Source organism: Scyliorhinus torazame, chromosome 5, assembly GCF_047496885.1.
Source record: "Scyliorhinus torazame isolate Kashiwa2021f chromosome 5, sScyTor2.1, whole genome shotgun sequence".
Taxonomy (NCBI): Eukaryota; Metazoa; Chordata; class Chondrichthyes; order Carcharhiniformes; family Scyliorhinidae; genus Scyliorhinus; species Scyliorhinus torazame.
Genome location: NC_092711.1, coordinates 285,717,602 through 285,789,690, shown reverse-complemented (window position 1 = coordinate 285,789,690; position 72,089 = coordinate 285,717,602).

The window sequence follows — 72,089 nt, the reverse complement described above, 5'->3', positions numbered from 1 at the left end:
AAATGATGTTGGTGAAAGGGATATCCATGCAATCAAGATGGTTTGACCTTTGTGGGCAACTTTATTTGAATCAGCAGTGAGTGCCGTCCCCTCACTGCCGACCGCAAATCTGGAGCTTTTAGAAAACCTAAACCTAAACACCTGATTTTATTCCATTTCCTCTATTTTGAGACTCTTGGTTCATCTCAATTTTTTTCCCACATTGCCATCATCGGTGACAGACCTGTAACAACTTGGGTATGATTGCTTATTGTATAGAACTGGCATCCCAGAGCACAAGGGCCAATAGAATAAGTTGTAAGCTTCATTCGAGAGGTTTCAGATCCTTCTCAGGGATGCCTTGCTTTTCTGCCTAGCAGGCAGAGGTGGCATTTGGGCAATGTGATTTCACAATTATGATCTTACTGTAACTCTGAACAACCTGTCAATCATGCCACTGCTGCAATGAAATGAAGCAAGTGTGTGCTCAAGTCCTGCCCATGATTTCCCCAGTTTTTCTGCCACTTATCTCTTTTCCTTCACCCCCAAAACTCTCAGCCAGTGTAAAGATGGTAATACTGAAATCGTATGTTGACCCACAGTTGGGTAGCGATTGAGAAGGTGAAAGATTACATAGTATGACTCTGCGATGCTGTTTTGGCTGGGAGTCACACCGAATGATAGAATGATTACAACAATTGAGATGAAAGATTGTTGCCCCGAGACATTTAACTCTATTTCTCTCTCTCCACCGACTGCCTAACCTACTGAATATTGGCAGGCTACTATTCAGTTGTGACATATGTAGCTGTTTATCACATTTGGTGCTTAAGAGCGCTTCATCCTTATTAACAACAGATGACATCGATATATTGCATTATCCTGGGTTATTGCTGAAAAAAAAAAGAGACATTTTCAGCAATGCTCGAATACTGTTTTGCCAAACAACTATTCTTGGTTACCTATGTACAGATAATCGAACAGATTTCTGCAGGAGAGAAGATGCTAAAAATGCAGTTAAAGATGCTCATTAATGGGCAGCACAGTGGCGCAGTGGTTAGCACTGCTGCCTCACGGTGCCAAGGTCCCAGGCTCAATCCCAGCTCTGGGTCACTGCGTGTGGAGTTTCCCCATGTTTGCGTGGGTTTCACCCCAACAACCCAAAAGATGTGCAGGGTAGGTGGATTGGTCACTCTAAATTGCCCCTTAATTGGAAAAAATTAATTGGGTACTCTAAATTTATTTTTAAAAAGGATGCACATTCATAATGAACACTTACAACCTTTTTCTCAAGTAAAGTGTTTTAATCCTTCCAAAATTATCCTGTTGATGCAAACCTAAAGCTTTGTGATCGCAAACATTTAATTTTATTTCTGCATTAAAAATATCACCGCCAATCACAGCAACACTTCACTTGATTTCCAGAGAGAAAGTTAAGTTTGATTATTGCAAGTCAACAAAAGAACTTGAATAGATTTTGGACCAGTTCCATAATTTACTGTTGTGCTGGGGCTATTTTGCATAATGCAACCACAGTGCCAAGTTTAATTCCTTCAGATCGTGATGGCTTTGACGTTTCTCATTGTGGTTCTCTTGAGAAGACAGAAGTAAAACTTTCTTACACTACTCTGCCATCCAATAGACAAAAAAATTAAGTCAAACTCTTACTCAAGTACTTGTAAATGAATGTGTAATGTTTAAGTTTCATCTCCACCTTTTCTCTGGAATGCTCAGTACAGAACTACATGCACAGCTGTATTCTTCTACTTTGGGTCAGTAGCCATCATTAATGTGTAAATTCGGAAGGTATTTGTCGAGAATTGATGCTGTGACATGACATCCTGACATTACATCCTCGCGCATGCATTTTCCGCTAGGATTCACTCTTTAACGGTTAAAAGTGAAGACCTTGGGGCAGCATGGTGGCACCGTGATTAGCATTGCTGCCTCACGACGCCGAGGTCCCAGGTTCGATCCTGGCTCTGGGTCACTGTCCGTGTGGAGTTTGCACATTCTCCCCGTGTTTGCATGGGTTTCGCCCCCACAACCTGAAAGATGTGCAGGGTAGGTGAATTAGCCACGCTAAATTGCCCTTGAATTGGAAAAAATGAATTGGATACTCTAAATTTATTTATTTTTAAAGTGGAGATCTTGGCTAACTTTCCTCTCATTTGAGGAAGAGGAATTGAAGGGCTGCAGTACTGTCATGGCTGATGTTTGCAACTTAGCAGATGCCAGAGATCCTAGTCTATACACTCAATATTCTACGTTGTTATGTATTTCCACAAGATCTAATCCGTAATCAAATTAAATCAGGGACAAGAAAGTTCTGAAATGGGAAATGAATTCCAATCTGTACAGATCTTAAAAATGAATGTTAATGAGTAAACATCTCAGTAACATTTTTTACATTGGTCACAATGTCATCAGAGCCTCTTAACACCATCCCATTCCTCCCCCATCCCAGGCCACAGACATTCCTCCTTTTCTGTTTCACAAGGTCATAAGATAGATATGGATTTGGGTAATTCCTTTGTTTGGTTGGTTGTTAGTTTCTGTTGATCAAGAGCACTCAGCCGAGCACAAGGTATAAGCTTGTCCCAGAGTGAAAGAAAAGCATTGATTAGTTGCTAGTGTTATGGGCGAGGCGTTTTCAGAACCCCAAAATGTATCATGGAGTTCAACTAACCCCCCCCCCTTTAATGTATTTGTTGCTTTTCCTAGCACACGGCTTGTTCCCTAGGTGTGGGATTACAATTATGGACACGTGGGTTTTTAAACACAAAACAATGTTTATTCCATGAACTCAACTTAACATCTTAAATAAACATTGGATCTCTTAACACCCCTTACTTCAAAGATAACTCCAAAATATTACAACAGTAAATAATTCCTCAAAATGTTCCTTCAAACTTCCAAGAGACTTAATACCTTTAAACAGAATCATATCAGGTTAAAGGCTTTACTATTATGAGTTTAAATCACCCAAATGATCCAGAGATAGTCTTTCATGGCAGAGATCACAGCAAATTCAGCTCACTGCAAAACACAGACACTCCCCAAGCTCTTTTCCTCCAAACTGAAACTTCAAAATGGCTGAACTGCTCAGCTCCACCCACTCTCTGACATCACTGTTTTCTTAAAGGTACATTGCTTAAACATCCATGTCTTAAAGGTACTCTCACATGACACTAGAACAGACCCTAGTGTAAAGTGCATCTATGAGGTCAGGAAAGTGAGGATCAGTGTGCTCCAGCGGCACAATCGGTTAGCGTGTGGTATTTATACAGGAAAGTGAGGAATGTCTCTTGTAACGGGTGTAAAGAATTTATTACTGATGGGGGAAAGATGACTAATGAGGTAGCTTTTGAGCGAATTGATGTGTAAGTTAGTGCCTCTAAGAACAATACAAAAGCAAAATATGCAGATGCCGAAAATCTGAAATAAAAGCATAAAATGCTCGGAAAATCCCTGTAGGTCACGCAGCATGTGTGGGGAGCAACAGTTAACATTTTACGTCAAGTGACCTTTTATTTCCATTTCCCATTTTATCAAAAAGAAACACTCCAGTTTCAATTTATTCCTTGTGGATTCCAACTTCAATTCAACCTTTGTGCTATGATTGCAGATATTGCCAAGACATCCCAAACTCCCTGAACTGCAGTTCTTGCTGCATCCTAATATGTACTCTCAATGCCACGCGCTGCCACATGCACATCCTCCCTTAAGCACTAGTGACTCACCCTCTCAAATGTATCCAGGTTCACAGTTTCAAAAAAAGTTCTGATGAAAGGTCACTTGACCCAAAATATTAACTCTCCTGACCTCCTGCACTTTTCCCAGCATTTTTTATTTTTAGTGCCTCTATAATGACATCTGTTCCCACTGTGGGTTAGTGATTAGATCAGTTCAGTTTCTGGCCCACGGCGCCTCAAGTGATGTGTCTGCCCCTAGCCAGGTTATACTTATTAAGAGGAAGAATAGGGAAGTGCCCCTGGTGAAATAGAATTGTGTGAAGATCCTAAAACTAATTGCCTTCAGACATTAACAATACTCTGGATGGTAAAGCTGGAAAAAATGAACTGTTAGAAATGAGAGAATTAAAAGAAAAAATGCAGAACAATTTCTAGGCTGTTAGGTTGAAGCTCCAGAGCTTTAATGGTCCCTGTGTTGGCCTCGAAGGCTGACTATTATTGCCCATAAAGCATGCCATTACTAAGCCATCCGCACCATTATTTTTCAGTCTTAGTGGTTATGACATGTAAAATTGCATAAATCCAGTAAATTGGTAAACATTATTGAATAGAATGAGGGCTGAGTGGCAAGAAGAGACTTTTAAATGGCTTTGAGGCTAATGGCGGAGGATCACAATTGTGGCAGCAAAATATGGCGCACGGCAACTTATGTAACTCACTGCATGATATCCTGGAACGTTTTGGCATTAGCATTGCTCCAAATGGTTAATACCTCATCACATGTTGCAACAAGTTCAGGCTGAATAAACTATCTGACCAAAGAAAATGTGCTATCCAAGAAAAACGTAATAGTAATTTAATCTGTCGTTTAGTTTGACAGTTCCAACCTCCTCTCAGTTCTCTCTTGCCATGTATGAACCTTTGGGAATTCTCTCAGGGATTCATCGGCAATGTCCCATTGAACTGTTTGGCAGCTTTCCCAGTTTCCACACAGGATGGATTCTCACATGATTGAAGCTCCCACTTATTGTGACTGTTTGCATCTGGGAAAAGTTCAATGAGGATTTTCAATTCTCCCTTGTAAATCATCATCATATATCTTGCCAAAGACAAAATATTCTGTTGAAAATCCTATACAGAAACTGAGTTTAATACTGGGTTTCATAGGTATGTAGAGCCAGCCTAAACACACTTCAATTGCAGGACTAAAATAGCTGTTAGTGCTCGTTAACATGTAAATACAAAATGCAAAGGCTGGGTGTCTGAAACAATTAGAAAAAAGGTTGAAATTCACAGGAAGTTGGTCGGTAACTGTAAAGAACTAGGTGAGTTAATTTGACATGAGAACTTACTATTCAACCCAAATTTATTCACAAGCACAATAAAACAGTTGCTAAGCCAAATTATTCACAATATTATCTGCCCAAAATTCTAATACTACCCATGCCGATGAACTTGACCGAGCTGTGAGTCCAATCCTCTGAGTCACCGTCATCTCAGGGCCTCATCTGCAAAGGTGGTTCTCGCATGCCTCTTCCGGCCGTCTCTGATTCACTGGAAAGTCTGGTCCATAGTTGCCATGTCAAGTCTCCACAGCGGAGGGTCACTGAGTGAATCTTCTTATCCTCCTCTTCTCACCTTTCCAGAAGTTTCTCTGGCCCTCAGCCAACGAGATCGCTGGCTGGGGGGTTGCAACATCCAATGGAGCTGCCGATTCCAACTCTGCCGGACAACAAGAACTCCCCCCAGGGGTCCATCTTCAGGTGCATTGTCTACACATAACCTTATCCCATATAAAGGTAATGATGGGAAAGGTGCCAGAAGGTCTGGCTGTATCTGGGCAATCCACAACAGTTTATCTATCTGAATAGGGCCAATTATCTATGATCTCCTGTTTACAGGACAAGTACAAGTTTTAAAAAAAACACTTGTTGACAAAAGCCCATATGATATGTTTAAATCCCTTCAAGTACTTAACCCTTTCTTTATAAAAGCAGACATTTTCTTCAAGTGCTTAATCCCCTATTGGCAGCAATTATTTCTTTCAAGGCCTTAATCACTATAAAACAAACATATCTAGGCATAGACCCACATTAAAGACAGCCAATTCCTTTTTTTAACCACTTGGAGTTCATTATCAAACTGTGAATTTAAGCACCCCCCCCCCCTTCCCCCATTGAACAATGATAGATTGTGGAAGCAATTTAGAATAGTGACAACCCTCAAGCTTGTACCAACAAACAGCTATTGAAATTGCAAGCACCAATTTCTTTCAACTGTGAGTCACGTTAGGCTATTTTTGCTTCAAGATTTAAAAGACAAGTGATTTAAATAATTTGAGGGCTTGCCAGTTCCAACTTTACTGACCTTTTACACACATTCATGTCTACTGTCAACACTCCCAAAAGGGGGGTAGCACGGTGGCACAGTGATTAGCACGGCTGCCTCACAGTACTGAGGACCGTGGTTCGAATCCTGGCCCTGGGTCACTCCGTGTGGAGTTTGCACATTCTCCTCGTGTTTGCGTGGGTTTCACCCCCACAACCCAAAGATGTGCCACGCTAAATTGCCCCTTAATTGGAAAAAATGAATTGGGTACTCTATCTTTTATTTTTAACAATCCAAAAGGGTGCCTGACCCTCTCCAAAAGGGTATCATACCTTTCCAAAGTACTTTGGAAAGAGTCATGTTTCAGAAACCGAAATGCTGAAAATGGCTTCCGTGTCAAGGCAGCAGAACTTTTAAATGTTCCACTGTCTCTCTGAACCACTGTTGTGTGAAATATGACCTACATCCGTTCCACCCCAACCCCCCATCCGCCCCCACCTTCAGCCCACCTCCTCCATTGAGGCTGGGTGGAAAGCAGTAAGTGCATGGCCACATAATTCAAAGCTGGTGCTTCACACCAGATTGCCAGAGGAGGGTGAAGTGAGATTTCAGAAGGTGCATAAGACTGGAACACATCACGTCCTGGATGGGTTCAGCGACAGCACTGCAACAACCACAGTGACTGCTGTGCCAATTATTCACAGCACTGTCTCCCCCAAGGGGCTGAGTAGTCCAGCTATGCCTGTCCTCAGCTATTCTTTTATGCTCCCTCCTGTTATTTCCACTTTGTGTGCAGAAGAAAGGGAAAGTGAGCAAGTCAGTGAATATTTTGTAATGTGTCTGGAGGGTGTCCCATTCATAGCTGGATGTATGTGGAAGTTGTAGGATTTGGATAGGAGGCTTGCAGTAGTGGTGAGTGTGGGAGGAGGAGGTGGAATATATGAAGACTAGGTATGAATCCTGATTGCTCGAGATTGCTAACGACTGAATGATGGGGGTGTGGTGAATTGAATGACGTGCATGATTGGTGGCGTGGTTAATTAGGACATGATGATGATGTGTAACATTTTGGTCTGGCAGTTACAGATCACACAGAAAAAGGGGTTGAACTCTATTAAGCAGCTTATTAAGAAACAACAGTTTGGATATGATACATTACCTGCATTACCTAAATAGGCAGAAAAGGCATAGCACCCATAGCAGATGAGAAAGGTTTACTGATTCCCAGATCAGGCAGAGATGTTGATCTCCATGGCTGGTGACAGCTGTCTCCTGTGAATAGTTTACAGGTCCCAGATTGGACAGATGGATGAACAAAGCTGATCTCTGTGGCTGAGGTGGCAGTCCCCTCTGGAATAGTTTACTGGGTGTAAGCCAAAGTGTTAGTGCTGGGTTGTCGCCAGCATGGATTACTTGGAAATACTCTTCCCTGTCTGAAGTGATTTTTCCCCTCTCATAAAGCGGTTTCAATCTTTTCAGACAGTTGGGTTATGTATGGGCTTTGAGACCCAATTTAATCAGGGTTAGAAGTGTTTTGTTTTTGTGCTGGAGACATGTCCTTGTCTGAGATCCTAGGCCTCTCCTATGTTTATAAGCCAGCAAGCCGCTGTGGAAGCTCTCTCCATAATTTCTTAAGATTCTACAAGGTTATTAGACAGCATTTTCTTACAGATGCATTCACTAACCTTAACTACTTGTCTGAGGTCATTCCACTTTTAAACCAAGTCTTCAGAGTCCAACTCCTTGAATTGACCACTGTGACACCTACTCTCATTCCTTTGCAATGTGTGGCATGGAAGTCTTCTGGTCACCTGAGGAAACATGACATCTCTCCCCCTATCCGCCTCCAGGGCTGAGACTTTTGGCCCTCGATCAGAGAAACTGGGAACCTTCTTTCTGAAATGCTGTCCCAATGGTAACCTTGACTCTTCGTGAGAATGTCTTTTGAGAAAGCAACACCACCTGCTGCAAATTGTTGGAAATTCTGTGAGGATGTATTAACTGTCAAGGGCTAAATGCCCAATACATCACACCCCATAACATTGGCAACACAAAATACAGGTGTGAAGACTTACCAAGCCATATCATGGCATTTTCTCCAAAGTTTCAAGAAGTGTTTTCTTCTATTCTTCGTTCTTTAAGAGCATAATATGTCCTGAGGTGCTCTGCCAACAATAAATTATTTAGGATGCAAGATTAGATATGGGCAGTTTTGTTCTATTTGTCTTAATTGGGGCGAGGAAATACTTGCAAAATATTTTCTAGAGAATTGGCTGATTGAGGAGAATCTTTGGTAGTGTCAGTTATATATCATTTGTGACAATTCAGGTTTGATGATTGAATTATGTTTGCTCTCTTCCCAATTTTAATACTCTTAGGAATGTTTTTAGGTCAGAGGGCCTAGTGGTTTTAACAGCTGCCTCACAGCGCCGAGGACCCAGATTCAATCCCATTCCAGGGTCACTATCCGTGTGGAGTTTGCACATTCCCCGTTTCTGCATGGGTCACATCCCTGCAACACAAAAATGGGCAGGGTAGGTGGATTGGCCAATCTAAAATGCCCCTTAATTGAAAAAAAAAGAATTGAGTACATTAAATTTATATTAAAAAAGAATTTTTAGGTCAGGGTATTGGCTGATTTTTGCAAATACATGGTTGTCACATAACCAAATTAGTGAGAAATCCATTAAAGTGGAATGTTAATTTGCCTCACGTGGGCTTTATATATCCCAAGTGTCTAACAGATTACTGCCAGTTTAACTGGTTAAAACTGTCTATTAGAGCGCAGCATGGTAGCGCAGTGGTTAGCACTGCTGTCTCACAGCGCCAAGGTCCCAGGTTCGGTCCCAGCTGTGGGTCACTGTCTGTGTGGAGTTTGCTCATTCTACCTGTCTTTGCGTGGTTTAGCCCCCACAACCCAAAAGTATCGAGGCTAGGTGGATTGGTCATGCTAAATTGCCCCTTAATTGGAAAAAAAGAATTGGGTACTCTAAATTTATTTTTAAAAACTGTCCAATAGCACAGAAAGCTGGTAAGCATCCTGCCACTTGCCCATCTGGAGTAGTGTACCAGTGTACTGATTTGCAAGGCTACCGGGAACCGAGTGGGAAGAATCAGCTTAGCAAATCTGATCTTCTGGGTTCCATCAATAATTTAGACTGCTTGAATGATCAACTATGTACTGGGCGTTCTACAGGAGTCCTTATGTCATCAATGATGATTTTGTTTGAATTTTATCTTGGCTATTTGTGTATGAATTTAAATGATTCAGGGTCTGTTTCAAAGATTGTTCATTAGACCTATCCTTTACTATCCTTTATCGTCTCCTCTAGATCATATTTTGTCTATTTACTTGTTCAATTACCATCTCCTTTTGCCTTGCAGCATTATCCTTTCAGTTATTAATACGCTCTTAACCTTATCACATATCTTCTTTTTCATTCTGCATCCAATTTGCCTCTTTCTGTGACTCTGTACTTGCTTGAAGCCTGTTAAATTTAATTTCTTTCAGTTCTGGTGAAACTGACCAATTTCTTTCCCTACAGGTGCTGTCTAGCTGCTAAGTACTTTTAGCATTCACTGTCTTTATTACAATCCCTTGTACTCATACTTACAAACTGATGTGGCAATTATTTTTTAAGGAATAGAGAATATAAAAATTAGGGCAGCACGGTGGCGGATGGGTTAGTCCAGCTGCCTCACAGCGCTGAGGTCCCAGGGTCGATCCCAGCTCTGAGTCACTGTCCGTGTGGAGTTTGCACGGGCGGGATTCTCCCCGACCCGGCGAGGCGGGGGGTCCCGGCGGGACGGAGTGGCGCGAACCACTCCGACGTCGGGCCGGAATCCTCCGCACCTTTAGGGGCTAGACCCGCCCCGGAGTGGTTTGCGCCCCGCCGGCTGGCAGGAAAGGCCTTTGGCGCCACGCAGCCGGGGCCGAAGGGACTCTGCCGGCCGGCGGAAGTCCGCGCATGTGCGGGAGCGTCAGCGGTTGCTGAAGTCATCCCCGCGCATGCGCGGGGGGTGGTCTCCTACTCGTCGGCCATCACGGAGTCCTACATGGCCGACGCGTAGTAAAAGAGTGTCACCACGGCACAGGCCCGCCCGTGGATTGGTGGGCCCTGATCACGGGTTAGGCCACCGTGGGGTCACTCCCCGGGGCCAGTCCCCCCCAGGACCCCGGAGCCCGCCCGCGCCGCCTGGTCCCACCGGTAAATACCTGGTTTAATTCACGCCGGCAGGACCGGCATAATAGCAGCGGGACCTCGGCCCATCGTGGGCCGGAGAATCGCCAGAGGCGGTCCGCCGACTGATGCGGTGCGATTCCCGCCCCCGCCGAATATCCGGTGCCGGAGAATTCGGCGGCCGGCGGGGGCGGGAATCACGCTGGCCCCTGCCGATTCTCCCGCCTCTCATTCTCTCCGTGTTTGCATGGGTTTCACCCACACAACCCAAAGATGTGCAGGCTAGGTGGATTGGTCACGCTAAATTGTCCCTTAATTAGAAAAAATGAATTGGGTACTCTAAATTTATATTAAAATTAAAATTAAAATAGAATTAATGCAGTGGCTAGTAATGCCTCCTGTGAATTGAATTCATTGATCACTAATAGAACTTCTTTGTTCCTGAACCTAACTGTATCCAAGGGACAGGAAGGAACAAATTACCTCAGTATGCTAACCTGTATTGTTCCAAATTCAAGGACAATTGTGCCACGGGAAACATAACATTTCAATGTCATCCCCCTGCAAGTATTAAGCAGACATGTACAATGGTTTTGCAGAATAAATTTGGAGAATTACAAGTTGAAAATACCTTATATAAAATCAAGAACTGAGAAAAGATATTCCAATATGCACACAGCAGGCACGAATTAACTTAGAAGCAGTCAACAGACAAGCAGGACATAAAATGTGGCAAATTTTGTGTGGCTGGGGAGATGTCCGATGTAAGTTATTGGATGTTGAGTCTGTAAAGCCAGACATAGGAAGAGCATTCCTAGACAATGGAATTCCGAAACGATTGCATTGCTCAAAATATTTTAATGTTTCTGGCAATAGGCACTGAGGAAGTAATATTGAGGTTGATTTTTAACAATGGTGAAAATTGAGTAGCCAGTGGGCTATGCCAACTTAATCGCATGAGTAGGAAGCCAAAAGCATTTTGTTAGTTGGACCTCATTTTAATTTGATAGGCAGGGCGCTAGCTCTCAATGAGAACCAATGGGCAGCTCACATACCAGGGAAGCAGGAAATACGATGGCTCCCCCAGAGAGCTTTTGAATAGGGGGAGGGGGTGGAGGCTGTTAATCCCAGGGTAGCACTGAGCAACCGACAGATTTATTTGTGGCTAAGAGGAGCACTTAAATTCTTCTTGTCCCCTGAAGAATCAGTGATGCAACATATATGAAAGGACATTTTGGAGCACACCTCTGTGATCCCTTTAGGAACAATTAGTCCAGCAAATTGGGAAAAATACTTCTACGTTCATTGAAACAATTAATTTGTACTGGGTACCTACAAAGGACAATAATGTGGTTGTCAATTGGTTGTCAATTTCAAGGCTTTCTGGACCATTGATTTAGGTAAGACTCAGGCAGATAGTGGGCAATAAATTGTTTTTAAAAATTGTCTATCAACTGGTTCATTTCTCAGCATGAAGTAAGCAATAAGTGGCCAAAATTATGATGTGCTTTGCTTCGTGACTTACAAAACAGAGCATTTATTTTTTGTAATGATGGAGAGATTGAACGCGGTTTCAGAGGAGTGATGTGAGTTCAGCAGTTTTGAAAGGGTAGGCGGACAGATCCAAAAAAGCATTTGTCCCTCCACCATATCTATTTCAGACTCTAACCACTTCTTACCATTGAACTTTACTTTGCATTTTACTTCTTATTTCTCCCATAGGTTGCAGTGATAATGGTAGCTATCTCAGGATTTTGTTTCAGAGCCATAGCTGACTACCCCATCCTGTGAGATAGTCAAAATGAAATGAGTATCCGAGGTTGCTTTTAGCATGAACAGTTTAATGTTCTTGCATCTGCTTTGCTGCAGATCAAAGTGGGACTACATTCTCTAGAGTTTAGAAGAATGAGAGGAAAACTCATTCAAATATATTACATTCTCCAAGGGTGTAACAAGGTTAGACACCAGCAAGCTGTTTTCCCTGCCTGGTGAGTCCAGATTTGGGTTTAAAGTCCCAGAAAAGGAGTCAGTCATTTAGGATTGAGATAAAGAGCAATTTCTTCACTTCTCTGTATATCTTTGGAATTCTCTAACCCAAAGGGCTGTGGATCCTCAATCACTAAGTATAATCAAGGCAGATCAATACATTTTTTCACACCAAGTGAATCAAGGGATATGGTGACAGGGCAGGAAAATATAGTTGAGGCTGAGGATGAATCATCAGCTTATTGGATGGAAGTCCACATGCAGCAAGACCTGGACAAGTCCAGGCTTGGGCTAACAAGTGGCAAGTAACATTCGCGCCAACCAAGTGCCAGGCAATGAACATCTCCAATAAGAGAGAATAAAACAATCGACCCTTGACATTCAATGGCATTACCATCACTGAATCCCCCACTATCAACAGCTTGGGGGTTACTATTGACCAGAAACTGAATTGGACTAGCTATATAAATAGTATGGCTACAATAATAATAATCTTCATTGTCACAAGTAGGCTTACATTAACACTGCAATGAAGTTACTGTGAAAAATCCCTAGTCGCCACATTCCTGTGCCCTTTCGGGTACACAGCGGGAGAATTCAGAATGTCCAAATTACCTAACGTCTTTCGGAACTAGTGGGAGGAAACTGGAGCACCCGGAGGAAACCCACGCAGACACGGGGAGAATGTGCAGACTCCGCACAGACAGTGATCCAGCCGGGAACCGAACCTGGGACCCTAGCGCTGCGAAGCTAACTACTGTGCTACAAGAACAGGCTAGGAATCCTGCAGCAAGTAACTCACGTCTTGACGCCTCAAAGCCTGTCTATCACCTACAGGCACAAGTCAGGCGTGTAATGGAATATTCCCCTCTTGCCTGGATGAGTGCAGCTCCAACAACACTCAATATGCTCAACACCATCCTGGACAAAGCAGCCCGCTTGATTGGTGCCCCTTCCACAAACATTCACTTCCTCCATTACCGACGCACAGTAGCAGCAGTGTGCACCATCTACAAGATGCACTGCAGGAACTCACCAAGGCTCCTTAGGCAGCACCTTTCCAAACCCACGACTACTACCACCTAGAAGGACAGTGGCAGCAGATACCTGGGAACACCACCACCTGGAAGTTCCCCTCCAAGTACTCATCATCTTGACTAGGAAATATATCACTTCCCTCACTGTCAGTGGGTCAAAATCCTGGAACTCCCTCTGTAATAGCACAGTGGGTGTACCGACACCACATGGACTGCAGCGGTTCAAGAAGAAATCTCACCACCACCACCAATGGGCAGCAAATGCTGGCCTCGCCAGCAAAGCCCATGTCCCGTAAAAATGAATAAAAAATAAACAAACTTGAGGGGTCATATCATGTCCTTATTTCTTATGTTGAGGACTATTGTATCCAAACAAGTTTAGTTACAAGGTCCAAGATTGTATTGGGTTTTTCCTCTGTTGCAAGTGGAATGAAGCAGACCTTCCATTCCTTGGGTGATTCAGAGGTTCTTCCCAGGTCAAAGCTTTAAACAATTAAAAATGATGATATTTTAAGAATGTGAAACTACCAATATGAATTGATGTAATTCCTTTGTTCTCAGTGCTTCACAGCCAATGAAGTACTTTTGAAATGAAGTCACTGTTGGAATGTAGGTAAACAAGGCAGCTGCACTGAGCAGAGCAAAGCCCCATAAAACAGGAATGAAACAAATGACCAATAATCTCATAAGATAAAGTCAAAATATTGCTGATGCTGGAATTCTGGAATAAAAACAGAAAATGTTGGAAAGGCACAGCAAGTCTGGCAGCAGCTGTGGAGACAGGAGCAGAGTTTATGGGCGCGATTTAACTAAATGGGAAGAAAGTCCCATAGCGAATGTGTTTAGCTGCATGTTTCCCGGCGCTCGTAGTGAACGTCACTTGGGTTAGATAACGGGCCTCAGCGGACAATGCTTGGCCGAGGCCGCACATAGTCCCGTTTTCTGCACTGAGGAGCTCCACTCAATGGAGCTCCTCAGTGTAGCAAGAGATTGGGACTCCATTTGTAAATGCTGTCCTGATCTCTTGAGCTCCCGACGGGACCCTCAAGCCCCCCAAGCTCCAACTCACTTTGAGGGGGCCCTGGTACCCCACCCCTGCAACCCCCACAACACCTGCGCAGGGAACCACTGGCCTGATCGCCGCCGCATGAAAAATGCCAGCTTGGCATCTTGACAGTGCTAACCTGGCAGTGTCCCTGCCAGCTGGCAGTATCACCTTAACAGTGCGAGGTTGCCATCTAGGTGGCACTGTCAGGGTGCCCAGGTGGCATCAGTAATGCCAGGATACCACCCTGCCCAAAGGGCATGCACCTGGGGGCCGCCAATCCCATGGGAGACCCCCAAGAGTGCTTTTCCATCTGGTCCCCTTTGTGAAGACAAGTACTGAACAGCGCTCGCTCGAGGTCTCCAAGGCAAAGGGGATAGATCCCAATGCCTCGGAAAACTGCATATTAAAGTGAGACTAGCTGGGCGAAATTCTCCTACCCGCCCCGCCACATTTCTGCGCTGACCGGCTGGCGGGAGTCTCCGTAACGCCGGCCGGTCAATGGGGTTTCCCATTGTGGGGCAGCCCCACGCCATCGGGAAACCCCCGGGCGCCGGCAGAACGGAGACTCCCGCCGGCGGAGAATGACGCCCGCTGTCTCGCTCTAATGCCAAAAGGTGATCTCGCCCACAATGCATGGGCTTCACATCGCAATGTCTCTTGAGATCACGTTAGATCTCAAGAGACATTGCGAGCTGGGTAGATCCAGGGAGTGGCGTTTCCTGGCTTCTATTGGCCACGTGCCACAGCATGCTGCTTTTTGGGTGCAGCGTGGTCATTCAATCATGTGCAATGTTTTGAGTTCATTTGGCTCATGTAATTTTGCAATTCAGACAAGGATGAAACTCCTACACCTGACCAGAAATGACATTCTTCATTTGTGAAGAGTGAGTGTTAGGAAAGCATTGGAGCCAAGCTCTACCCTACTCTCACCAAACATTCAGTAAATAGCACACAGCACACATATAATCAGAAACCCCAATTACTTCCCCCACCATAGCCCAATCGTAGTTCCACAAACACTGAACTAGCCTGAATTAGCTAAATCAGCACCGACTAGGAATTAAACCTGGAAGCCCAGCCAATTCATTCCAGTTGGCTATCCCATATTGTTCTCATGGTGACTTTTGCTGACAGGAGGAATTTCTACATCCTGACACTGGCTGCTATCTCCCTTCACTAACCAGAGATGCTGAGGACTAATTTCTTCCCTGATGAAAACAACCCCATTGCTAAAGAGGGGTTTTCAGCGAGTGAAGGGGAGGATTGAAACATAATTTGATCATTGCCAAATTTTCCATTGGCGGCGCTGCATAGAAATGTGCATTCCAGATGGAAATCAACAAGTTACTAAACTTTTATGGTATAAATGTTAACATCTTAGCCAAGCACCACTCAGTGCTCCAGCATTTAAGTAATTCAAACCATGCAATAATTAAACCACTTTGTGTGTGTAATTCCAGAGGAAAATGCTTTTTTCCCCTGACACAGGGTTTACTGATTTGTCTGTGACTTGAAGTATCATGACTCAATGTGGAAATCCACACTAGTGATGAACAGGTATTCAAGTCCTGTCTGTCTCAAACACTGCTGGCCAGAGTAACTTACTTTACTTTCACAGAATCACACAATTGTTACGGCGCAGAAGGAAGCTATTCAGTTTATTGTGTGCATCTGCTCTCCAAATGAACATTATGACTGAGTGCCATTCTCCCGCCTTTTCCCTGTACCTTTTCCACATTGTTTTTATTCAAATAATTATCAAATACCCTCTTGAATAGCTCAACTGAACCTGCCTCACTTCCAGGCAGTGCATTCCAGACCCGAACCATTTGCTGTGCAAAAAGGTTTTCCTCATCACATCACATTTGCCTCTTTTGCAAATCAACCTTAAATCTGTGCCCTCTCATTCTCAATCGTTTTACATGCGGTTGTTCTACTCCAGCTCCCTCATGATTTTGAACATCTCTATCAAATCTCCTCTTAGCCTTCTTCCCTCCAAGGAGAATGTTCCCACCCTCTCCAATTAAACTCATATCTCAAGTTTCTCAATCCTGGAACCATTCTTGTACACTTCTTCTGCACTCTCTCCAATTCGTTCACATCCTCCCTATTGAACTCTATTCTTTCTTAGCTGTGGGTGTCACAGGCACCCAGGATCCCTAATTGTCCTTGAACTGAGTGGCTTGCTAGGCCATTTCGGAGGGCAGAATTGCTAAATGTCTGGGGTCAATGTAGGCCAGACAAGGTAATGACAGCAAATTTCCTTCCCTAAAGGATATGGTTTCTTGGTCATCATTAAGACTTGTAATTCCAGATTTTTATTGAATTAAAATTCCACAATCTGCCATGGTGGGATTCGAAATTCGAACCCGGGCCTCAGGAGCATTACCCTGGATCTCTGGAGCCACCTCCTCTAATGTACACAATGCTCCAGTTGAGGTAAGCTCAGCATAACCTCCTTGCTCTTGTACTCCGTGCCCTTTATTAATAAAGTCCAGGATATTGTTTGCTTTATTAAATGTTCTGTTCACCTGTCCTGCTCCCTTCAATGGTCTGTGCACATATACACCCAGGACACGCTGCCCCTGGACCTCCTTAAGAGTTGTACCCCTTATTTTAATTCTGCCTGTCCTCTGCATGAAGGACTGGAAGGGAATGTAATGAAGGATAGCATTTTTTTTGCAGTGTGCCTCAAAAAAGGCTTAACTCTGGAATTTATTTGGACAGTGTCATGATGAATTGGGTCAACTGTTTTGAATTTCTGTGGCTTTAATGCATTGACTGATTGCTATTTACTTGCATCCATCTGTTAATGTTTTTATTTCTCAATTGACAAATATGTTTATCTGGAGCAGTAGAATGCCAAGTTCCGGCATGGAGCGATGAGGTTATATTACTCTTGGCCGGACGTGTTTTGTGGCCCAGTGTCTTTTCAGCTGATGGTAATGGTCATGGAGCTGAGAACTAAAAACATTCGCTAAAAATACAATGTTCACACTGTCCTTTATTTAAAGGGGATTTTTTTTGTGTGAATCAAGGCAAAAGATGTCTGTTCTAGCGAAAGAACATTTTCCATTTCAGCTACTGTGAGTTCCAGCATTAACCTTCTAGGTCAAGTACAGCAGAGTTAGTAGCACAATCTTGCTTCTTGCTCTTGCAACATCATGTGTCTGTTCAAATCAGCTGAGGAACACGCCCAACCAATATAATGTTGCCACTTAATCCACCAGACATCAGTTTCATTGGCAGCCATTTAACTAACTATTATGGGGTGTTTTTATGCTGAGTCTATGCCCAATGAAATCTGGCTTGAGACTTGTTAAAAGCATTTTATGTAAGAACCCTATGTTCAAAAGACGAGCCCCCTCTCTCCCACCCCATCAGCTCTGGTGAATTTGAACAAAAATGTCAGAGTTAAAAAGTTAGTGTTTAGCAGCGACTGTATCTCAAAGATATAACATTACAGCAATACAACAACAAATGGTCATGATTTTGAAAACAACCAATTAAAGAAACTTTGGAGAAATGATTTTGTGATAGTAATAACAGTGAAACTGTCAGCATTCGCCATTGTTATTTCTCTAAAACTGGCAGCAACTCTGGAATCGAGATATGAGCCGTTAGACAAAAAGGGGTGGATTTTCATCCTCGATGAAAAGTTGGGAAAACCCCTGTTTGGCCCACCACCTGGGGAGAATGTGCAGCTAGGATGATGGGTGATACCGGCTGTAGTCAGACCAGCCGACCCAGAAAAAGTTCAGAGGCAGATATGGCAGCTTCTGGGCGCCAAGCTGGACTGTTTAAAAAGTCTGCCTTGGTCCTATGGAACTCCATCACAGCTGAAATAGAAACAGAAAAGTTCTGCAGCCCTCACTCCTCATCAACCTTACACACTCTCCGTGCGTTATCCATGTCATCTCATGCCCTCCCTGATGCACTATCAATTACGACGAGACGAGAGTAGAGTGTAATCGAGGCTATATTACACAGAGATGTGGAGCCTCCCGCAGCTGCTGCCGAAATGGCTGCAGCTCGGAGAGCCCACACATGGGCGGAGCCAATAGGCAGGGATCTACCCCCATACCTGTAGTACAGGGGTCTTACCGTAATACCCCTCGTATGCGATAAATACAATACAACAGTGGTGCCGACCACATTCACCCCCTGTTAAAAAGGAGTCCAGCGGGGGGGGTGGAAAATTTACATTCAGGTGTTTAACATTTTAAGGAAAAGTTTACAAATTCAGACGATCGGGCGCCTTGATCCGTCATTGCGAGCGCCACAGTTCTTTTTTTTTGTTTGTTTTTTATAAATTTAGTGTCGCCAATTCATTTTTTCCAATTAAGGGGCAATTTAGCGTGGCCAATCCACCTACCCTGCACATCTTTGGGCTGTGGAGGCGAAACCCACGCAAGCACGGGGAGAATGTGCAAACTCCACACAGACAATGACCCAGAGCTGGGATCGAACCTGGGACCTCGGCGCCGTGAGGCAGCAAGGCGAACCCACTGTGCCACCGTGCTGCCCTAGCGCCGCAGTTCTGGTGCCGATTTTGGCGTTGGTTCAGTCGTCGGTGACTCCGGGAGTGTGTCGATCTCATCTTCATCCCCGGGTGGGACCAAGGGGAGGACGGATCGTCCTGGAGCGGGGGCTATGGTGGGGTGCGCTGGGGGAAGGGAGGGTGGCACCGGGGCAGAGGGGGGTGGGGGTGGGGACCCAGCTGGTGCCAGGTCCCTGAGGGAGACTGTGTCTTGGCAGCCGTCGGGTTACGCTACGTAGGTGTACTGTAGGTTCGCGTGAAGTAGCAGTACCCTCTCAACCAAAGGGTCCGCCTTGTGGAACCTCACGTGCTTGCAGAGGAGGATGGGCCCTGGAGCTGCCAGCCACGTTAGGAGCAAAACCCCGGAGGTGGACTTCCCGGGGAAGGCAAAGAGACGTTCATGAGGAGTTTCGTTAGTCGCAGTGCAAAGGAGCGACTGAATGGAGTGAAGGGCGTCAGGGAGAACTTCCTGCCAGCGGGAGGCCGGGAGATTTCTGGACCGGAGGGCCAGCTGAACGGCCTTCCAGACCGTCCAATTCTCCCGCTCCACCTGCCCCTGTTGAGCAGGTACTGGCACAGCTCATCGCTCATAAATGAGGATCCCCGGTCGCTGTGGACGTAGGCGGGGAAACCGAACAGAGCGAAGATGGTGTTGAGAGCTTTGATGGATGTGGCAGGCGTCATATCGGGGCATGGGATGGCAAAGGGGAAACTGGAATATTCGTCGACCACATTAAGAAAGTATGTGTTTCGGTCGGTGGAGGGGAGGGGCCCTTTGAAGTCCACGCTGAGGCGTTCAAAGGGACGGGAGGCCTTCACCAGGTGCGCTCAGTCTGGCCGGTAGATGTGTGGTTTACACTCCGCGCAGACCTGGCGGTCTCTGTTGATAGCCCTGACTTCCTCGATGGAGTAGGGCAGGTTGCGGGCCTTCATGGAGTGCTAAAAGCGGGTGACCCCTAGGTGACAGAGATCGTCGTGCAGGCTCCGGAGTCGGTCCACTTGTGCGCTGGCACAAGTACCTCGGGATAGGGCATCGGGGGGCTCGTTGAGCTTACCGGGGCGATACAAAATCTCATAATTGTAGGTGGAGAGCTCGAACCTCCACATCAATATCTTATCATTTTTGATCTTACCCCGCTGTGTGTTGTTGAACATGAAGGCAACCGATCGTTGGTCAGTGAGGAGAGTGAATCTCCTGCCGGCCAGGTAATGCCTCCAATGCCGCACAGCTTCAACGATAGCTTGGGCCTCCTTTTTGACGGAGGAGTGCTGAATTTCGGAGGTTTGGAGGGGCGGGAAAAGAATGCCACGGGCCTGCCTGCCTGGTTGAGGGTGGTGGCTAGAGCGACGTCTGATGCATCGCTCTCGACCTGGAAGGGGAGCGATTCGTCGACCGCGTGCATCGCGGCCTTGGCGATGTCGGCCTTGATATGGTTGAAGGCCTGGTGAGTCTCAGCCATCAGAGGGAAAACGGTCGAGTGAATGAGTGGGTGGGCCTTGTCCGCATAGTTAGGGACCCACTGGGCGTAGTACGAGGAGAAGCCCAGGCATCGTTTGAGGACCTTGGGACAGTGGGGCAGGGGGAGTTCCATGAGGGGGCACATGCGATCGGGGTCAGGCCCTAGCACTCCGTTCTGGACCACATAGTTGAGGATGGCTAATCAGTTCGTGCTGAACACGCACTTCTCCTTGTTGTAGGTTAGGTTGAGGAGTTTAGAGGTGTGGAGGAATTTGGAAATGTTAGCGTCGTGGTCCTGCTGGTTGTGGCTGCAGATGGTGACGTTATCCAGGTACGGGAAGGTGGCCCGCAGTCTGTACCGGTCAACCATTTGGTCCATCTCCCTTTGGAAGACCGAGACCCCGTTTGTGACGCAAAGGGAACCCTAAGGAAGTGGTAAACGCGGCCGTCTGCTTCAAACGCGGTGTACGGGCGGTCCGCCTTGCGAATGGGGAGCTGGTGGTAGGCAGATTTTAGGTCCACTGTCGAGAAGACCTGGTACTGCGCAATCTGATTGACCATATCAGATATGTGCGGGAGGGGGTACGCATCGAGCTGCGTGTACCGATTGATGGTCTGACTGTAGTCAACGACCATCCTGTTTTTCTCCCCAGTTTTCACAACTATCACTTGGGCTCTCCAGGGGCTGTTGCTGGCCTCAATAATACCTTCCCGTAGCAGCCGCTGGACCTCAGACTTGATGACGGTCTTGTCCTGGGCGCTGTACCGTCTGCTCCTGGTGGTGGTGACGGGTTTGCAATCCGGGGTGAGGTTTGCAAACAGAGAAGGCGGGTCGACCTTAAGGGTCGTGAGACCACAGACAGTAAGGGGTGGTAGTGGCCCGCCACATTTCAGGGTTAGGCTCTGGAGGTTGCACTGGAAGTCCAGGCAGAGTAGCAAGGCAGAGGTCGGGGAGGACGTAGAGCCGGAAGCCACTGAACTCTACGCCCTGGATGGTGAGGGTGGCGGTGCAGTACCCCCGGATCGCCACGGAGTGGGATCCGAAGGCCAGGGAGATTTTCTGGTTAATGGGGTGTACCGTGAGGGAGCAGTGCCTTACCGTATCGGGGTGGATGAAGCTCTCAGTGCTCCCCGAGGCCAGAAGGCAGGATATCCTGTGCCCGTCGACCTTCACCTTTGTCGACACGGTCGGGAGGTTGTGCGGTCGGGACGTGTCGATCGTGGTGGAGGCGAGATGTGGCTGGTCGGCGGCGGTTGCAGGCAATGAGCGGCCCGATGAGGTGGCCGACGAGCAGGGGTCCTGAGGCAGGCAAAATGGCAGCGCCCACGGGCCGCACGTGTTGTGAGGCGAGCACGATGGCGAGCAAGATGGCAGCGCCCACTTGGTCTGAGTCGAAGAAGATGGCGGCGCCCACGGGTCACACGTGGGGTGTGCAGGGACAATAGCGGCGATTGAGCAGGCCTGGCACACTGCAGTGAAATGTCCTTTCTTGCCGCAGGTCTTGCAGAGCGTGCTCCGCGCCGGGCAGCGCTGCCGGGGTGTTTTGTCTGTCCGCAGAAGTGGCACTTGGGTCCCCCGGGGTTGGTTGGCTGCCGCGCGGCGCAGGCGTGGAGTTGGCTGGGGGCAGTCACTGATGGGGTCCACGATGGGGTGGCCGCTGGTGGGGTCCACGATGCCCAGGAGGGGTGGGCCATGCTGTCGGGGGCATACACCTGTACATTGCGTGAGGCGACTGTGAGTGAGAGCGCTCGTTTCTTGGTTGCCGCGAGGTCAAGGGCAGCCCCTTCGAAGAGTCGCTGGTGGATGTAGGCCGACCTATGCCCGTAATGAACACGTCTCTCATTAGCAGGTTAGAATGTTCAGTGGCCGAAATGGCCTGGCAGTCACAGACTCTCACCAGGGTGAGCAGGGCACACCAGAAATCTTCCACAGACTCACCAGGAAGTTGGTGCTGCGTGGACAGGTGGTGCCTGGCGTAGATCTTGTTGGTCTGCTGAGCGTAGTTCTCCTTCAGTAGCGCCATGGCCTCTGCGTAGGTAGGCGCGTCCTGGACGAGGGGAAAGACATCGGAGCTCAGCCACGTGTACAAGTCAAGGACTGTTTTGTTTATTTTCTTTGGACTCAATTCTCATTTCTAATGTGTATGAATGAATTTGGTCGTTAGTAAAAGAACTCTTTCTTTAACTCAAGAAAACCTGGTCAACTTTGCGTGTTCTTAGACATAACTATTGGGACTAGGTCAAGGTATCCATGAAGGAAGGTATCCTTTTTAGATTAATCTTGTTGCAATCAACAGAGAGGATTGAATAAAGGGAGCCAGTTCAGTGCTACTCACCTGGGACATAACAATTTGGGGATCTTGTCCGGGATAACAAATTTGGGGACTGATCGTAACACTACATATCTACTACTCTGTGGGGGAAAAGTTTCTTCTAATTATTAGTCTTGATTGAGGCTTGTTACTTTACCATCTCTGCTCTCTTGTTCTGTGCTTACATCAAATAACCTGCATATATTTATGTAAAATGTATGTTGTGGGTATAATGTGAAATTAATGTTACATATGGCATTGATTATACAGTGCAAAAAAGCATAAACTGCAATGTTTATCATGATTTTTCAACAGATTATTAAATAGTGATTGAAATATTTAACAGTGTTTTTTAGATCTCATTAAAAAAAAATAGTTTCTTACAGGGTGATGTACAACTCACTGATGGTGTTGAACAGGAAGCCATTCAAAACAAATTCCAGCCCAAATCAATCCAAATATGCGTTGTTTCGGGAGATTTCATTTGATCTAATTCAAAAAATCTCATTTCAATTCATTCCACATGGGTGCCTTCATTTTCAATGTCTCACCATTGTATAGATGGAGGAACAATATAAATGCCTTGTAATGGTTCCCGTAATATGAGATCAGCTGCATCAATAGCTGAACATTACAAGCCCCTGAACAATAGATTTTTAAAAATGTTAGTACCCAATTCTTTTTTTTCCAATTAAGGGGCAATTTAGCATGGTCAATTCACCCACCCTGCACATCTTTGAGTTGTGGGGGTGAGATCCAAGCAGACACGGTGAAAATGTGCAAACTACACACAGTCAGTGACACAGGGCCAGGATCGAACCCGGGTCCTCGGCGCCGTGAGGCAGCAGTGCTAACCGCTGCACCACAGTGCCGCCTAAACAAATCCTGAACAGTAGCTATAGCTAAAAATGGGGCTGAATTCTCTGTTTTGGAGACTAAGTCCCCCACGCTGGCGTGAAAACGGTAATGTTTTACGCCAGGAAAACTGGCGTAAAACGGCCACTGATTCCCGGTTTTGCTGGGGGCTAGCAGGGAGGCAGTGTACAGCTCGTAGCTCTAGCTGCCGATATGACCGTCAGCACTTCCGGCTCAGAGGTCACACATGCACACGGCGGCGGCCTGCAGCAGCCGCGCTGTTCTCCAAGGTGGACTCAGCCCATGCCCCCCATCAACCGTTCGCGCGCCCCGGACCGCCCGCCCGCCCACAGTGCAGCCAGCCCCAAACGAAGTCCCTCCCCGCCAGTCGATCAGCCCTTCCCCGACTGTGGCGGCCCCGGACTAAGTCCGCAGCCGCCACGCCGAGTTCATGAACGGTGTGAGCACACGTAACCTTCGCCGTCGGGAACTCGGCCGGTCGGGGACGGAGCATCGCGGGGCGGGCCAGAAGAAATGGCTTGAGGTGGTGCATAATCTTTTCAGGGAGCGGAGAATTCAAAAACCGGCGCCGCTCCCGATTTTGGCGCCAAAACGGATTCTCCGTCCCATCGCTGAACGCGATTTCGGCGTCAGGGAGCAGAGAATCCAGCCCATGACTTCTCATCCCCTGCATTGATACATATATTTGTATTTGCAAAGCAAGTGAACCTGGATGCTTCTTTCTAAGTGAGTAAGATACATTGTCAAAGTGAAAGAGAATTGAATTTACTGAACAGGAGCATTTTATTGTCAAGAATTCACGGACATGCGTTAGCCAGAAATTTCTATTGCACATTTAGGTCTATTAATTCTCAGGGGAGAAAAAAAATCTAAAAATGTAAACCTAATAATGATGCTAGCATACTGATGCTTAACAAATTAATTCAAAGTTCCTCTGCCTGCTGTTTTATTTAAGGCATTGGCCTATTTATTTTAAGTGCCTCAATGCCTCTATTAATAGTAAGAAGTCTTACAACACCAGGTTAAAGTCCTCCTGAGGAAGGAGCAGTGCTCCGAAAGCTAGTGATTCGAAACAAACCTGTTGGACTTTAACCTGGTGTTGTAAGACTTCTTACTGTGCTCACCCCAGTCTAACGCCGGCATCTCCACATCATGGCTTCCATTAAAATAGCTGGCATATTTTAATTGCCACAGCTTGGTGAACTGATAAAGAAAATCATAGTGTTTGCTGTTTTCTGCATTTTATCTCCTCTGACCGGCAGCAGCCCCAGAAATTCTGCACCCCCTGTGTCAGCTAGATTTAGAGTATCCATTCCAATGCTGAAAAATTCCCTACTATCACACAAATAAAACAATAGAGGAATTAGTCATTTTAAATTTCAAAGGCCTACTCCTCTCTCCCTTTCCCCAATTTTGCTATTTAACATTTATTTCATGTTCGTTTTTGGCCATTATTTACATTTATGTCTTGTTCAGCATATTTTAAATCTTAACTAAAAAAAAATTATATATATTTCCTTTCTTCTTTACAGCACCGTGGACTCAATTTCCATTTCTAACGGGGTATGCAGATTAACTCCCTGACAGCCAATCAAATCTCAGGATATTACAGGTTGCCATTGGTCACTCACTTAATCGATTATGGCAACTTTCCTTGCAGCATCAAGCTCTTGGGTCACTGAGTGAATATTGAAGTGAATCGTCCTGGGACTAGGAAGCATTTAAAAATTTAAATCACTGCATAAATTTTTACTTTCCTTCAACTTTTCAGTTTGAAACTTTTTTTCACTTTGTGGGAGCTCACAATTGAAGGTGTTCATTTTTGGGGCACGACAGATGAACAGCAAAACCTCTTCCATCCTATTACTCGCCTACAGTTCTAAGCAGTGGGAGCTGGCTTCATCATGGAATAGAAACTGTATGGGTGATGAACCGGCATCAGGAAAATAAGGGGCACGATTTAACGGCTAAAAAACAGAGTCCTGTTTTGGGTGCGTATAGCGGGTGTTTCTCAAGTGTTTCTCACTCATTCGAGAGTGCAGCACCGAACAGGCCTGAGGAGTCTCATTTCTTTACAATGACATTTGGTCATTTAACCTTAACCTATTTTGATGTCTCACACTCAATCTAAATTGTTCAAATGAGCTTGCAAACCAGGACACATTTTTAAAAACATAATTAAATTGAACTCCAAACGGCTCTGCAAAAAGGATTGGGACGTCGAGACTGGAAAGATTTCAGATTCAGTTCCCAGTCTGATCCCGGCTGAACAGGAGTACGAAAGCGATAGTTGATCCCAGATTAGGGAAGGGAACAAAAAAAATCAACTCGTGTTTCCACTTCTGATCGAGCCATGCTGGAAGTATACATGTATGGATATTAGAAAATGATGCAGGAAAGCCATGAGTACTAGAAACGTGTTTTCGAGATCCTTAAGGGGGAGGGGGAGCAGCCCCCAGTCGTGGTCCACATAGGTACCAACGACATAGGTAGGAAAAGGGATAGGGATGTAAGGCAGGAATTCAGGGAGCTAGGGTGGAAACTTAGATCTAGGACAAACAGAGTTATTATCTCTGGGTTGTTACCCGTGCCATGCGATAGCGAGACGAGGAATAGGGAGAGAGAGGAGTTGAACACGTGACTACACTGGATAATTGGGGCTCATTCTGGGGTCCATGGGACCTTAACAAACGGGATGGTCTACACCTGGACCAGAGTGGTACCAATATCCTGGGGGGTAAATTTGCTAATGCTCTTCGGGATGGTTTAAACTAGTTCAGCAGGGACTTGGGAACCTGAATTGTAGCTCCAGTATACAGGAGGTTGAGAGTAGTGAGGTCATGAATAAGGTTTCAAAGTTGCAGGAGTGTACCGGCAGGCAGGAAGGTGGTTTAAAGTGTGTCTTCTTCAATGCCAGGAGCATCCGGAATAAGGTGGGTGAACTTGCGGCATGGGTTGGTACCTGGGACTTCGATGTTGTGGCCATTTCGGAGACATGGATAGAGCAGGGACAGGAATGATTGTTGCAGGTGCCGGGGTTTAGATATTTCAGTAAGCTCAGGTAAGGTGGTAAAAGAGGGGGAGGTGGCATTGTTAGTCAAGGACAGTATTACGGTGGCAGAAAGGACGTTTGATGAGGACTCGTCTACTGAGGTAGTATGGGCTGAGGTTAGAAACAGGAAAGGAAAGGTCACCTTGTTAGGGGTTTTCTATAGGCCTCCGAAAAGTTCCAGAGATGTAGAGGAAAGGATTGCAAAGATGATTCTGGATAGAAGCGAAAGCAACAGGGTAGTTGTTATGGGGGACTTTAACTTTCCGAATATTGACTGGAAACGCCATAGTTCGAGTACTTTAGATGGGTCCGTTTTTGTCCAATGTGTGCAGGAGAGTTTCCTGACACAGTAGATAGGCCAACGAGAGGGGAGGCTATATTAGATTTGGTACTGGGTAATGAACCAGGACAGGTGTTAGATTTGGAGGTAGGTGAACACTTTGGTGATAGTGACCACAATTCGATTACGTTTACTTTAGTGATGGAAAGGGATAGGTATATACCGCAGGGCAAGAGTTATATCTGGGGGGAAAGCAATTATGATGCGATGAGGCATGACTTAGGCTGCATCGGATGGAGAGGAAGGGGATGGGCACAATGGAAATGTGGAGCTTGTTCAAGGAACAGCTAATGCGTATCCTTGATAAGTATGTACCTGTCAGGCAGGGAGGAAGTGGTCGAGCAAGGGAACCGTGGTTTACTAAAGCAGTCAAAACACTTGTCAAGAGGAAGAAGGAGGCTTATGTAAAGATGAGACATGAAGGTTCAGTTAGGGCGCTCAAGAGTTACAAGTTAGCTAGGAAGGACCTAAAGAGAGAGCTAAGAAGAGCCAGGAGGGGACATGAGAAGTCTTTGGCAGGTAGGATCAAGCATAACCCTAAAGCTTTCTATAGATATGTCAGGAATAAACAAATGACTAGGGTAAGAGTAGGGCCAGTCAAGGACAGTAGTGGGAAGTTGTGCTTGGAGTCCGAGGAGATAGGAGAGGGGCTAAATGAATATTTTTCATCAGTATTCACACAGGAAAAAGACAATGTTGTCGAGGAGAATACTGAGATTCAGGCTACTAGACTAGAAGAGCTTGACGTTCATAAAGAGGAGGTGTTAGCAATTCTGGAAAGTGTGAAAATAGATAAGTCCCCTGGACTGGATGGGATTTATCCTAGGATTCTCTGGGAATCTAGGGAGGAGATTGCTGAGCCTTTGGCTTTGGTCTTTAAGTCATCTTTGTCTAGAGGAATAGTGCCAGAAGACTGGAGGATAGCAAATGCTGTCCTCTTGTTCAAGAAGGGGAGTAGAGACAACCCCGGTAACTATAGACCAGTGAGCCTTACTTCTGTTGTGGGCAAAATCTTGGAAAGGTTTATAAGAGATAGGATGTATAATCATCTGGAAAGGAATAATTTGATTAGAGATAGTCAACACGATTTTGTGAAGGGTAGGTCGTGCCTCACAAACCTTATTGAGTTCTTTGAGAAGGTGACCAAACAGGTGGATGAGGGTGAAGCAGTTGGTGTGGTGTATATGGATTTCAGTAAAGTGTTTGACAAGGTTCCCCACGGTAGGCTACTGCAGAAAATACGGAGGCATGGGATTCAGGGTGATTTAGCAGTTTGGATCAGAAATTGGCTAGCTGGAAGAAGGCAAAGGGTGGTGGTTGATGGGAAATGTTCAGACTGGAGTCCAGTTACTAGTGGTGTACCACAAGGATCTGTTTTGGGGCCATTGCTGTTTGTCATTTTTATAAATGACCTGGAGGAGGGCGTAGAGGGATGGGTGAGTAAATTTGCAGATGACACTAAAGTCGGTGGAGTTGTGGACAGTGTGGAAGGATGTTACAAGTTACAGGTGGACATAGATAAGCTGCAGCGCTGGGCTGAGAGGTGGCAAATGGAGTTTAATGCAGAAAAGTGTGAGGTGATTCATTTTGGAAGGAATAACAGGAAGACAGAGTACTGGGCTAATGGTAAGATTCTTGGAAGTGTGGATGAGCAGAGAGATCTCGGTGTCCATGTACATAGATCCCTGAAAGTTGCCACCCAGGTTGAGAGGGTTGTTAAGAAGGCGTACGGTGTGTTAGCTTTTATTGGTAGAGGGATTGAGTTTAGGAGCCATTAGGTCATGTTGCAGCTGTACAAAACTCTGGTGCGGCCGCATTTGGAGTATTGCGTGCAATTCTGGTCGCCGCATTATAGGAAGGATGTGGAAGCATTGGAAAGGATGCAGAGGAGATTTACCAGAATGTTGCCTGGTATGGAGGGAAGATCTTATGAGGAAAGGCTGAGGGACTTGAGGCTGTTTTCGTTAGAGAGAAGAAGGTTAAGAGGTGACTTAATTGAGGCATACAAGATGATCAGAGGACTGGATAGGGTGGACAGTGAGAGCCTTTTTCCTCGGATGGTGATGTCTAGCACGAGGGGACATAGCTTTAAATTGAGGGGAGATAGATATAAGACAGATGTCAGAGGTAGGTTCTTTACTCAGAGAGTAGTAAGGGCATGGAATGCCCTGCCTGCAACAGTAGTGGACTTGCCAACACTAAGGGCATTCAAATGGTCATTGGATAGACATATGGATGATAACGGAATCGTGTAGATGGGCTGTAGAGTGGTTTCACAGCTCGGCGCAACATCGAGGGCCGAAGGACCTGTACTGCGTTGTAATGTTCTTTGTTCTAGGTACCAGGAAACCATTGACATCCATGAAACCAGCTAGGCGTAATGCTTTAACTTCTTCCATTACAACAGCGACTGCATTTTGAAAGTTCATTATTGGTTGTAAGTCACTTTGATATATCCTAAGGTCGAGAAAGATGTTTTATAATTAGAAAGTTTTCTCCCATTTTTTCAATGAGAAAAAGGATAGGGGAGAGAATTGGCAGAAATAATTGTCAGGGTATCAGTGGGGGTGTAGGGCAGAGGGAACACAGAAGCTTGCCCAGCACAGAAGCTTGCCAAACCTCACAAGACTAGCTGGAGGCGAACTGGTCACCTTGTCGGAAGTTAAAAGGAGATGTGTGCCTTGGCCGTGATTTGGCTGTCTGACCTTCTCCAATTGAGCAAATTTTGGAAGTGGATGAGTGGTTACCAGTACCTTGATTGATTGACTGATTGAGTTGATTTTTTGTCACATGTACCGAAGTACAGTGAAAAGTATTTTTCTGCGGCCGAGGGAACGTACACAGTACGTACATAGTAGGCAAAAGAATAATCAACAGAGAACTTTGACAAATGGTACATCGACAAACAGTGATTGGATACAATGCGGAATAAGGGGCCAAACCAAACAAATACATGAGCAAGAGCAGCATAGGGCGTTGTGAATAATGTCTTACAGGGAACAGATCAGTCCGAGGGAGAATCGTTGAGGAGTCTTGTAGCTGTGGGGAAGAAGATGTTCCTAAGTCTGGACGTGCGGGTCTTCAGACTTCTGTACCTTCTTCATGATTGAAGAGTCTGGAAGAAGACAATGCCTGGGTGGGAGGGGTCTCTGATAATGCTGTCTGCCTTCCTGAGGCAGCGGGTGGTGTATACAGAATCAATGTGGGGTGGCAAGCTTGTGTGATGAGTTGGGCTGAGTTCACCACACACTGCAGTTTCTTGCGATCTTAGACCGAGCAGTTGCCATACCAGGCTGTGATGCAGCCAGATAGGATGCTCTCTATGGCACATCTGTAGAAGTTTGTGAGAGTCGATGTAGACATGCCAAATTTCTTTAGTTTCCGTAGGAAGTAGAGACGTTGTTGGGCTTTCTTGACTGTTGCATCAACGTGAGTGGACCAGTGCAGACTGTTGGTGATGGTGACCCCCAGGAACTTAAAGCTATCGACCATCTCCACTTCGGAGCCATTAATGCAGACGGGAGTGTGTGACGTGCTCCGCTTCCTGAAGTCGATGATCAGTTCCTTAGTCTTTTAGAGATTTAGAGAGAGGTTGTTTTTGGTACACCATGCAACCAAGTGATTTATCTCCCTCCTGTAGTCTGATTCATCGTTGTTTGAGATACTAGCCCACCACAGTCGTATCATCCGCAAATTTATAGGTTGCGTTGGAGTTAAATCTTGCCACACAGTCATGTGTGTATAGGGAGCACAGTAGAGGACTGAGCACACATCCTTGCATGGCCCCAGTGCTGAGGACTATTGTGGAGGAGGTGCTGTTACCTATCCTGACAGATTGCGGTCTGTTGGTGAGGAAGTCAAGCATCCAGCTGCACAGGGAGGGGTCAAGCCCAAGATTACAGAGTTTGGTTATTAGGCTTGTCGGGATAATGGTGTTGAAGACGGAGCTGTAGTTGATGAACAGCAGTCTTACATAGATGTCCTTGTTGTTGAGGTGTTTGAGTGTTGATTGTAGAGCCAGGGAGATAGCATCTGCTGTGGACATGTTGCGGTGATAGGCAAATTGCAGTGGATCGAGACCGTCTGGGAGGCTGGCAGTGATCCATCTCATGACTAGCCGCTCGAAGCATTTCATGATAACGGACGTCAGCGCCACCGGTCGGTAATTGTTGAAGCAGGCTACCTTGTCTTCTTTGGTCCTGGTATTATGGTGGTCTTCTTGAAGGAGGTGGGGGACCTCAGAGTGGAGGAGTGGGGTGTTGAAGATATCTGAGGATATACTCTGGGGTTAATTTCTGGGCCTAGCAGCCAGATTACTGGGCTTGTGTTCATCGGGTCATTGATGTATTGACTGTTTGCTATATTTGATTCAATGTAATATAGAAGCAGCAATAGCAAACGGATGAAATCTTTCACACAGAGTAAGGGATGCAAATAACTTTACATATGTCGGAATCTATGCTCCAGTGTAATTTTAATTCTGCATATATAAATGGCTTGTGATGAAACTCATCATTGTATATTTGTTTGATTCTTTTCATGGTTCATTACTTTTGGTATAGTATCTTCACGGTTGATTTGATTTGATCTAATTCCACTGAGGAAGCTGATAGATTATGTGAATTTGGATCCAAACCATGATTGATGATTCAACTACTGCATTATCAAATATCTGCTGAAGAGATATCAGCCAATATGTAGCATGATGCAAATTCCTTCTGGAACGCAGGTATCTCTTGGATACCTGTACTGATCTGGTAATGCGCTTTAGGATTTTGTCCAAGGTTGGTTTCATGACCGGTGCAGGCTTTGAGGGCCGGAGGGCCTGTTCCTCTGCTGTATTGTTCTTGTTCTTAAAGGAGAACAAAAAAGGTGGAGAGGCAAATTGATTTAAGGAGGAAATTTCAGAACTTCAGGCTTATAAGGCTGAATATCAATGGCCAAAGATGTTGATATTATGCAAGTTGAAATTGGTGGTCTTGGAAATGAAGATGTGGAAGCTCCGCTCCATAGTGAGAATGCAAACAAACAGCTTGAGCCTATAATGGTGGCCAAAGATGCAGATGGAACTGGCTGTAAGGGAGTGGAATTTGAGGTGGGAGTTGATGACAACTGCTTTGGTTTTCCCAATATTTAACTGAAGTGAGTATTGACTGATCCAGCGAGCTGGGCTCGTGGCAGTGGAGAGGTCGCGAGAGATTATAGTGAGATATGGTGTCATCAATGTACAAATGTAACTTGATGCTGTGTTTTCAGATGATGTTACTGTGTGGAAGGATAGAGGAGAGAACCAAGTATAGGTCCATGAAGGACATGAAGAGTAACACTTTGAAGAAGGAGAGAGAAGTCACTGCAGGCAATTCATTGGTTAGGATTGGAGGCAAGAGTGGGAACAGGAGAGGGTGTCAATATGTGCAAGGACTTTAGAGAATAAATGGTGGTTGGAGATACAGCATTAGTTTCGCAAGGATAGAGGAGTCAAGGATATCTTTTTTTGAGGAAATCAAAGATGATTTAAAAGGGACAGATCAATTTTTTAAAAATGAAATGAAAATCGCTTATTGTCACAAGTAGGCTTCAAATGAAGTTTCTGTGAAAAGCCCCTCGTCGCCACATTCCGGCGCCTGTTTGGGGAGGCTGGTACAGGTAATTGAACCTACGCTGCTGGCCTTGTTCTGCTTTATAAGCCAGCTGTTTAGCCTACTGTGCTAATCCAGCCCCTGCCAATACTGAGAATTGGGATCTGTTTACAATATCTGCTAGGTTGTGGGCTGTGAAGGGAAGTTAGGTTGTCAGCAGTTAAGTGGGATTAGGGTGGGTACAGTATGAGATGGATCATATGGGCAAGATAAACTTGTAAAATACAGGAGGGGAAGTAAGAGAGAAATTAGCGGTACTACAGAACTGGCCACAGAATCTTTGTTCATGGTCTCATGGAAAGTAAATCTGACTTCCGGGTGCGGCGATGACCAGCTGAGTCGCACGATTCGGCAGCTCCCTGTGAAACGGACTTTTGGGCTCTTGATAGGAGCCCCAACGGCAATTTTAACGGCTGAAAACACCGTGCGGTAAACCAGAAGGGTGTTCCCCCTGGACACGGATGGAAAAAGGAGAGGAAAGTGGCCGGATTGCAGCGGATCCTTTGGAACAACGGCAAGGAAGGCAAGCAGAAACCAAGATGGCGTCGGAAGGTGGCAGTTTCATATGGGGCCCTGAACAACAAGAGTTTTTGAAACGCTGCGTGGAGGAGATAAAAAAGGAAATGAAGAAAGAGTTGTTGGCCCCGATATTACAGGCGATTGAAGGGCTGAAAGAGGAACAAAAGACCCAGGAGCAGGAGCTTCGGGTCGTGAAGGCGAAAGCAGCAGAGAATGAAAACGATATACAGGGCCTGGTGGTGAAGTCGGAGATACAGGAGGCACACCAGAAACGATCTGTGGAGAGGTTGGAGGCACTGGAAAATAACGCAAGGAGGAACAACTTGAGGATTCTTGGCCTTCCTGAAGGTGTGGAGGGGGCGGACGTCGGGGCATATGTGAGCACGATGCTGCACTCGTTAATGGGAGTGGAGGCCCCGACGGGTCCGTTGGCGGTGGAGGGAGCATACCGAGTTATGGTGCGAGGATCGAGAGCAGGAGAAGCTCCCAGAGCCATAGTGGTGAGATTTCTCCGTTTTAAGGATAGAGAAATGGTCCTTAGATGGGGGAAGAAAACTCGGTGTAGTAAATGGGAGAACGCGGTGATCCGCGTCTATCAAGATTGGAGTGCGGAGGTGGTGAGAAGGAGGGCGAGCTTTAATCGGGCCAAAGCGGTACTTCACAAAAAAAAGATAAAGTTTGGAATGCTGCAACCGGCAAGACTGTGGGTCACATATCAAGGGAGGCACCACTACTTTGAGACGGCGGATGAAGCGTGGACTTTTATTGTAGAAGAAAAATTGGAATGATTGGACTACGAAAATGAACGTTTGGACAAAGTGGTGGGACGAGTGGGGGGGGGGGGGGGGTGAAGAGGGATTGTATGACTAATCCTGCGGTATGGTAACTTTTCTTTCTCCCACAGGTGGTGATGGGGGGAGGTGGGGAGGGAGAGGAGATGGGGCGTTGGCCATGGGAGGCGGGGCCGAGGGAGAGGCGCGGGCTTGGTTCCCGCGCTATGATAATTATGGCGGGAATAGAGAAGCAGGAAGGAGGGGGCGCCGCACGGGGCGAGCCGTGATCACGGGGGGAAGCCGAGGTCAGCCAGAGCTTGCTGACTTCTGGGAGCAACATGGGGGGAGTAATTACGCTAGCGGGGGGTCTAGCGGGGGGGGGGGGGGGAGGGGGGAATTACTGGGTTGCTGCTGCTGGGGAAAGGGGGGAGTGGGTACGGGAAAGGATGGGCGGGGGGGCACCGTCTGGGAGAAATACAGCTGCGTGGGAACTGGGCGAGAAGCTGGAAAAAGATGATGGCTAACCGGCAAGGGCGGGGGGTGGGAAGCCCCCCAACTCGGCTGATCACGTGGAACGTGAGGGGGCTTAACGGGCCGATAAAGAGAGCACGAGTACTCGCACACCTTAAGAAACTTAAAGCAGATGTGGCCATGTTACAGGAAACGCACCTGAAACTGATAGATCAGGTTAGGTTGCGCAAAGGATGGGTAGGGCAGGTGTTCCATTCGGGGCTGGATGCGAAAAACAGGGGGGTGGCTATATTAGTGGGGAAGCGGGTAATGTTCGAGGCAAAGACTATAGTGGCGGATAACGGGGGCAGATACGTGATGGTGAGTGGCAAATTACAGGGAGAGATGGTGGTGTTGGTAAACGTGTATGCCCCGAATTGGGACGATGCCAATTTTATGAGGCGAATGCTAGGACGCATCCCAGACCTAGAGACCGGAAAGCTGATAATGGGGGGAGACTTTAACACGGTGTTGGAACCAAGGCTGGATAGGTCGAAGTCCAGGACTGGTAGGAGGCCGGCAGCAGCCAAGGTGCTTAAGGATTTTATGGAGCAGATGGGAGGGGTGGACCCGTGGAGATTCAGTAGACCTAGGAGTAAGGAGTTCTCGTTTTTCTCCTATGTCCATAAAGTCTATTCACGCATAGCCTTTTTTGTGTTGGGTAGGGCATTGATCCCGAGGGTGAGGGGAACGGAATATACGGCTATAGCCATTTCGGATCATGCCCCACACTGGGTAGACTTGGAGATAGGGGAGGAAACAAGAGGGCGTCCACCCTGGAGAATGGACATGGGACTAATGGCGGATGAGGGGGTGTGCTTAAGGGTGAGGGGATGCATTGAAAAGTACTTGGAACTCAATGACAATGGGGAGGTTCAGGTGGGAGTGGTCTGGGAGGCGTTGAAGGCGGTGGTTAGGGGGGAGCTGATATCAATAAGGACACATAAAGGGAAGCAGGAGAGTAAGGAACGGGAGTGGTTGTTGCAAGAACTTTTGAGGGTGGACAGACAGTATGCGGAAGCACCGGAGGAGGGACTGTATAGGGAAAGGCAAAGGCTGCATGTGGAATTTGACTTGCTGACCACAGGCACTGCAGAGGCACAATGGAGGAAGGTGCAGGGTGTACAGTATGAATATGGAGAGAAGGCGAGCAGATTGCTGGCACACCAATTGAGGAAAAGGGGAGCAGCGAGGGAAATAGGGGGGGTGAGAGACGAAGATGGAGAGACGGAGCGGGGAGCGGAGAGAGTGAATGAAGTGTTTAAGATATTTTATAAAAAATTGTATGAAGCTCAACCCCCGGATGGGAGGGAGAGAATGATGGAGTTTTTGGATCGGCTGGAAATTCCCAAGGTGGAAGAGCAGGAAAGGATGGGATTGGGAGCACAGATCACGGTAGAAGAAGTGGTGAAAGGAATTAGGAACATGCAGACGGGAAAGGCCCCGGGACCGGACGGATTCCCAGTTGAATTTTACAGAAAATATTTGGACTTGCTCGCCCCGCTACTGACGAGGACCTTTAACGAGGCAAAGGAAAGGGGACAACTGCCCCCGACTATGTCAGAAGCAACGATATCGCTTCTTTTAAAGAAGGAAAAGGATCCGCTACAATGCGGGTCCTACAGACCAATCTCCCTCCTCAATGTAGATGCCAAGGTCTTGGCCAAGGTAATGGCAATGAGAATAGAGGAATGTGTCCCGGGGGTGGTTCATGAGGACCAAACTGGGTTTGTGAAGGGGAGACAGCTGAACACGAACATACGGAGGTTGTTAGGGGTAATGATGATGGCCCCACCAGAGGGTGAAACGGAGATAGTAGTGGCGATGGATGCCGAGAAAGCATTTGATAGAGTGGAGTGGGATTATCTGTGGGAGGTGTTGAGGAGATTTGGGTTCGGAGAGGGGTATGTTAGATGGGTGCAGCTGTTGTATAGGGCCCCAGTGGCGAGTGTGGTCACGAATGGACGGGGATCGGCATATTTTCGGCTCCATAGAGGGATAAGGCAGGGATGTCCTCTGTCCCCATTACTGTTTGCACTGGCGATTGAGCCCCTGGCGATAGCGCTGAGAGGTTCCAAGGGATGGAGGGGAATACTTAGGGGAGGAGAAGAACACCGGGTATCTTTATATGCGGATGATCTGCTACTATATGTGGCGGATCCAGCGGAGGGGATGCCAGAAATAATGCGGATACTTGGGGAGTTTGGGGATTTTTCAGGGTATAAATTGAATATGGGGAAGAGTGAGCTGTTTGTGGTGCATCCAGGGGAGCAGAGTAGAGAAATAGAAGACCTACCGTTGAGGAAGGTAACAAGAGACTTTCGTTACCTGGGGATCCAGATAGCTAAGAATTGGGGCACATTGCACAGGCTAAATTTGACGCGGTTGGTGGAACAGATGGAGGAAGATTTCAAGAGATGGGATATGGTAGCATTGTCAATGGCAGGGAGGGTGCAGGCGGTTAAGATGGTGGTCCTCCCGAGATTCCTCTTTGTGTTTCAGTGTCTCCCGGTGGTGATCACGAAGGCTTTTTTCAAAAGGATAGAAAAGAGTATCATGGGTTTTGTTTGGGCCGGGAAGACTCCGAGAGTGAGGAAGGGATTCTTACAGCGTAGTAGGGATAGGGGGGGGCTGGCACTACCGAGCCTAAGTGAGTATTATTGGGCCGCTAATATTTCAATGGTGAGTAAGTGGATGGGAGAGGAGGAAGGAGCGGCGTGGAAGAGATTAGAGAGGGCGTCCTGTAGGGGGACCAGCCTGCAGGCTATGGTGACAGCCCCATTGCCGTTCTCACCAAGGAACTATACCACGAGTCCGGTGGTGGTGGCTACACTGAAGATTTGGGGACAGTGGAGACGACATAGGGGAAAGACCGGAGCACTGGGGGGGTCCCCGATAAGAAACAACCATAGGTTTGCCCCGGGGGGAATGGATGGGGGATATGGAATGTGGCAAAGAGCAGGTATAACGCAATTGAAAGATCTATTTGTGGATGGGAAGTTTGCGAGTCTGGGAGCGCTGACCAAGAAATATGGGTTGCCCCAAGGGAATGCATTCAGGTACATGCAATTGAGGGCTTTTGCGAGGCAACAGGTGAGGGAATTCCCGCAGCTCCCGACACAAGAGGTGCAGGACAGAGTCATCTCAAAGAAATGGGTGGGGGACGGTAAGGTGTCGGATATATATAGGGAAATGAGAGACGAAGGGGAGACTATGATGGACGAACTAAAAGGGAAATGGGAAGAAGAGCTAGGGGAGGAGATTGAGGAGGGGATGTGGGCAGATGCCCTAAACAGGGTAAACTCGTCGTCCTCATGCGCCAGGCTAAGCCTGATTCAGTTTAAGGTATTACACAGGGCACATATGACTGGAACACGGCTCAGTAAATTTTTTGGGGTGGAGGATAGGTGTGCGAGGTGCTCGAGAAGCCCAGCGAATCATACCCATATGTTTTGGTCATGCCCGGCACTACAGGGGTTTTGGATGGGGGTGACAAAGGTGCTTTCGAAAGTAGTAGGAGTCCGGGTCGAACCAAGCTGGGGGTTGGCTATATTTGGGGTTGCACAAGAGCCGGGAGTGCAGGAGGCGAAAGAGGCCGATGTTTTGGCCTTTGCGTCCCTAGTAGCCCGGCGCAGAATATTGCTAATGTGGAAAGAAGCCAAGCCCCCGGGGGTGGAGACCTGGATAAATGATATGGCGGGGTTCATAAAGTTAGAGCGGATTAAGTTCGTCCTAAGGGGGTCGGCTCAAGGGTTTACTAGGCGGTGGCAACCGTTCGTCGAATATCTTGCGGAAAGATAGATAGGGGAGAACAAAGAAGGCAGCAGCAGCGGCCCAGGACTTGGGGGGGGGGGGAGGGATGGGGGGGGGATGGGGGGGGGGCGGGTGTGGCCTGAGACAAGGCAGTTGCCAATTAGGGCTAGTTTTTATTTATTTTTTTGTTATTTAATATTTATTTATTTGTTGTTGTTTTTGTTTAAATTTAAAAAGGTCATTATTATCTGTATTGTTACAATGTTGTGTAAAGGATGCACAATGTACTGTGTTGGTTGACCAAAAATTTTCAATAAAATATTATTTAAAAAAAAAAAAATGGAAAGTAAATCTGAAATATCAAGAAACATGTTAATCAAATATAGATTTACAACCAGCATCAATTCCACGAGCTGCATAGTCTTATAATTAAACAAACTGGGTTATCCATCCTTTTTCTGGAAAATAAAAGGATGGAAGTTAAGATTTTAAAAATAAGATAAAGGAAGTGCTTTTTTTAATGAAGTAATAAGCTGAGATAATTGCCCGACAAGTACATGGACTGAATATCCAACAGATTTGATTCACCAATTCACTTCATTACCTTATTTCACACAATTATTTTAATGAATTGGGAAGTCGACAGCATTGTGGAATTGTCACTGGACTAATAATCCAGAGATCCAGGATAATGCTCCTGGGATCACACCTACCATCTACCACAGCAGATAATAAACTTGGAATTTAATTTAAAAATCTGAAATTACAAGTCTAACAATGACCATGAACACAGTACGAAGTCTTCCAACACCAGGTTAAAGTCCAACAGGTTTGTTTCGATGTCACTAGCTTTCGGAGCGCTGCTCCTTCCTCAGGTGAATGAAGAGGTATGTTCCAGTGTGGAGATACCTCTTCGTACTGTGCTCACCCCAGTCCAACGCCGGCATCTCCACATAATGACCATGAAGCCATTGTCAATTGTTTTATAAGCCCATCTGGTTCATTAGTGTCCTTTAGCGAAGGAAATCAGTCATCCTTACCTGGTCTGGCCTACATGTGACTCCCAATCCACAGCAATGTGGTTGACTCTTAACTATTCTCCTCTCCCCAGCATACTCCTGGCAAAGGTCCAAACGATTGAAAACATGCTGGATGAGTTTAATGCTAGACTTACCTCTCAGAGGGAAGAAGAAACTGCTGTGTGCTCAGTTTCACAGAGATATGGCTCAGCCCTGCCTCACCGGACCTCATACAACCTGATGGCTTCTCACTACGCTGGATGGACCGCAAAGTGTCATCGGGCAAAACAAATGGTTGAGGGGTTTGCCTCCTCTTCAACACCTCCTGGTGCTCAGACATTGCAACCCTGGTGAGCTACTGCTCCCCGGGCGTAGAATACCTGACTGTGAAGTGCCACCCATTGTATCTTCCACAGGAGTTTACTTCCGCCATGGTGGTCTACATCCTATCCCAGGCGGAATTGAAGCAGTAAAAACTGAAAGCGAAAGTAAAAAACCTCACAGCCACAGCTCAGCTCCCCCTGCAAAATGACATCACTATAGCCATGTGATTAGACAAAAACTCTTCTTAAAGGGACACTTCCATGACACTGTCTTGGGAAAGCGGGCAGCATAATCAAAGACCTCTCCCACCCGGGTTATTCCCTCTTCCAACTTCTTCCATCGGGCAGGAGATACAAAAGACTGAGAACACGCACTAATAGATTCAAAAACAGCTTCTTCCCTGCTGTTACCAGGCTCCCAAATGACCCTCTTATGGATTGATCTGATCGCTTCACACAGTTTCTCCACTGAGTAGTACTGCACTCCATATGCTTCACTCGATGCCTGTGCCAATGTATTTACATTGTGTATTTATGGATGTCCTATGTTTTTTCATGTATGGAATGATCTGTCTGGACTGTACGCAGAACAATACTTTTCACTGTACCTCGGTACACATGACAATATATCAAATCCAAATCCAATCCAATCTCTGAAATTACCTTGCAAACCACTCAGTTCAGGGGGAAATAGGAAGGGGCAACAAGTTCTTGCCTTGTTAGTGACACCCACATCCCATGAAATAATAAAGAAAACAAATCTCACAAATATGAAACATAAATTCCTAAATTCACACTCAATTACTTTATTCAAGAATATTATGTTATTATCCCAGTTGATGGTATTTCTGGAAAAGTCGGGGGAGCACGGTGGCACACTGCTGCCTCACGGCACCAAGGACCCAGGTTCGATCCCAGCCCAGGTCACTGTCTGTGTGGAGTTTGCACATTCTCCCTGTGTCTGGGTGGGTGTCACCCTCGCAACTCAAAACGATGTGCAGATTAGGTGAGTTGGCCCCCAAAAGAATCTTCGACCTCCCCCCACAGGCCGAATGCATGATAAGAGGGTCTCCTGGCTCCCCCCAAACCCACAGGCCCCAACACCCATGCCAGGCAACCCTGGCCCGATCGCATGCACGCATAAAATGTCAGCTTGGCACCTTGGTCATGCCAACCTGGTACTTTGGTGATGCACCTGCCAGATGGCAGTGCCACCTGGGCACCTTGGCAGTGTCCAGCTGGCACCAAGATGGCACTACCAGGGTGCCAGGCTGGCATTGCCAGGGTACCCAGGCAGGTACCAGTGCCAGGGTATCATCCTGCCCAAACGGCATGCCGCCAGGGGCCCCCGATCCCCTTGGAGAATCCCACGAGTGCCATTCTGTCTGGTCCCCATTTGTGGACCAGATTCAATCCCTTCGCCTTGGGGACCTCGGGCAAGCACTGTTTGGGACTGGTCCCATTTCTGGGGACCAGTTCCAAACAGTGCTCGCCCGAGGTCCCCAAGGTAAAGGGATTGAATCCCAAAGTCTCAGGTACCTCGGGAATCTGCACATTAGAGTAAGGCTTACTGCCTCACTCTGATGTGAAGATTTGCCAGAAATGATCCCTTCCATTGTGGGAGTGATTCATCTTGCAACGTCTCGCGAGATTGCGTTGAATCTTGCAAGGCATTGCAAGCCGGGTAGATTCCGGATGTCACTGGCCACGCTGCGCCACAGTGAGCTGCTTTTCTGGCGCGGCGTGTCCAGAGGATCGCTCCCAACGTGTTTATTTTAGCTTCCCTTAACTACTAACTCCTTTGTAACCCATCCCTTCACTTCAAGAGTTGTAAAACCTTATTAAAAATGCATATATTTAAAGAGGGTCTGGAGACTACACACCACCATCTAAAAAGAAACTCTAAAATGAAACCAAACCCAGGTTTCACACTACTAAAACAATATAAATTAAACTTAAAGCTGTATCTTGTTCCTAACACCCACAAATTCAAATATACCATACTTAAAACTACATCTAGTTCGTAACAATTATTTGACAAAAAAAAAGTTTATTTTTGTTTGTTATACTTTAGTGAACTTGACTAATTAGATTTACAAATTTATTTCATGATTTTTACTTATTCTCAAAAGTGAGATCAGTTTAAAACTCACCTGCTATTGCTGAGGAGAGGCCAAGTATTTTACTCCTGTCATAATGTGACTGATGAATTACCCACTAAACCCGCGGGCCAGACTGGAAAACTACCAACTTCTGTCATGTGAGAGTACCCTTAAGAAATGGGTGTTTATAAATGGGTGTGTAAATATCTGAAGTGAGAGTAACTTTAAGAAATGGGTGTTTACTACTGCAGTGATGTCAGAGAGTGGGTGAAGCTGGGCTGTCTGTCAGCTTTTTACTTTTGTTTTTGAGCAGACTACAGGGTGTGTTTTAGTTTCGTTTTCAGTGTTGGAGCTGAAGCCAGACAGAGCAGGTGTACTGTTGATCTCTCTGTCGTGAAAAGACTATCTCTTGATCATTTGGTGAATTCAGAATTATAAATATTCTCAGTTGTGAATGTAAACCTAATGTGCTTCTGTTAAAAGGTGTTTTTAAGTCGCATGGATGTTAAAAGGAAAGCTTAAAGGATTACTTAGTGTTGTATTCTTTGGAGGTTGTATTTGAATTAATGGTTGCTAAGATGTTCACTGTATGTTGTAAAAAGGTTAACTTGAGTTCATAGAATAAACATTGTTTTGCTTTTTAAAAATACTCTTCCATTTCTGCTGTACCACACCTGTAGAGAGGGCCGTGTGCTCCCCATACCACAATCTATTAAAAGTTGTGGGTATGGGGAACTCCATGATACACTTTGTGGTTCTCTAATCCCTGGCCCATAACAAATTGGGGGCTCGAGGGGGATAAAAGTCTATCTACTGGATTGGCTTTGTGAACTTAAAGACAGTGAGGGGTGAGCATATTGTGGTTGCTTTTCAGGTGTGGTATTCTAGTTTAAGTGGGGAGTGTGTTGTGGACAATGGCTCTTTCAGAGGCTCTGAAGGTTTTGGGGGTGGAGACGGTCACACGCAGTACCTTACGGACAGAAACTAAAAGCAGACTGTTAGATTTGTCAAAAACATTGCGGTTAACATTACCTGACAAAATGCGAAAAGATGAGGTAATTATGGTGGCGGCTTAGCATTTAAAGTTGCCTGAGATACAGTTTGACTCATTGGAAATTGCAAAAATTCAGTTGCAAATTAAACAAATGGAACATGAGAAAGAATTAAAGCAGCTTGAATACAAAAGAGATAGAGAGGAAAAGGAAAGAGAGAGAGAAAGAGAGAGAGAGGAATAAGAAAGAGAGAGAGAGGAAAAAGAAAAGGAGAGAGAAGAAAGGAGAAAAGAAAGAATAGCCCTAGCAGAACAAAAAGAAAGAGAAAGGGAGATACAGATCAGGGAAAAGGATAAAGAGAGAGAGTTTGAACTTCAGAAAATGGCCATGAAACATGACAGTCAGTTAAAATTGGCAGACATAAAGGGAAACGTACAGTTGGAAGATAGTGATGAGGATAGTGAGAAAGAGCGTCAAACGTACAGTTGGAAGATAGTGATGAGGATAGTGAGAAAGAGCGTCAAAGTCGAAGGCTTGGTGGGAATCTATTTAAATATGTCCAACCATTGCCAAGGTGTGACGAGAAGGAGGTAGAAGCCTTTTTCATTTCATTTGAGAAGGTGGCTAAACAAATGAAATGGCCACAGGACATGTGGGTATTACTGATTCAAACAAAGCTGGTAGGTAGAACTAGTGAAGTGTTTGCATCACTACCGGAGGAGGTATTTGGGACGTATGAGGAGGTGAAAAAATCCATCTTAGGTGCATATGAACTTGTGCCTGAAGCTTACAGACAAAGGTTTAGAAATTTAAGGAAAGAATTTGGTCAAACATACATGGAGTTTGAAAGGCTCAAACAGTAATTTTGACAGGTGGATAAGGGCTTTGAAAATAGACCATACGTATGAAGCTCTCAGATAAATTATACTTTTGGAGGAGTTTAAAACTTCAATTCATGATGTAGTGAGAACTCATGTGGAAGAGCAGAGGGTTAAAACTGTGAGATTAGCAGCAGAAATGGCAGATGATTATGAATTAATTCATGAATCAAAGCTTGGTTTCCGACATCAGTTTCAGCCTGTGAGGGTTAGAAACTGGGGACATGAGAAATACTCAAGTGTAAAGGTAAAGCTGATCTGATGGGAGATGATAAGGTGAGTGTACCTTAGATTAAAAAGGAAATCCAGGAGGGCGGAAAAGAAATGAAAAGTTTCAAATGTTTTCACTGTAATAAACTAGGCCATGTAAAGTCACAGTGTTGGTGGTTGAAGAAAAGCACTGGGAAGGCTGATGTGGTAAAACAGGATAAGACAGTGGGGTTTGTTAAAGTGGTAATGGAAAGCCCAAGTGAAGTGAATGAGGTGCAAAAGATCAAGAGGTGATTGATAAGAAGGTGCCAGATCTCTTTAAAGAATTTACTTGTGTGGGTAAAGTTTACTCACGTGTATCAGGAGGAGCAGGTAAAGAAGTCACCATTTTACCAGATGGGTCACCAGATACGGGAGCTAGTCAATCTTTAATGGTAAGAGATGAGGAGTTATGTAGTTTGGGAAGAATGTTGCCAGAAAAGGTGGTAATATGTGGAAGTCAGGGTGAGAGGAGTAGTGTTCAATTATATAAGATAAGATTGGAAAGTCCAGTGAAGAGTGGTGAAGTGGTAGTAGGAGTAATAGAGAAACTATCTTGTTCAGGAATACAGTTTATCTTGGGTAATGATATAGCTGGATCGCAGGTGGGAGTGATGCCTACTGTGGTGGATAGGCCAGTGGAAAATCAGGCAACTGAAGTGTTCAAGGACGAATATCCTGGGATTGTTCCGGATTGTGTAGTAACCAGGTCGCAAAGTCACAGGTTAAGACAAGAGGAGAAATCAAAGAGTGAAGATGAAGTTGAAGTGCAATTATCAGAAACGATTTTTGATCAGATGGTTGAAAAAGAACAAGAACAGGTGGAGGATGAGGCGGATATTCTTAGTTCAGGAAAATTGGCGGAGTTACAACAGAAAGATGTAGAAATAAAATGGATGTATCAGAAAACATACGGAAGAGGAATCTGAGTGTACACCAGAGTGTTATTACCGTAAAAGTGATGTCTTGATGAGAAAATGGAGACCTTTACATATGCAGACGGTAAAAAGTGGGCAGAAGTTCATCAAGTAGTATTGCCGGTCGGGTATAGAAAGGAGGTGTTGTGAGTTGCACATGAGGTACCAGTGGGAGGTCATTTGGGAATAAGGAAAACTCAAGCTAAAATCCAGAAACATTTTTATTGGCCTGGACTACATAAAGATGTAGTTACATTTTGTCAATTATGTCACACATGTCAAGTGATAGGGAAATCTCAAACAATGATAAAACCAGCGCCCTTAACACCCATTCCAGCATTTGAGTAACCTTTTACACAGGACCTAATTGATTGCATAGGACCCCTTCCGAAAACAAAAAGTGGGAATCAATACCTTTTGACTACAATGTACATGTCTACTAGGTTTCCAGAGGCCATTCCAGTACGTAATATTACAGCTAAAAAGATTGTGGGAGGAGTTACTTAAATTCTTTACTAGATATCGACTACCCATAGAAATACAATCGGATCAAGGATCAAATTTTACCTCAAGGTTATTCAAAGAAGTTATGGATAGCTTAGGAATAAAACAATTTAAGTCAACTACATACCATCCAGAGTTGCAGGGAGCGTTAGAAAGGTGGCATCAGACATTAAAGACAATGTTGAGGACTTATTGTCAAGATTATCTAGAGGATTGGGATAAAGGAATTCCATTTGTGATGTTTGTAATTAGGGATGCACCTAATGAGTCAACCAAAGTTAGTCCTTTTGAACTAATTTTTGGTCATGAGGTAAGAGGACCACTTAAATTGATTAAGGAAAAATTGGTGAGTGAGAAATCCGAAATTACATTATTGGATTACGTGTCCAAACTTTAGGGAACGATTAAGTAGAGCAGGTGAATTGGCAAGACACATGCAAACAGGTATAATAATACAGTCCATTTTTTTGTTGCTCTTCTCCCTCCAACTGAAATCCTTCCTGATTGACAGTCTCTTTGAACAAGAAGGTCTCTGCATGATCCGCCCATTACTCTACGCCTCGGCATATACAAAAAAGTATATTTACTGTGTGCATTTCTTAAAGGATAGCTAAAAGGTGAAAAATGAAACCATCTTGAAGTTGATGGGGTTTTGCTTTCTTGGGGGGAGGTGTCATGTGAGAGTACCTTTCAGAAATGAGTGTTTATAAATGGGGGTGTGTATATAAATATCTGTCGTGAGAATACCTTTAAGAAATGGGTGTTTACTACTGCAGTGATGTCAGAGAGTGGGTGGAGCTGGGATGTCTGTCAGCTTTTTACTTTCGTTTTTGAACAGGCTGCAGGGTGTGTTTTAGCTTCACTTTCAGTGTTGGAGCTGAAGCCAGACAGAGCAGGTGTACTGTTGATCTCTCCGCCATGAAAAGATTATCTCTTGATCATTTGGTGAATTCAGAATTCTAAATGTTCTCATTAGTGAATGTAAACCTAATGTGCTTCTGTTAAAAGGTGTTTTTAAGTCATATGGATGTTAAAAGGAAAGCTTAAAGGATTACTTAGTGTTGTATTCTTTGGGGGCTCTATTTGAATTAATGGTTGCTAAGATGTTCACTGTATGTTTTAAAAAGGTTAACTTGAGTTCATACAATAAACATTGTTTTGCTTTTAAAAAATACTTTTCCATTTCTGCTGTACCACATCTATAGAGCGGGCCGTGTGCTCCCCATACCACAATCTATTAAAAGCTGTGGGTCAGGGGAACTCCATGATACACTTTGGGGTTCTCTAAACCCTGGCCCATAACACTTCCAAGGCACAAATTCTGCCGGGTTTGCCAGATGCCTAGTTAAGGCTGTAAGCAACCTCCTGTAAATCCCTGTTTGTCCCTTTTTCCTCCCCTTTTAATTGCTGTTATGCTCAACTATTGCAATTTTGGTCCATGGCTTTAAGGACAGCACCTTACCTTTAATGTAAAAACCGGACACTCCAGCAGGGTGCGCTATTTGGTCTGACATCAGTGATGACCCGGACTGACTGGCTTGGCTGGTGGCCAATGAGCTGTCCCGTAAGCCGGGTTCGTCTCAGGCACAGGCAGTGATTGGTTCTGCCGTCTCTGGATCTCTGCTATGGGAGACTGCAGAGCTGCAGGGTTAGCTTTGATTTATTCCATCAAAAGGCTGGCAAGATCTTGATGGGTTGAATGGTTCCTTCAATGCTATAACAAACCACGGTTTTAAATAGGGCAGGATGTCGGAGGCGGTGGCATAGTGGTATTGTCGGTGGACTAGTAATCCAGCGACCCAGGATAATGATCTGGGGACCCTGGTTTGAATCACGCCACGGTAGGTGATGGAATTTAAACTGAAAAAGCATCTGGAATTAAATATGACCATCAAACCAATGTCGATTGTTCACTAATGTCCTTTAGGGAAGGAAATCTGCCAATCTTACCTGCCCTGGCCTACATGTGACTCCAGACCCACAGCAATGTGGTTGGCTCTTAAATGCCCTCCGAAATGGCCTAGCAAGCAACTCAGTTGTATTCAACCACTACGAAAACACAATAAAGGAATGAAACCGGACGGACCAGACGGCATCGAACCAGTCACCGGAAACGACAACAGCAAACCCAGCCCTGCTGACCCTGCAAAGTCCTTCTTACTAACATCTGGAGTTGTGCCAAAGTTGGAAGAGTGTCTCACAGACTAGTTATTTATTGATTTATTTTTTAATAAATTTAGAGTACCCAATTATGTTTTATTCAATTAAGCAGCAATTTAGCAGGGTCAATCCACCTACCCTGCACATCTTTGGGTTGTGGGGGTGAAACCCTCGCAGGCACGGGGAGAATGTGCAAACTCTTTTTTTAAAATAAATTTAGAGTACCCAATTGATTTTTTCCAATTAAGGGGCAATTTAATGTGGCCAATCCACCCAGCCTGCACATCTTTGGGTTGTAGGGGCAAAACTCATGCAAACACGGGGAGAATGTGCAAACTCCACATGGACAGTGACCCAGAGCCTGGATCAAACCTGGGATCTCGGCGCCGTGAGGCAGCAGGGCTAACCCACTGCGCCACCGTCCTGCCCTCGAATGTGTAAACTCCACACGGACAGTGACCCAGGGCCAGGATTTGAACCCATGTCCTCAGCGCCATTGTCCCAGTGCTAACCACTGTGCCAGGTGCCACCCTCTCACAGACTAGTTAAGCAACAGTCCGACATAGTCATAATCACAGAATCATATCTTACAGACAATGCCCCAGACAGCACTCTCACCCTTTCTGGGTATGTCCTGTCTCGCCGGCAGGAGAGACCCAGCAGGGGAGGTGGCATAGTGGTATACAATCGTGAGGGAGTTGCCCTAGGAGTCCTCAACATCGATTCTGGACCCCATGACTCTTGGCTTCAGGTTAAACATGGGCAAGGAAACCTCCTGCTGATTACCATGTATTGGCCACCATCAGCTGGCGAATCAATACTCTGCCTATTGAACATCACAGGGTGGCACATAGCAGAATAGTTAGCTTTGTTGCTTCACAGCGCCAGGCCCCCAGGTTCGATTCCCACTTGGGTCACTGTAAGTGCGGAGTCTGCACGTTCTGTGTCTGCGTGGGTTTCCTCCGGGTGCTCCGGTTTCCACCCACAAGTCCTGAAAGACATGCTTGTTAGGTGAATTGGACATTCTGAATTCTCTCTCAGTGTAACCGAACAGGTGGCAGGGTGTGGCGACTAGGGGATTTTCACAGTTACTTCATTATAGTGTAAATGTAAGCCTGCTTGTGACAATAATAAAGATTATCTTTTATTTATTTATTACTTGTAGGAAACACTGAAGGTGGCAAGGAAGCACTGAGGGTGGCTTGGTAGTACCACCACAGACCAAACTGGCCAGGTACTAAAGGACATAGCTGCTAGACTGGGACTGCAGTAAGTGGTGAGGGAACCAGCAAGAAGGAAAAAGATACTTTACCTCATCCTCACCAATCTGCCTGCTGCAGATTCATCTGTCCATGATAATATCGGTAGAAGTGACCACCTCAAAGTCCTTGTGGAGACAAAGTCCCGTCTTCACATTGAGGATACCCTCCATTGTGCTGTGCACTACCACCATGTTAAATGGGATAGACTTCGAACAGATCTAGCAGCTCAAGACTGGGCATCTATGAGGTACTGTGGGTCAGCAGCAGCAGAAGAATTGTATTCAACCACAATCAGCAATTTCATGGCCCAGCATATCCCGCACTCTACCATTCCCACCAGGCCAGGGATCAACCCTGGTCCAATGAAGAGTGCAGGAGAACATGCCAGGAGCAACATCAGGCATACCCAAAAATGAGGTGCCAACCTGATGAAACTACAACACAGGACTTTATGTGCCAAATAGCATAAGCAACAAGTAATAGACAGAGCTAAGCGACTGCACAACAAATGCATAAGACTGTAGTCCTACCACATCCAGCCGTGAATGGTGGTGGACAATTAAACAAGTCGCTGGAGGAGAAGGCTCCTCCAATATCCCCATCCTCAATGATGGAGGAGCCCAGCATATATGTGCAAAAGACAAGTTTGACATAGACATAGACATTGAATTTACAGTGCCGAAGGAAGCCATTCGACCATCAAGTTTGAGGCATTCGCAATAACAGAAGTGCCAAGTGGATAATCCATCTCCGTCTCCTACAGAGGTCCCCAGCATCACAGATGTCAGTCTTCAGCCAATATAATTCACTCCACGCGATATCAAGAAACAGCTGAAGGCTATATAGCAAAAGCTGTGGGCCCTGACAATATTGCGGGAATAGTTCTGAAGACCTGTGCTCCAGAACAGGCTGCACCCCTAGCCAAGCTGTTCCAGTACAGCTACAACATTGGCATCTTGCCAGCAATGTGGAAAATTGCCCAGGTATGTCCTGTGCACAAGAAACAAGACAAATACAACTCAGCCAATTACCACCCTTTCAGTCTACTCTCCATCATCAGCAAAGTGATGGAAGGAGTCAACATCAGTGCTATCAAGCGGCACTTACTCAGCAATAACCTATTCACAGATGCCCCGTTCAGGTCCCGCCATGGTCACTCAGCACCTGACCTCATTACAGCCTTGGTTCAAACATGGACAAAAGAGCTGATTGCCAGAGGTGAGGTGAGAGTGACTGCCCTTGCATCAAGGCAGCTTTGACTGAGTATGGCATCAAGGAGCCTGAGCTAAACTGGAGTCAATGGGAATCAGGGGGAAAGCTCTCTACTGGTTGGAATCATACCTGGCACAAAGGAAGATGGTTGTGGTGGTTGTCGGTCAATCATCTCAGCTTCAGGACATCACTGCAGAAGTTCCTCAGGGTAGTGTCCTAGGCCCAACCATCTTCAATTATTTCATCAATGACCTTCCTTCCATCATAAAGTCAGAAGTGGGGATGTTTGCGGATGACTGCACAAGGTTCAGCACCATTCGCGACTCCTCAGATAATGAAGCAGTCCATGTCGAAATGCAGCAAGACCTGAACACTATCCAGGCTTGGGCTGATAAGTGGCAAGTTACATTTGCGCCACACCAGTGTCAGGCAATGACCATCTGCTACAAGAGAGGATCTAACCACCGCCCCTTGATATTCAATGACACTACCATTTCTGAATCCCCCACAATCAAGATCCTGGGGATTACCATTGCTCAGAAACTGAACTGGACTAGCCATATTAATACTGTGGCTTCCAGGGCAGTCAAAGGCTGGGAATCCTATGGCGAGTGATTCCCCAAAGCTTGTCTGCCATCTACAATGCACAAGTCAGAATTGTAATGGAATACTCTCCACTTGCCTGGATGAGTGCAGCTCCAACAGCACGCAAGAAGCTCAACGCCATCCAGGTCAAAGCAGCCCGCTTGATTGCTCCCCCTTCCACAGTCATTCAAATCCTCCACCCCTGATGAACAAAGGCAGCCCTGTGTACCATCTACAAGATGCATTGCAGCAACTCACCAAAGTTCCTTAGACAGCACCTTCCAAACCCACTACCATCTGGAAGGACAAGAGCAGCAGATACCTGGGAACCCCAACACTTGCAGGTTCCCCTCCAAGTCACTCACCATCCTGACTTGGAAATATATCGCCGTTCCTTCATTTGTCGCTGGGGCAACATCGTGGAACTCCCTTCCTAACAGCACAGTGGGTGTATCTACACCTCAAGAACTGCAGCGGTTCAAGAAAGCAACTCACCATCACCTTCTGAAGGGCAACTAGGTAATCGGCAATGAATGCTGGCCTAACCATTGATGCCCACAACCCTTAAATGAGTTTTTTAAAAATTTTTAGATGTGTCATGGCAGAAGAGAATGGAGGGATTGATATTCTATATCTTCGATAACACAGTGGTTAGCACTGCTGCTTCACAGCGCCTGGGTCCCGCGTTCGATTCCCGGCTTGGGTCACTGTCTGTGCGGAGTCTGCACGTTCTCCCTGTGTCTGCGTGGGTTTCCTCTGGCTGTTGCAGTTTCCTCCCACAAGTCCCGAAAGGCGTGCTTGTTCGGTGAATTGGACATTCTGAATTATCTCGCAGTGTGGTGACTAGGGGCTTTACACAGTAACTTCATTGCAGTGTTAATGTAAGCCTACTTGTGACAATAATAAAGATTATTATTGGAGATAGCAGTTATGGAATTCAGATGGCATTTTTGAACAGTTTGGATTGGAAAACATTGGAAAGAGAATCCCTTGGCTGTGTTTCATAACACTGTCTTCCAGGCTATGTTCAGCTGAATGTGAGTGGTTTTTAGTTGACTCCCTACTTTTTGAGTCAGCAGAACAAATATGTTCAAAGAAGACGATCATTTCTGAGGAAATATAAAAACCAAGACACAAATAAATCTGCTGGAACAAAGGCAGAAAATGCTGCAAATGCAAAGCAGTTCAGTCAGCAGATTGTGGACAAAATAACAAAATACCTCCAGGGTGCTTCTTCCTATCTCTGACTTATTCATATTTATGGTGATCACTGCACCGTTAATTAAGGGATTTGTCTTGATTATATTGTAAATCAGTGCCAGTATTCACAATCAGGAGGATGACAAGCATGCATCTTTATTGCAAAATACTTTTCTGAAGGACGAAAGATTTATGAACAATGTGCAATTGAGAAAAGATTCAATAGAGAAACAATCTCTAAGATGATGACTTCGGGAACTTGATGTAGAATTCCGGCACCAACTTGTTAAAAAAATAGCATTAAAATAATTTTTTTAAATGTTGGGTTGGTTACACACTTGGTTCATTCCTCATAAGGTATGGTGGCTTTTCCTTTCCATATCAAAAGAAATTAAAGAATAAACTAAATATAACGCACTTGAACTCTCCTAGAAATCATATCGACCCATAAAAGGTAATGACATACAAGTACACTTAAATCAGAAGTCACGGAATCTAAAATGTCTGTAACCGAACAAGGTCCGGCAGTTTGCAAATGCCTCCGCTTCAACCTTGCCACTGGTCAGGTGACAAATTGATTAGGATTATTGTAGCATCAAGCCAGACTGACCTCTAGTGGTGTTTCTGGCTATTCCTTCGGAGGCTCAATTTGTTTTTGACCAATTTTCTCCCACCTCAAAGATATTTTTTTATATCCACTCACGGGATATGAGCTTCATTGCCGAGACCAGCTTTTGTTGTCCATCCCTAATCTCCCTTGAGAAGGTGACGGTGAGCTGCCTTCTTGAACCGTTGCAGTCCCTGTGGTGTAGGTGCACCCACAATGCTGTTAGAAAAGGAGTGAGTTGGGCAGCAAGGTGGCACAGTGGATTAGCCGAGGTCCCAGGCTCAATCCCGGCTCTAGGTCACTGTCTGTGTGGAGTTTGCACATTCTCCCCGTGTTTGCGTGGGTTTCACCCCCACAACCCAAAGATGTGCAGACTAGGTGGACTGGTCATGCTTAATTGGAAAAAATGAATTGGGTACTCTAAATTTTTTTTAAAAGAAAGGGAGTAAGTTCCAGGATTTCGACCTGGTGACAGTGATGGAACGGCGACAGTATTCCCCAAAAACTTAATCTTGATAATCATTGTATTTTTACTGAATGGTATTGGATTCAGCTGGTATCAAATAATCCTAAATTGCTCCAGAATATGAAACTCTTCACTTCAAGACCATTTATAGCTGTATTTTCTGTATTTGCCTGAAATTTTCTCAAAGGGAATTGGAATTGTTTCAGATGTTTCATTATGTTAAAGGCTTGATAACTCCAAGGAAAACAGGCAAAGGTCAAATCGTAAGCTAGCAGCACTCCAGGAAATCTCAGAGCATACACATTAATGGTCCCCATTAATTATTGTGGTTCTGAAAGAAAATTATAGCTTGAAGCCATTGATCTTCGTTTTAGCACATTAGATACAAATCTTTTGAAAATGCAATCATAGAAGGCGTTCTTTTTGTAATGTTGTGTTCTCAGGATTGATGCTAGGATTCACGAAGGCTGACAAACTAAAGGAGCTTTAGTAACGAGTAGTGTTCAGTACAGGCTGGTCTTTACTCTGCACAGTCACCCACGCGAGCGATCAGTGACGTCACTTGCGGTGACATCATGCTTCTATCATTGTGCAGCATTCAATGTAGCTTCAGTGCTGCTCCTCAGAAATCAATATAAATATATAATATTTCCTCCCACTTTAAATGGAACGTCCCCAACAAATATAAATAAGTATAACATGAACAATAATCAAACAGCAATAATCAATGAGTCAGAATGATTGGGGATTGACGTTCTCTGAATAAAAGCAAATTACTGCGGATGCTGGAATCTGAAACCAAAAAGAAAATGCTGGAAAATCTCAGCAGGTCTGGCAGCATCTGTAGGGAGAGAAAATAGCTAACCTTTCGAGTCCAGATGACCCTTTGTCAAAAGCTCTGTATGGTTACCAGCGTCAGCTTCTTGGCACTAGTTGTAGCCTCTACTGTTTCCGGTTTTGTCTGAATGTCGTCGGTGTTGTTTTGACAAGCGTCAACGTTGTAGCTAGAGGTTGGCTCTGTGCTTGGTCTGAAATTGAGATGATATTTTCCTCAACTAGTCCTGTTGGTGTCTGAGTTTCATGAAGGTTCAGGTCAGAACCTTGTACAGTTGAATTCAAATTCACTGCAGGTTCTATCTCCGACAGATTGGTTCTCCCTGCCAACAGTTGACCCTGGATAGTGTACAATGCAGGCCCCACCTGTGCAATGATCATGGTAGGAATCCAGTTCTCTCCTGTAAAGTAGTTCCTAGCCAGAACCTCTTGTCCTTGGTGGAAGACACGATATTTTGCTTTGTTTTCCTGCCGTTCGATCTAACCTTGCTGTTTCTTTTGAATGATTTCTTTGATCTTTGGAGGTTTCAGTAAATTGAATGCTGAAGGTAATTGCCGTTTCATCGTCAGTAACGCTTGAGAGATTTTCATTATTGAATGAGCGGTATTCCTATTCATGAATAGGAATTGATTTAAACATTTGGTTATCGAACCTTGTTCCCCAGTTGCAGTTAATGTGTCCTTCATTGTTTGCATGAACTGTTCTGCTAGTCTGTTCGTAGCAGGATGGCTTGGTGCAGACCTAATATGTTGTATACAGCTCTCCTTCAAGAAACTTTCAAATTCTTGAGAGAAAAACTGTGGTCTGTTATCACAAACTAATTGCTTAGGAAATCCAAATCTAAAGAAGACTTCTTCAACCTTCCCGATCGTCTTTTCTGATGAAGTTGACTTCATTATGGTGACTTTAAATGAGTATCGACTGTGACTAGGGACATTTGTTCTTCAAAAGGTCCTCTGTAGTTGATGTGCACCCATTGCCAAGCCTCTTCTGACCATTCCCAAAGTTGCAGCGGTGCTAACAGTGGCAGGGTTCGCACTTTCATCATGAAGAACACATTCCAGTCTTCTCCTCTCTTTCACCGTCCAATCCAGGCCACCAGAAATAGCTCCTCGCTATCACTTTCATCCTCACAATTCCACAATGGCTCTCCTGTAATTTGTCCAACGCTCGTCTTCTCAATGGAGGCAGAATGATTACTTTAAGCCCCCAAAGAAGACATCCTAACTGTACTGATAACTCCAATCTTCTAGTGGCGTACGGTTTCAGGTCAGGTTTTGGTTCTGAGGCCTTGCTTCTTAGCACCATCTCCATCACTCAGAGAGTACCGGATCATTCCAAGTATAGTTCTTTACTTGTCCTGAAGTAACAGGTGTACTGTCTACCTGTTCAAAGTAGAAGGTACTTCTGCTCAAACCACTTGCTGATGAACTATTTGGTAGTGATAAATGAGAAAGCTCATCTGCTTTACAATGAAAACTTGATTGTCGAAACTTGATGGTATAAGTGTGTACAGATAATAACAGTGCCCATCTCTGCATTCTGCTTGCTGCCAGTGACGGTATTCCTGTGTGTGGTCCAAAAATTGTCGTTAATGGACGATGGTCCATCAATAGTGAGAACTTCCTTCCATACAAGAATTGATAGAATGTCTTTACTCCAAAGATCCTTCCTAAGGCTTCTTTTTCAATTCGTGTGTAGTTACTTTCAGCTTTGCTCATGTTTTGTAGATGCAAAATCAATGGGTTTCTTTGCACCTGACAGCATGATGTGGCATACCACTGCTCCAACACAGTGGTATGTGTCACACAGGGAGATGTGTCACACACTAACTGTAGAGGTAGGTGTGGATCAAAATGTGTCAGGGCTTCAAATTTGAGCAATGTCTCCTTTGCTTGTACGAATGCATTGTCACACTGATCCGACCATTTCTACTTCTTGTTTTTGCACAGCAGGTTATTCAATGATTTTAAAGTGGTCATCAAATTTGGAACAAATTGTCCATTGTAGTTCAACAATTCTAAGGCCGCAACTCGTTAACATTCTACGGTGCGGATGCCTCTGTAACAGCCTTGACCTTTGAAGGAGATTTGTGGAGGTCCGTGACGTCTCCCACATGTCCCACATATTTGACTGGAGACTGGAAAAAGTCACACTTGTCCTCGCAGACTCTCAACTTGTAGTCCTCCAATCTTTGAAGAGTGAGGGCAGCACGGTGGCGCAGTGGCTAGCATTGCTGCCTCACGACGCCGAGAACCCTGGTTCGATCCCGGCTCTGGGTCACTGTCCGTGTGGAGTTTGCACATTCTCCCCGTGTTTGCGTGGGTCTCACCCCCACAACCCAAAGATGTGCAGAGTAGGTGGATTGAACATAAGAACAGAAGAACTAGGAGCAGGAGTAGGCCATCTGGCCTCTCGGGCCTGCTCCGCCATTCAATGAGATCATGGCTGATCTTTTGTGGACTCAGCTCCACTTTCCGGCCCGAACACCATAACCCTTAATCCCTATATTCTTCAAAAAACTATCTATCTTTATCTTAAAAACATTTAATGAAGGAGCCTCAACTGCTTCACTGGGCAAGGAATTCCATAGATTCTCAACTCTTTGGGTGAAGAAGTTCATCCTAAACTCAGTCCTAAATCTACATCCCCTTATTTTGAGGCTATGCCCCCTAGTTCTGCTTTCACCCGCCAGTGAAACAACCTGCCTGCATCTATCCTATCTATTCCCTTCATAATTTTATATGTTTCTATAAGATCCCCCCTCATCCTTCTAAATTCCAAAGAGTACAGTCCCAGTCTACTCAACCTCTTCTCGTAATCCAACCCCTTCAGCTCTGGGATTAACCTAGTGAATCTCCTCTGCACACCCTCCAGCGCCAGTACGTCCTTTCTCAGGTAAGGAGACCAAAACTGTACACAATACTCCAGGTGTGGCCTCACTAACACCTTATACAATTGCAGCATAACCTCCCTAGTCTTAAACTCCATCCCTCTAGCAATGAAGGACAAAATTCCATTTGCCTTCTTAATCACCTGTTGCAACTGTAAACCAACTTTTTGCGACTCATGCACTAGCACACCCAGGTCTCTCTGCACAGCAGCATGTTTTAATATTTTATCATTTAAATAATAATCCCTTTTGCTGTTATTCCTACCAAAATGGATAACCTCACAATTGTCAACATTGTATTCCATCTGCCAGACCCTAGCCCATTCACTTAACCTATCCAAATCCCTCTGTCCAGTATCCTCTGCACTTTTTGCTTTACCACTCATCTTAGTGTCGTCTGCAAACTTGGAGACATTGCCCTTGGTCCCCAACTCCAAATCATCTATGTAAATTGTTGGGATGCCCTGAACAGGCTCAACTTAACCCAGCTTGTGGAGCAGATGGAGGGAGATTTCAAAAGGTGGGACATGCTCCCGCTTTCCCTGGTGGGACGAGTGCAGATGGTGAAGATGACGGTTCTCCCCAAATTTCTGTTTGTTATTCAGTGCCTCCCCATTTTCACCCCCAAGTCCTTTGTTAAGCTGGTGAACAGGATTGTTACGGGATTTGTGTGGCCAAATAAAACCCCGCGAAACAGGAGCATCACGAGCTTCGTGTGGGCAGGGAAAGTTCCGAGAGTAAGGAGGGGGTTCCTTCAGCGTAGTAGGGACAGAGGAGGATTGGCACTACCGAACTTGGGCGATTACTATTGGGCCGCCAATGTGGCAATGATACGTAAATGGATGATGGAGGGTGAGGGAGCGGCGTGGAAAAGACTGGAGAGAAAGTCCTGTAAAGGGACGAGTTTAGAGGCGCTGGTGACGGCGCCGCTACCGTTCTCACCTAAAAAGTTTACCACGAACCCGGTGGTGGCGGCAACATTGAATATCTGGGGACAGTGGAGGCGACAGAGAGGGGTGCGGGGAGCCCTGGTGGGGTCCCCAATCAGGAACAACCATAGGTTTGCCCCAGGAAGAATGGATGGAGGATTTCAGAGCTGGTACCAGTTGGGAATTAGGAGGGTGGGAGATTTATTTATAGATGGGACTTTTGCGAGCTTGGGAGCATTGGAGGAAAAGTATAAGTTGCCCCGGGGAAATTTCTTGAGATATATGCAGGTGAGGGCGTTTACTAGACAACAGGTGAGGGAATTTCCGTTGCTCCCGACACAGGGGATACAGGACAGGGTGCTTTCAGGGGTGTGGGTCGGAGAGGGCAAGGTGTCAGAGATTTACCGAGAGATGAGGGAAGAGGGGGAGGAGTCGGTGGGCGAACTAAAAGGAAAGTGGGAAGAAGAACTAGGGGAGGAGATAGAGGAGGGTATGTGGGCTGATGCCCTAAGCAGGGTAAATTCCTCTTCCTCATGCGCCAGGCTTAGCCTGATTCAATTTAAGCACATAGAGCACACATAACGGGGGCAAGATTGAGCAGGTTCTTTGGAGTGGAGGACAAATGTGGGAGGTGTGGCGGGAGCCCGGCAAACCACGCACATATGTTTTGGGCGTGCCCGGCACTGGAAGGGTATTGGAAGGGAGTGACGGGAGTGAAGGCCCGGGCCAAACCAGGCTGGGGGTTAGCTCTATTTGGAGTTGCGGAAGAGCCGGGAGTGCAGGAGGCGAAAGAGGCCGACGTTGTGGCCTTTGCGTCCCTAGTAGCCCGGCGCAGGATCCTACTCATGTGGAAGGAGGCGAAACCCCCCGGACTGGAGGCCTGGGTAAATGATATGGCGGGGTTCATTAAACTGGAGCAGATAAAGTTTGCCCTGAGAGGATCGGCTCAAGGGTTCACCAGGCGGTGGCAGCCATTTCTCGACTACCTAGGGGAACGTTAGAGGGAAGACAGATGACCAGCAGCAGCAACCCAGGGGGAAGGGGGGGAGGGGGAGGGGGGGGGTTTAGTTTAGTTTAGGTCAAAGATAAAGGGGTTTTGTTACTTGTGTATTAAAAATTTCTGTATTGTTATTGTTGCGTTTGCTTTGTGAGAGGGGAAAAATTGTTGTTTGGGAAAAAAATTTCAATAAAACATATTTTTTTAAAAATAATAAAACCCCGCGAGTCAAAAGGGCATTCTTGGAGCGTAGACAGGGAGGGGAGGACTGGCTCTGCCGAACCTCTGCAGCTATTATTGGGCGGCCATGATTAGGAAGTGGATGATGGAGGGGGGGGTCGGCGTGGGGGCGGCTGGAGGCGGTGTCATGCAGAAGCACCAGCCGAGGCGCACTCGTTACGGCGCCGCTGCCGTTCTCGCCGGCGCGATACACCACAAGTCCGGTGGTGACGGCGGCACTGAGGATTTGGGGGCAGTGGAGGAGGCACAGGCAGGAGGAGGGGGCCTCAGTTTGGACCCCGATACGGAATAATCACAGATTTGCTCCTGGTAGGATAGATGGGAGGTGTCAAGGCTGGTATAGGGCAGGCATTAGGAGAATGGGGGACTTGTTTATAGACGGGACTTTCCCCAGCATGCAGGCGCTGGAGGAGAGGTTCAGCCTGCCCCGGGGAATGCGTTCAGGTACCTCCAGATTCGGGACTTTCTTAAAAAGCAGGTGGGGACATTTCCGCTGCTGCCCCCGCGTAGGATACAGGACAGCGTTGTGTCTGGCATCTGGGTAGGGGAGGGGAAGGTGTCGGACATGTATCAGGAGCTGCAGGAGGCAGAGGAAGCCTCAATGGAGGAGTTGAAGGGCAAGTGGGAGGAGTGCTGGGCGAGGAGCTGGATGAGGGCCTGTGGGGTGATGCCCAGGGCAGGGTAAATTCTTCCTCATCATGTGCCAGGCTCAGCTTAATTCAGTTTAAGGTGGTGCATCGGGCTCACATAACGACGGCGAGAATGAGTAAGTTCTTTGGGGTGTGAGATGTGCAGGGAGTCTGGCGAACCATGCCCGCATGTTTGGGCATGCCCGGCGCTTAAAGAATTCTGGCAGGGCTTTGCGAGGGCTACGTCCAGGATTTTGGACACGCAGGTGAAGGCGAGTCCAACAATAGCGATATTTGGAGTGTCAGAGGATCCGGGAGTGCAGGAAGTGAAAGAGGTTGGGGTTTTGGCCTTTGCCTTCCTGGTAGCCCGGAGACGGATCTTGTTAATGTGGAGGGACTCGAAACCCCCGAATGTGGAGACCTGGGTTAGCGTTATGGTGGGGTTCCTCAGCCTGGAGCGAATAAAGTTCGTCTTGAGAGGGTCCTTGATGGGGTTCTCCCGGCGGTGGCAACCTTTCCTTGACTTTCTAGGGGAGCAGTAATTGTCAGCAGCAGCATCCTGGGTGGGAGGGTGGGGGGGGAGGGGGAGAAATTGTTGATATGATGCGTATTTTTGTTTTGTATAAAGACAACACCCACTTTGTTTTGTTTAATAATTTTCGTTTATTTTTGATATGTAAAAACGTTGGTTGGAAAAAGCTTTAATGAAAACATCTTTTTTTAAAATCTATGTAAATTGTGAACAATTGTGGGCCCAACACTGATCCCTGAGGGACACCACTAGCTACTGATTGCCAACCAGAGAAACACCCATTAATCCCCACTCTTTGCTTTCTATTAATTATCAATCCTCTATCCATGCTACTACTTTCCCCTTAATGCCATGCATCTTTATCTTATGCAGCAACCTTTTGTGTGTCGCCTTGTCAAAGGCTTTCTGGAAATCCAGGTATACCACATCCATTGGCTCTCCGTTATCTACCGCACTGGTAATGTCCTCAAAAAATTCCACTAAATTAGTTAGGCATGACCTGCCCTTTATGAACCCATGCTGCGTTTGCCCAATTGGACAATTTCCACCCAGGTGTCTCGCTATTTCCTCCTTGATGATAGATTCCAGCATCTTCCCTACTACCGAAGTTAAGCATACTGGCCTATAATTACCCGCTTTCTGCCATCCTCCTTTTTTAAACAGTGGTGTCATGTTTGCTAATTTCCAATCCACCGGTACTAAATTGGCCACGCTAAATTGCCCCGTAATTGAAAAAAATGATTCGGGTACTTTAAATTTTAATTTTTAAAAAAATCTTTTAAGAGTGGCATCCAGATTCCAAAGATGTTCTTCTTCAGCTTTATCAGTAACCAGAAAATCATGTAGGTAACACTGGACTCCACTTTGCCCACTCAGGACCTGATCCATTGCTCTTTGGAACAATGCCGGAGATGATGTGATACCAATCGACAATCTTCGGTACAGAAACAAACCTTTACGTCTCACAATCGTCAGAGATACTTGAGATTTCCGGTCTACACTTATTTATAGATATACCTGGCTTAGGTCCATCTTGTTATAATGTTGGCCTCTGCCAATCCTGCCAACAGGTCATCGACTTGGGCAGACAGTATTGTACCACACACAGTACTGGATTTAGAACAGTGTTTTTCAAATTTCTTTGCCTGGGACCCATTTTCACCCACAGGACCCACACCGACCAACGTTCGAGACCCACGCCAGCTGACCTTCGCGACCCACACCACCCGATCACCCTGTCACTTACCTTTAATGTGACAGGTGAGCCTGCTTGGCCCTCACGATGTCACTTGCTTTGTTATTCAATGTTACATTTCAAATAATGATTTCCGCTGATGATTTAGGATCTCAGTTCATCTGTTGAAAAAAATAAAGAGCTTTGTTTTCTCGAACTTGCCATTTTTTAGTCTTCAAATGTCTTTGAAGTTTTGAGGGTTTTAAACTTTCATTTTCCAATAATTCCCTGTATATAGCACACTTTTTATTTATAAATTTAGGGTACCCAAATAATTTTTTCCAATTAAGGAGCAATTTAGTGTGGCCAATCCACCGACCCTGCACATCTCTTGGGTTGTGGGGGCGAAACCCACGCAAACACGGGGAGAAGTGCAAATTCCACACAGACAGTGACCCAGAGCCGAGATCGAACCTGGGACCTCGGTGCCGTGAGGCAGCAGGGCTAACCCACTGCGCCACCGTGCTGCCCGTATATAACACACATGAACTTTGAATCCTCATTTGCAGTGGCACAATTAATAGACCCATACCTCAAGTAATCATCTTCATGCTGCTATGTTCCTTTTTTCAGCTTCATCATGGGTTGTTCACCAGAGGCCTAGGAGTTCATACCAGCACTGCTGACAGCTGCAAAATGGAAGAATCGCTCTCGCGCCCAGTACACGTGATGTCAGTGTGAGCTGTTTTCCGCCGCCGCTATTGGTGGGAGAATTCCGGTGTTTGCTGAAACAAACTGGCCCTGGACATTATGCTGATGTCAGGAAGATGCGGTCCACCCCGCTGGGCTACTGGCCTGCGTACTGCTTGATCCAGCACGCATGCGCGGGGTAGCCAGCAATCTCAAACGTCTGTCTCGGCCGGCAATTTTAAAAGCCGGTCACGGCCGTTGGGTGTTCCTGCTGCGATTGGGAATGCCGCAACTGAGCGCCGCAGCCCTACCGCAATTTCCCCGCGACCCTGAGTTTGAAAATCCCTGATTTAGTGTGACTTTGATGTCTTAGCAAATCCATATGGATCGGTCCTCCTTAATAACTGGTACGATTGGTGTAGCTCATTCACTAATGTTGACAGGTTCCAAGACTCCCGTCTTCATCAGTCGTTCCAAGTCACTCTCTACTTTTGGCCTGATAGCATAGGGTACTGAGGCTGCCTTCAAGCATTTTGTTTGGTTCCCTTCTTCAATCTTCAATTTAAAGGTGATGGGCTGGGTTCTCTGCCGTTGGGCTGCTCCGTTTTGCCGGCAGCCGAGGGTTTCCCGACGGTGTGGGTCTGCCCCACAATGGGAAACCCCATTGACCAGCCGGCGAAACGGAGCATCCCGCCAGCTGCTGAACCAGAAATCTGGCATGGCGGGACGGAGAATCGAGCCCAATGTCTTTCATACTTCCCAGCCATCAAACATGTTGCCATGTTTCTTGAGAACTTTTGTAAGGTCTGATTCTGCATTAGATTGACATTGGCCATGTTCTTTTTTTTTAAATTTAAAGTACCCAATTCAATTTTTCCAATTAAAGTGCAATTTAGCGTGGCCAATCTACCTACCCTGCACATCGTTGGGTTGTGGAGGAGAACCCCATGCAAACAAGACCATTTTAATGTAAATATTAAAGCCCAGTCTTAAAACCCATTTTAAAAAGAATTTCAGTATTCATAACCTTAGGTCATGAGAAAACACATAACTTAACAGAGGTACAGAACTTGACACATCCATAAACTAGCTGGAGATAAATGCAACATTTTTACTGACAATATGAACTGACTATTGTTCTCATGAACAGAATTCAAAATTAGTTTCATATTAAAAATGAGCTGTACCAGTAATCAGATCAAGGTTGGAATGTGCACCATAGCAAAATGAATCCACCATTGTTCAGAATATGGATAAAATGTGAGTCAGCAGAAAACCAGTAAGAACCAGACTCGATTACAGCACAAAATCACATTCCATAGCACACACAAAAATTCAAACATGAAACATTTAAAACTTATGTTGCTTATGTGGGGGCGAAACGCATGCAAGCACGGGGAGAATGTGTAAACTTCACACGGACAGTGTCCCAGGGCCGGGATCGAACCTGGGAGCTCGGCACCATGCGGCAGCAGTGCTACCCACTGCACCACCGTGCTGTCCTGACATCGGCCATGTTCGACCCATCAATGCCGGATGGCTATTTACTATATGTAAAGTCAAAACTGCTGTCCGTCCATTCAGTTGTACAGCTACACTGATGCCGTCCTTCAATGGCACATAGAGACTGACAAAATAAAAGAGCTTTATGAATGAGGTATATTCAGTACAAGCTGCTTCTTCACTCGGCACAGCTACCCACACTAGCGATCAGTGATATACTCAGAGCTGCTTCTCAGAAATCAATAGGAATGCAGACAGTAACAGATACCGATGCTGTAAAAAGCATTTCAAAGTGAGAGAAAATACAGTGCAGGTGTCAGTTAGAGGAAAGCCTTCAAGGATCACAATAACACTGTACACCGGAAGTATGGCTTTGGGTCCTGCTGCAGGTAAAATTGTGGGTGTAGATTTACACCCATTCAAAACTAGTACAAGTTCAGGAAAGCCAGATTATCTGACATTTTGCTGGTGGTGAAGCTATGCCGCTGAGCTAAGTGGTATTTTAATGAGCATAATTTAGGAGTATGGCAAATTTGAGAATAGAGAGATTCCAGAAAAAAACAGAATTTGTCTTTGATTCTTGAAATACTTTGAAAAAATAGATGCGACTTTGCTCTCATAGTATAATAATATCACTACATACTGAATGAAGCACAGATTTTTTAATTGTTTTTCTTCATTTGATTTGGTATATTAACGCACTGGCATCAGCAGCAATTCACACTTCGATTTTCTTCCTTTTAACCTCCCATTTTCTCCCTTCTTCAGTAATTCTGCATCAATATAGCCATTATTCTTGTAATGCCTGGATAATGAAAGGTGATGGACAATTTGACCGTGTAGGGTATCACATCTTAATCTAAAACTGTCCTAAACAGTTATCAAAGCCACAAAGTTTAGCTTCATACCACCGAGGGTGGTCATGGTCTTGGATTTTCAGGGACTGTCCTGTAATTCAGAGTTTTGTATACGTCCCAATTTTATTTCTCTTTTGCTGAAGTATTTCCATTTGCACACGTGCCAGTCGTGGCAGATTGGTGATCTTTGAGTGGGGCTCTCCAGCAGGTGCTCACGGTGGGGAGTGGAGAGCTTTAGGAGCCGGCAGTACTGGTGCAGGTCGCGTTGCAATAACATTGTGTACATTACGAGGAAGCCTACTCCACTCTCTACAATTTCAGCCAGTGCCCCCAACTTCCTTTCTCTGCCAACTCCCCCCCCCCCACCACCTCCACCTCCACCCCCACCACCCCGCTCTTACAGGCTCTCCAGCTCCCCACCATCTCACGTGTTCACCAGCATCCCCCGGTGTACCTTCTTTTCCCCCTGGCAATTGGTCACCCCGGTGGCACCATCAGTCTTGGCATCTCACAGGTGATTGTCATAATATACACCAGCATATTATTGTGCAGGCACACACACACTGATGGACATGCATTGGGACCAATCAGCATACACAACACCGCAGCCAATCACCAGTGAGAGCACACGCACTATAAAGACAGGAGACAGGCTTCATCATGGGCCCACGCAGATCGAAAAGGAGTGCCTGGGCCTGTTGACTAGGGTCGACAAATTTCATGATTACGTGTACAGCCTCCCCCAATTCACTGTCGAGACCAACCATCGCCCGCTGGTCAACATTATACGAAAAGACCTGAATGATATGACCTCTCGCCTCCAGCGCATTCTGCTTAAACTCCGGCGGTACGATTTCCAGCTCCTATACACCCCGGGCAAGGACCTGATCATAGCCGACGCTCTGTCCAGGGCAGTCAACACCCAGAGGGGTTCGTCTGCCAGGTTGACGCCCATGTGGCCTTCACAGCCTCCAATCTGCCGGCCACGGATGAACGCCTTATCCACATTCGCCACGAGACTGCGGCTGACCCCCTACTACAGCATATCATGCACCACATGATGGACGGGTGGCTGAAGGGCCAATGCCCGCAGTTCTACAATATCAGAGACGATCTGGCAGTAGTCGATGTTGTCCTCCTGAAGCTGGACTGCATCGTGATCCCGCACAGCATGTGCCAGCTCGTTTGGAACAGCTACACGAGGGCTATCTTGGCATGGAGAAGTGCCGACGGAGGGCCCGAGAGGCGGCGTACTGGCCCGGCATCAATGAGGACATCGCCAACACAGTGATCAACTGCCCCACCTGTCAGCGGTTCCAGCCGGCCCAACCACGTGAGACCCTACAACCCCATGAGTTGGTCACTTACCCTTGGTCTAAGGTAGGCGTTGACCTGTTCCATGCGCTCGGCAGGGACTATGTTCTGATTGTAGACTATTTTTTGAACTACCCGGAGGTCGTACGCCTGCACGACATCACATCATCGGCGGTCATCCGTGCCTACAAGGAGACCTTTGCTTGTCACGGCATCCCACTCACTGTGATGTCGGACAATGGCCCCTGCTTCGCGAGCCAGGAATGGTCCAACTTTGCCAACAGGTACAACTTTGTGCATGTGACATCCAGTCCCCTGTACCCCCAATCCAATGGCAAAGCGGAAAAGGGCGTCCACATCGTCGAACAGCTCCTCTGCAAGGCTGCCGATGCAGGATCCGACTTCTACCTTGCCTTGCTGGCCTATCGTTCGGCCCCACTCTCCACGGGCCTGTCGCCGGCCCAGCTGCTCATGGGTCGCATCCTCAGGACCACGGTGCCGTCCATTCACGTCCCAGACCTCGACCATGTTCCGGTCCTTCAGCGGATGCAACAGTCTCGTGCACAACACAAGGTGGCGCATGATGCTCGGGCGACTGATCTCCCTGCTCTGGCGCCGGATGACAACGTCCGCATCCATCTTCCAGAGGGTGGCTGGTCTGCAACTGCTGTGGCTCTTTGGCAGGTGTCTCCGCGCTCGTTCCTGGTTCGTCTGCCGGATGGTTCCATTCGCCGCCGCAATCGGCGTGCCCTTCGTCTCGTTCCATGCTCGCTACGTGATCCTCCACCGATGCCACGCCCTCCTGTTGTCCCCAGTCTGGACTATGTGGAGATTCCGAATACTCTGCATCCTCCTCACTCGGCCGTGGCCCAGCCCATTCCTCAGCCGGTGGCTCCTGACCCACCCTTGAAGCGGTCAACCAGAATTCGTCGCCCACCTCAGAGACTTGACTTATGAGTTTTACAATGTTGGACTCTTTGATCTGTTCTGTTATCCTGTTTCATCATTCCAGTAGTTTGCATATGTTGTTCATTCCGTTGTTGGTGTGACACCCTATTTCTCTGCACCAGGCACCTTCCCGTGTAAATAGATTAGCCTCATGTACATAGTCATGTAAATAACACGCACACACATAGTCAGGTACATTCACTACACAATATTTATTGTCACGCAGGCACATGTTCTTTATATAAAAGGGGGGATGTCATAATATACACCAGTATATTATGGTGCAGACATACACACACACACATGATGGACATTCAGTGGGACCAATCAGCATACACAACACCGCAGCCAATCACCAGCACACGCACTATAAAGACAGGGGACAGGAGAGTTCCCGCTCATTCTAGTAGCAGCCAGCTCGGAGCACAGAGCTCACAGCCTGCAACAGAGACATTCACCATGTGCTGAGTGCATCACCTGGTTAGGACTAGGCAAGGGTCAACAGTTAAAGCTGGTATTGCATTTACCCATATTTCAAGTATGTTAATATAGTTAACCTTATAATAAAATAGAGTTGCATCACTTTAAGTGTTGGTGACCTGTTTGTGATCCAGAACACCCAACACATTAGTGATGGTCCAGTAAGAAAGTGACACCTGCGCCTCTTCTGTCAACTTCCGCTATGGAGTACAGTAAATACCATCTTTTTGGGGTATTAGTGTTGGCATTATGGGCATAATGTACATGCACTGCAAGTATGCAAAATGGGCAGATTGAGACATTGATCAGCATCTAATGCTGATTAGACACCCACCTTGGCATTTGTGAACATGTCACTCTATTTAACACTCTCATTTAAACACACGTAGTGGAAGATATGTTTGGCTGCTCATCAAGGGCTCTGAGATCATCACCTGCACTCTCCTTTGGACAGCAGCACCAAAGGGGGATGTAGCGAAGGCAAGCTGCCTGCAGAGGGAGGAAGAGGGAAATGTCTGTCAGCAGAATGCCTAGGATTTTCCAGACTCCCTTCTCCTACCCCCACCTAAGCTAGGAGCAGGGTGTTCAGTGTTTGCAAATCACTAAGGATGTGGAACCAGACCTGCAGTCGCAGAGTAGGGAAAAGATTGGACTGCAATGGCTGTGAAAGTGATTGAGCCCCTGGATTATTTTCACATGCGGATCTTTCCAGGCTGGACTAGGCGATCTAGCTAACATCCCACAGTTCACTGTCTATCACTGTTTCACGGAGTAATGGGAGCTCTGTATGCCAGGAGAAGGGATTTTATTGTCTTCTCTCTGAGCAGAGAGAAGCAGGAGGAGCATTTTGTCAGGATAGCGGACAATGATGCCAGGTGCCAATGACTGGTCAAACTCAACTTCTCAAAAGGTGAAATGATTTACAGCTGCAAATGCTACCATTTACTGAAAATGCTGATGTTGTACAACCATGCCTGGTTCACTGTGCAGGTGAATACCCCGCTATTTAAACAGCTGTTATGCTGAGTTAATGCTGTTTCAGCAATATTTCAACTACCACCTCAAACCACCTCGGGAGCTTGGCGATGAAGGCTTTCTTCATTCTTTCACCAGATGTGGGCACTACTGGGTCAGTATTTATTGCCCATCCCTATTTCACTTGAACTTAGTGGTTTGCTAGGCCATTGGCAGTTAAGAGTCAATGGCATTGCTGTGTGTCAGACCAGGTAAAGATGGCAAATTCTCTTCCCAAAAGGGCATTAGTGAAGCAGATGGGCTTTTCTTTTACAACAATCGATGATAGTTTTATAGCTTGTAATTCCAGGGTTATTAATTGGACCGAAAATCCATCTGAATTTGAAGCCCTCAGAGCATTAGCTGGGTTTCTGGATTACTAATCTGGTGACATTATCTGCACCCCACCATCTCCTCTATCCACTCTACACTTGACTGATTCAAATCTCTTCACAAACTAACCACGCGCGGTCGGCACTCATATAATGAGCTGCCAAAAGGGATGCTATTCCCAGAAAAGCCTTGCAGTATTCACCAGATCGAGTGTCCCGACTCATGGCCACTGTGAAGGCGCCAGGGATTCAATGAACACCTCGGGAGCCAGGGAGGCTGCCCATGAGCATATCATTTGACCCTGTATGCAACCCCAGGCAAGTCCTCTGTTAGTGACAATTACACTGTCCTCTTGGCTACAATTCTGAGAGAAAAGTCACCACAAAGCAACCACTTCATACCAACATTATCCAATGTTGTTGGAGCTGGCCATCTCTCTGACACTGGAAAGAATGGACTGCAAGGTCTGCCCACAACCCTGTGCCAATTATTACATACTCCCAATGCACCAACTGTTTTTGTGTGTATGCACATTAGACATTTTCTGAACGTCACCCCATTGAAGCCCTCTTCTTAATGCAAAAATATCAAGTGTGGGCTCACATTATGGGCAGCACGGTAGCATGGTAGTTAGCACAATTGCTTCACAGCTCCAGGGTCCCAGGTTCGATTTCGGCTTGGGTCACTGTCTGTGCGGAGTCTGCACATCCTCCCCGTGTGTGCGTGGGTTTCCTCCGGGTGCTCCGGTTTCCTCCCACTGTCCAAAGATGTGCAGGTTAGGTGGATTGGCCATGATAAATTGCCTGTAGTGTCCAAAATTACCCTTAGTGTTGGGTGGGATTACTGGGTTATGGGGATAGGGTGTGGAGGTGTTGACCTTGGGTAGGGTGCTCTTTCCAAGACCCGGTGCAGACTCGATGGGCCGAAGGCCTCCTTCTGCACTGTATAATCTATTTCTGGGACCTGGCACCCATGCTATCTATCTGTTCTGCAGCTTTAAAACTGAATTGTGCACTCAGCTGGCTTTTTCCCTTTAACTTTCACAGAACAATGTCTGTGGGTACCTTATAGGTTGCTGTGCAGCCTGGAACATTTCTCACCAGGTACAGCCCCTGCACCTGTACTGAAATGGATTATAATCTGAGCCACCTTTTGGACCTGTGCTGGATCAGACGCACTCCACAGATGATCGCTCTCACTTAAGGTTCAGTAAGACAAAGCGGCACAGACACTTAAATGGGTCTGAAGAACTAATCTAACTCTTCCCAAAGGAAAGAAACCACCAGAGAATATTACTGTCGTCCAGATAGCTCTTTAATAGGTTTTAGCTAGACAACCTGAACATTATACGGGTCTCTTCATAACAATCTACCTCTCCAGTGAAGAGTGTATGGAGAGGGGTTTTTGAGTTTGGATATGGGGCACTAAATGAGACAATATACTTTCTAAATGATGTCAGAGTTTATTAAAGAACTGAACAGGTTGTTCACTTCCGATAGCAATCCCACCATTAACAGCTCTAGGAAAAATAAGTGTGCTCTTGTTTCTAATAGAGAATCCCTATTTTATTAATGTTACAGAGAGATATTTAAGATATCTTTCAAAATTTAAAGTGGTATTTACCTTAAATCCTGAGTAGAAAGCTTCCAAGTCTAGCAAGATACCTCTATCCCAATTAAGGGAAGAATCACCATCATTACACTACAGCAGCTATGCCTTCACCTTGAGGGACATTTGGAGTGAATCCAATGAATCTAAAAATCCGACAGTGTGATTCCAATACTTATACCCTATGTAGCGCAACAATTACTCACTCAAGTCGAGAAGTGATGAAGTCAATCGAGGCTTTATTAAGCAAGACTTGTTCCCCAGCAGCTCAGTTACAGAATGCGGCTGCTGGGAGAACCCGGGCTCTTATACTCCGCCTTTCTGGGCGGAGCCAGCAGGCGGCAGATTCAGCCAGGACCCGGGGCCTGTCAGCCAATAGCCTCTCGACTTCACAGGTACCGTACTACCCCTAATACATACCACCACATTCACCCCTTGTTAAAAAGGAAACCGGCGGGGTGGTGGTTCGCATGGTGGTAGGGGTTTACAAGGCTGGTCCTGGAACTAATTTTGTACAGTGGCTATGCATTTAGCCCAACAGTTAACTGTGTACAGGTTTTGTCAGAATGATTTACAGATTTTTGTCACGCGGATTCCACGAGTCGAGCGGGTGCCCTGGTCGTCCTTGTCGATCGCCTCAGCCCCCGTGGTGGTGCAGGTGCTGGCTCGGGCACTGTCGTCTCTGGGAGCGGTGCGCTGTTCGTCCCTGTTTCTTTACTCCTGGGCGGGCACGGGAGGAGGACCGATCCACCCGGGAAGGGAGCGGTCGTGAGGTGCACCGGTGGGAGAGAGGGAGTGATCGGTGTTGGGGGTGTGTGTGTGATTCCAGTGGTCGCCAGGTCCCGCAGGGAGACCGTGTCCTGTCGGCCGTCGGGGTACGGTACTGAGGGTTTGCGTGGAGAAGGTGAACCCTCTCGTCCAACGGGACCGATTTGTGCGCCCGCACATGCTTTCGTAGCAAGATGGGTCCTGGGGCTGCCAGCCAGGTCGGCAGCGACGTTCCGGAGGAGGACTTCCTAGGGAAGACAAGGAGACGCTCATGAGGCGTTTGGTTTGTGGTGGTACACAGCAGCGACCGGATGGAGTGGAGGGCATCCAGGAGGACTTCCTGCCACCGGGAAACTGGGAGATTTCTGAACCGTAGGGCCAGCAGGATGGTCTTCCAGACCGTACCGTTCTCCCTCTCTACCTGACCGTTCCCCCGGGGGTTGTAACTGGTCGTCCTGCTCGAGGCAATGCCCTTGCTGAGCAGGAACTGACGCAGTTCGTCGCTCATGAAGGAGGACCCCCTGTCGCTATGGATGTACGCGGGGAAACCGAACAGTGTAAAGATGGTGCCGAGTGCTTTAATGACTGTGGCCGCTGTCATGTCGGGGCAGGGGATGGCGAAGGGGAAACGGGAGTACTCGTCCACCACGTTTAGGAAGTATGCGTTGCGTTCGGTGGACGGGAGGGGGCCTTTGAAATCATAGAATCATAGAATCATAGAAGTTTACAGCATGGAAACAGGCCCTTCGGCCCAACCAGTCCATGCCGCCCAGTTTTTACCATTAAGCTAGTCCCAGTTGCCCGCACTTGGCCCATAACCCTCTATACCCATCTTACCCATGTAACTATCTAAATGCTTTTTGAAAGACACAATTGTATCCGCCTCTACTACTACCTCTGGCAGCCCATTCCAGACACTCACTACCCTCTGAGTGAAGAAATTGCCCCTCTGGGCCCTTCTGAATCTCTCCCCTCTCACCTTCAACCTATGCCCTCTAGTTTTAGACTCCCCTACCTTTGGGAAAAGATGTTGACTATCTACCTTATCTATGCCCCTCATTATTTTATAGACCTCTATAAGATCACCCCTAAGCCTCCTACGCTCCAGGGAAAAAAGTCCCAGTCTATCCAGCCTCTCCTTATAACTCAAACCATCAAGTCCCGGCAACATCCTAGTAAATCTTTTCTGCACTCTTTCTTGTTTAATAATATCCTTTCTATAATAGGGTGACCAGAACTGCACACAGTATTCCAAGTGTGGCCGTACCAATGTCTTGTACAACTTCAACAAGACGTCCCAACTCCTGTATTCAATGTTCTGACCAATGAAACCAAGCATGCCGAATGCCTTCTTCACCACCCTGTCCACCTGCGACTCCACCTTCAAGGAGCTATGAACCTGTACTCCTAGATCTCTTTGTTCTATAACTCTCCCCAACGCCATACCATTAACTGAGTAGGTCCTGGCCTGATTCGATCTGCCAAAATGCATCACCTCACATTTATCTAAATTAAACTCCATCTGCCATTCGTCGGCCCACTGGCCTAATTGATCAAGATCCCGTTGCAATCCTAGATAACCTTCTTCACTATCCACTGTGCCACCAATCTTGGTGTCATCTGCAAACTTACTAACCATGCCTCCTGAATTCTCATCCAAATCATTAATATAAATCACAAATAACAGTGGACCCAGCACCGATCTCTGAGGTCACAGGCCACCAGTTTGAAAAACAACCCTCTACAACCACCCTCTGCCTTCTGTCGTCCAGCCAATTTTGAATCCAATTGGCAACCTCACCCTGGATCCCGTGAGCTTTAACCTTCTGCAACAACCTACCA